The following is a 72,089-nucleotide window of genomic DNA, read 5'->3' on the forward strand; positions in this document are numbered from 1 at the left end:
TAAACCCATTTGCCAGGTATTGATCCAGGTATTGTCGAAGGTGAAGGTTCTCAGGCTCGGTGAGGGCATAAATTCTACTACAAGGAGGAGTAGATCCAGGTATCAGGTCTATCTGGCAGTCATAAGACCTATGAGGAGGTAGAGAGTTAGCCTGATCCTTCCGGAAAACATCTTGGTATTCTAGGTATTCGGGAGGTAGCTGGGGAGTCTCTTAAGAAATTGCTGCCAGTGCAACACCATGTGGAGGGTGACAAGTAGAGACACATTCTGGAAACTGGACCGTTCTTGCTCGCCAATCGATCAGAGGATTGTGTTTCTCTAACCAAGGTATTCCTAGAATAATCTGAAACTGAGGGGCCTTGATCACATCGAACACGATCTTCTCATGGTGTCCATCTTGACTTACTAGCGTCACCTCTTGAGTGGTATGCGTTACTGGCCCGGAGGCTATCTCCGTACCATCCACCGTAGTAATGACGTCCTTTACAGCCTTGGGACAAAGAGTTAGATTCATCCTCAAAACCATTTCATGATCCACATAATTGCCGATGGCACCGCTGTCGACGTAAGCTTCAATTGCATGTAATCGATCCGGATTATCAGGGCTAATGAGGACCATAGGTATCACGAAATGCGAGGTCACGGAACTGGTTTTCACGCTCGGCAAGAGGACCTCTATTCTTGTTGGGTGAGGTCGTTTCCCTGCTCAGAGTTTGTAACTTTGGTAACTGCAGCTCCTACTGCCTTCTTGGCAGGTTTCACCGGACAGTCTCGAAGAAAGTGCCCTGAGTTTCTGCAATAGAGGCATAATTGCAACTGTTTTCTCCTTTCCCGCTCCTGTGTTAGAGGACCTTTCAGACCCCCTATTCGCATGGGTTCCCCGGAGTCTACTCCTTTGGAAGGAGTTGGCAGTTTGGAAAATACTCGAGCATCAAACTTGGAACGATCGGCCTTCCTGTTCTGCAGTCTGTGATCTATTTGAACGACTAAGTCTATATAGTCCGAACAATCTTGTGGGGGATTCACTACTTGGGCTAACACATCTTTGAGCTCTCCACGTAGACCTCTATAAAACAGCGTAATCCTTTTGTCCTCAGAACATTGAGTTTCCACTATCAGTCTGTTGAAAGACGCAATATAAGCCAAAAGGTCTTGATTACCTTGTCGCAACGAAAGAAGCTCATTGTCCAAGGCCTGCCCCTGTGAATGTCTTGCGAACAGTTCTTCCATACTGAGCTGAAAAGCTTGAAAATCATGGAGGACCGGATCATCTTGATTTACTAGAGGGATCGACCAGTCTGCCGCATTGCCACTAAGGTACGAAAGCACGAAAGCTACTTTAGCTTGATCAGTTGGAAAGGCTGCTGGCCGGCATAAGAAATGCAACCGGCACTGATTGATAAATACTGCAAACCTCTTTGGGTCACCAGAAAATCGTTCGGGCGGAGCCAGAGGTACATTCCCAGGTAGGTTGATCTGCACTGGATTCATAGAGGATGTAGAAGGAAGATTTCCCCCAGATGCGGGTAACGGGGTCTGTCCGGCTTGTGACTGTAGCAATTGTCTAGCGAGATCATCTGTTCGCTCCTTGGAAATAATCAGTTCCGTTCTTAGAGCGTTCGTTTCCTGACGGGCTGCATGCACTTCTGCCCTTAGTTCCCCAAGTAACTGGGCTAGCTGGTCGGTATCCGAGGTTTCCATAGCGCCTGGACGGGAGTTTTGTGGTAGGATTTGCATTCTGTAGCGCTCACCTGATTCCCGTAGAGGCGCCGGTCTTGACTCGGCGTATACCGTATCTTCAAAGGTGATGTGTAACACACGGCTGGCTCTTTGGGCTGGACCTCTGTGCACTGTATGTCTGACTCGAAGGGTAAGATGTCTGCAGATAGAAAATATGGGATTAAGGAACTGGGTTATTGAATGTCTCTCTCTTCTTCCCTTTCTCTTCTCCTGTAGAACCCCAAAGGTTAACGCTCTCACCTTAGGTAAGTGAACGCTGTGCTCTCCATCTGCCTCGGGGCAGGGTGCTGAAACCAGTTTCTTCACTGGATAAGGGGAGCAGGCCTCTTGACTTCAGAGGACTGCTGTCCGTCGTTTACTGCACGAACGGTAAGTTTCGAGTAATTCTAATGTCTTTAAAGTCTTTAGTAATGATGTCTCTTGTTTTGCAGGGTTCCGGCGATGGCGGATGACGGGCTGAAGTGAGTTGAAGATGGAGCCCGTGTGATGAATAGGAGCGCCTGGAAGCACGTAAGTAAGCGCTTGTTGCCTGCTTCACGATGCGCTCTAACTGTCTTTTTATTTTGCAGGTACAAGTTCGGAGCGGCTGCAGGGTGCCGGAATACCCACTGGGTTAGATGTGGAAAGGAGTAATGGCACGTGAGTATTAAAGTTCCCCAATGTCTTTAAACGCACCTTGTTTTGTCTTTCAGATGCGGGATGCAGCGCCGAAGACCTCCGGAGCGTGCAAAGAGTTGGTAAGCTTTTGTCTTTCAGATGCCGGAATGCAGTGTGAAGACCTCCGGAGCGCACAAAGAGTAGGTAAGCCTTTGTCTTTCAGATGCCGGAATGCAGCGCGAGGCGTTGGTGATAGCCGATGGACCAGGTAAGTGAAGAGCTGTCACTGAAGACCGTAATGCTAACCTGTTCTTTCTTGTCTTTATAGGTGTTGCTGAAGACTGGATTCAGGATGGTAAGCCTTTTTCCTTAGGCCCAGGATCAGATGCAGAAGACACGATGAGCGTTCTGCTGCAGAGGATGCAGAATAACGCAAAGCAAGATTCATCCATCGGGTGTGGTTTAAATAGCCTCCTGTAGTGCTTAGGTGTCTCCTTCCACAGCCACGCCTAGGTAAGAAAAGAGTTCCTGCTTTCCAGAAGAGTTCCAGTGTTCTGAATCTAGGGAGTGGCTCCTGCCCCACCCAACAGGAAAAGTAGTTCCAAACAGAAGAGGATCAGAGGCTCAACTGGCAGGCAAGTAAGCAGCATGGTCTGCTGCAGGTAAGTCCACCCAAGCATTATGAGCCCGGCGCTTCCAGCGCTGGGACTGGGCATATTTATGAGCCTGGTGCCACTGGCGCCAGGACTGGGTCCAAAAGGTCCCAATTGGGACTGGTTGGCACTCGGAACCTGGGTTATGGATCTGCTTCCAAGGGAGTTGGGAAAACCCTGACCTTTTGGAAGCAGAGATCATGACATGTATGCCTTTTTCATTTTTGTATATACAATGCATTTGAATTTACTTATGTTTGCATTATAATGAAGTGATCAGATTTGACTTAATATTTCCCGCAATTGGATTTGAGTGTGAATATATTCTGTAAGTACTAGGTTTATTTTTGAGATGTTTGTATTGCTTGACTCCAACTGAATCACCCAATCACAGTATGGACAGTTGTTGTCTCCTTTTCCTTTTTGAGAAATTATTAAAACTGGGAAGACTTTTCGATTTAAATTAGGTTGGAGTCTGTGTCCCGTGTAGAGTCTCATACACTGTACCCTGGATTAAAGAACACTCTAATATACATGGCACTAACAGTTCCCCTAGGAGTACATCCGAGGGCTACCATAAAGCAACGTATGATTTTGTTTTGAATAGAAGCCAAGAGGCCACAGGGGCCATCTTGCCTTATATCAGGAATCTATTTATCCTTATGGCAGGGCCTGGGTATCCCAAAATGAAGGATACTCAGAGCACCTGTCAAATTCAGCATGGAGCTGTCACAAGCCCATACCATGCTCTGTGGGCCACACACATGCCCGAAAGCATACACTAGGTGTACAGGGTAGTACCACCACCCATGGGTGCACTGCCAGGGAGCTGCACTGGCAGGGATCTCAACTTGTCTCCGGTGCAGAAGACATCACAGGACACACATGATAAGGGAGTACAGCACATGGGCATGGTCGCCCTGTCCCTCCAATGCATTTCAAGCATCAGAGTGCGACTGAGGTTAGGGTGATCTAATCTCCCACAAGATTGCATCCTCATCCAGACGGTCAACATACCTTCTGGAAAGGCTGCATGCATTATCATGACTCTTCCCTTGTCTATACTCAACAGTGAAGTCTAGCCCTTGCAGGCTAATGAACGACCTGAACAGTTTCTGGTTTTCACTCTTCATCTGCATAAGACAATTTAAGGGCTTAAGATTGGTTTGGACCTTGAAGGTAGACCCTGTAAGGTAGGGCCTAGAACACCAAAGGCTCCAAACTGTACTGAAACATTCCTTTTCTACAGTAGTCCACCTGAGTTCTCTACCTTTGAGTTGCCTATTGATGAATATAATAGAATGTTCCCTCCCTTTGCCATCTAACTGGAACAAGATAGCTCCAATGCCGGTGTCACAGGCATCAGCTTGAACAATACAGGGTTTACTGTAATCAGGTGCACACAACACAGGTGCCCTGCACAGACTTTCCTTCAAGGCAGCAACAGCCCTCTGATAGTCTTCAGTCCAATTAACCTTCCTCAGTTGCTTGGGTGATGGAAGAGCTGTCAGAGGGGTAGCTATGGTTACATAGTCTGCCATGAAGTTCTGGTAATACCCAGTGAGGCCCAGAAAAGTTCTCACCTGGGTTTGAGTAGTGGGAATCTCCCAGTCATGTACATCCTGCACCTTACTAGCGAGAAGTTGGATTTGATCCCCTCCCACCTCATGACCACGGAAAGTGACTTTCCCCTGAGCTATCTGGCAGTTGGTGGCCTTGATACAGAGGTACGCCCTTCGCAAGGCCTGCAACACCCGATCCAAATGAGTCAAATGCTCTTCCCAGGTGTACCTGTAGACAGCAATGTGAATGTGGTCTAGATAGGCCACACAAAAGGCCTCTGGTGTTGAGAGTGCAGTTTATTTTTGTTGGCCTGGTCCATCAGAGCTATTTGCCAATAGCCTGAGGTAAGGTCAAAGGTGCTTACGAATTTGACAGCACTCTTGGTGTCCACAAGCTCATCAGCCCTGGGCGATGTGTGAGCATCAGTTTTGGTGACCGCATTGACTCCTCTGTAGTCCACACAGAACCTCCAATCCTTGGTACATACCTGGGAACTTGCCTTTAGGACAAGGACCACAGAACTGGACCAGGGACTGGTTGAGGGTTCAGTTACACCCAGGTCCAACATATTGGCGACCTCAGCCTGGACGTGGTTCTTAACAGTATCTCACATCCGTGTCAATTTTGTGCATGCACCACGGGGTGAGGCCTGGTGTCAGTGAGAACAGAGGGGAATACTGCCAGAGCAAAGCCCTGCAGGCCCTCTGCTGCTCTGGTGTCAGATCTGGAAAGAGATATACTCCCTCCACTGAGCCTTCTTGAGGGTTTCTATGCAACAAATCAGGAAGGGGCTCAGTCTTATACCCCTCTTGCTCTGAAGCTATCAGAAGACATGAGACTTTTTATGTGCAATGGCTTGAGACGGTTAAGATGGAAAACAGAGGGGTAGCCCAGGGACTCCCATGTCAGCCAGATAGCTGACTTTGCCCATCTTGGATATTATCCTGAAGGATCCAGTCCACCTATCTGCCAAAGCTCAATGCTTGGTAGGCTTCATCAGAAGGATCTCCTGTCCTGGAGTTCAATCCACCTGTGAGGCATTAAGGTCATGCCAGTACTTGTTCAATTCTGGGCTTGCCCTAAGATCCGCTGATGCCTCGCCCATCATTTGTGCCATCCTCCTTCTGAGGCCCAACACATAGTCACCAACTTGCTTGGCAGGACCTGGAGTGGGGGCTTCCAAACCTTCTCTGATTAAGGCAAGTGCCCCCTCACAGGATATCCAAAGAGAATCTCAAAGGGACTGAATGTAACACCCTCTTGAGGCACTTCTCTATTGGTCAACAGTAGACATAGCAGGAGGAGATCCCATTTCCCCCTTAAGGGCTCTACCAAAGCACCCAACATGCCCTTGAGAGTTTTATTAAATCTCTCAACCAGACCATTGGTCTGGGGATGGTAGGAGGTAGAGAAGTTATTTGTTACTCTGCATTCCTTCCACATCTCTTGAACATAGCTAGACATGAAGTTGGATCCTCTGTCAGAGACCACATCTTTAGGGGAACCAACTCTGGTGAAAATGCCTAGGAGAGCCCTGGTGTAGAGTTGGAGCCAAGTACCCCCACCCAAAGTTCCTCCCCCATGTTGCCTATATGTTGGGAGCCAGAGTGTGAGTATTGTCCAATACCAGTGAGAGTACTACCAATACCGAAGAGAATCCTGCAAGTAAGATTCCCACTGAGAAAGCCATACATGCATAAACAACAATATGATGGCCATTAGAATGAAATCCCAGAAGAAGTATGAAAATGGAGCAAAAGAGAAGATTAGCAACGTCATAAAGAATAGAGCTGACACACCCAGAAAAGATGCAGAGATGAGCGAACGTAAACATTCTATAGGCTCTGAAGAGGGGATGTCAAAGATGAGCAACATTTAGGGCTTGAGATGTAGATGCTCATGCTAACAGAAATAATGATGATGAAGATACCAAGTAATTTTACAATTGTACAGAGGCAGTAGCGCAAGTAGAAAAAGTATTCTTAAAGGCTAGCTATGCAGTGAATAGATTGTGGCGACGTGCCAACGTATATGCATAGGAAACCTATGGACTATGGGTGATTCCATAACACACTTCAGTAGAGCTAGATCCAACAAAAAGAAAGGGTTTCAGTGTGTCACAGCTAGAAATCAGAAACCTAACCATGGAGGTTAACCAAGGAAGGGCTTGGCTTGCTCAACAACAAGAAGTCAAGGCGACCTTGGGTCTGAATGTTCGCACAGTAGTTACAGAACATGTGAAAGAACAAAACTCTGGTCTTAGATGAGGAGTGAGAACATTGAAGACTTCAGAGGTTCATCATTTACTAGTATTTTAAATGCAGAAAGACTCAAAAACATGGTCTGCAGTTACATGGTTGGATAAAAATAGACACTGGGACGAGCTGTATTGAAACCAAGAAGTATGCCTATAGTCCCTCATATTCTCGAGCTCAGAGAACATTTTCAAGGCAAAGTTCAAAGCTTAATTGACTGGCAGACTGCAAGGGTTATGATGGGTGAACAGGCTAATTGGTGGGAAGCTATGGTTATGACCAGCCCACCAGTACCTAGATGTTAGCCTGCGTGCTGCTTGTTTAGGTGGAATATTACAGGGGGGTACAGGGTTGCCAACCTATTATACAGGGTCATGCAATAGAGAACCCTATAGATTGTATAACCAATGGGACATTGTGTATTTGATGACGTTGGTAGTGACCTGCACTAAGGGAGGGCTTAGTTGGTCCACCTGATGTTAGAGACCCAATCACCTTACAAACAAGTTTGGAACGTGTACTTAGATGTTCCCTGTAATCCTATCACTTTACCAAGTAGGTTTTTGTAGTTTGCAACGTAGGTTGATGTCAATAGTATACAAGTTGTTTTTTTCATGAAATGCATTGAGTGTGAAGATTGAGTGAAATTGTTAATGTTCGTTGAAACTCCCTGTTTTAGATAATTGACATTAACACAGTTACACTTTGTCAACTTCCTGAGTTAGTTTAATTATTGATGTTTGAGTATATTCTGCATCTCCATCCCTCTGAAAGTATTGCTAACTTGTCTTAAAGGTCTGGGTCGGACACTCCAGTTCACGTGGTTGCAGAGCGAGGATGGTTAAAAATCCATCGACCTAGTAAGCTTTGGGGTCCCTCGATTTCAAGTGAAATCACCTCCCGACGTCTACGAGAAGCTGAGCGTACCGAAGTTTGAAGCGGCTGGTTGAGAAGGAGGCGGTCCTGAGGGTCGGAAGTTGAAAACACAAATGGTGAGTAGACTGAGTGAGATGGCAAACTGTATGAGCACTGAGTGAGGAAGAGTGATAACAGAATAGCGTAACAGAGGGTTGGTTGACTGGGGTATTTTATTTTGTTTTTGGGTTAAGACAAAGTGTATCATAGTGTGAGACGATGAGTGTCAGAGTTTAAGTTACATAGACGAGGAGCGATCTATATGATACGCCCAGAATCCTATGTGAAGGACGTTTAGAAGGAGCATGTCCCAGAGTACAAGTGGATGTATCTATGCTACATATGATCAAGGTATTGTTAAAGGTGACCGCTCATACTCCGTTGGAGACATTATTAGGGGCAGAGATAGTCACTAGGAGTTTTGACAAAATTATATGTGGGCCAGCCAGTCTGTCATTTTGTCAGTTTGTCTGTTTGTCTGTATATTGTATATGGTGTATGTGGCAAAGAAATGAAATATTGAATATGAGGAAGAAATGGACTGTGGTGGAAACATTGAGATTTTAAAGTACATTATTTATGTATTTAATTGACTGTTAATGTTTAGTGAATAAGTAGATTGAAGTAAATGTGATATAGAGGTTTGGAGCTGCACCGATTGGTGCACACTCATATTGTATTCTTTTTGTGAAATAAAATAAAACAGTGACAGTCAATTTTGAGTTGTGATGGAGGATGTTGCTCCAATCATGCACTTGTGCAAACAGCTGCAAAAACACACCCCAAGATTAAGCAATACAGTGCAGAATCGGTTAAGGGTACAGCAGATAAAATGTTCATGCCCTGGCCACAAGGAGGATCACTGTCTAGAGCAGTTTTGCAAAATATTATGACATATTTGCATGCAGCGTATACGGGAAAGAAGTTAGAAGAGAGGTTAGCAAGCTTAGAGTTTTGGAAGATGTACCAGGAGGAACGGGAAGACCCGTCTCCTGAAGATTGGATGCTTAACCAGTGCAAAGAGGGGGGTGAAGAGCCTTCTTCTCCCCTAATGCACCTGAAGTAAATGGCGATAGTATGAAAGATGAAGGATTATATCCTTTAAGAGAGTTTAAGGCTGCAACAGGGTATAGTAACCCGATGTATAAGTCACCTGCATGTAGCAGTGATGAGAGTCCCAGAAAATACTCCAGAAAGAGATGTGATTCCTAAAGTCCAAAGAGACAAGGAAAGAAGTGATCGACCAGCTACGTCCCTAGACATAGAGAGAGAAATAAAAAGATGGAAAGGAAAGATAATGCTGACGAGGTAGCGCACATACAGAAAGAATGGATGGGTGGTCAAATATTGGTCAGACTTGATGGGAAGAGCATTGAGGAAGTAAGGCAAAAGGAAGATCAGGACAAACACAATCAGAAAGACAGGGAAAGAGAGAAACGAGGCCAAAAGAAAAAGCAGACAAAGACGGGAACAACTGTATCAAGATGAACAGTTGAAAAAACAGGAAAGAGCAGACGAGCAAAGGAAGTATGACGATAGACAAAAAGCAATCGAAGAACGAGACGGGCTAGAAAAGAGAAGAGAGGAAGAAGAAGAACAGAAATGAAGGGATTAAAGAATGTAAAGACACAAAGATGAATAAGTGCGTAGAGCAAATGATAGAAGAGAGATGAAAAGACAGGAAGAGGAAAGGGTAAGGGAGGAAGCAACGTAATGAAGAGAGTTTGATGAGGAACTGGAACTCAAGAGGAGGCAAAGGGCACACAACATTGATTGCATAGAAAAAGAGTTAATGGAACCTAATCCAGTAGTAGCATCGAAGGATATAGAAGAATTCTTCCCAACGCATTAACCAATGCCAGGGCCGTCTAGAGAAGATCTAGAGGACAATTTTGATATAGGAAGCATTGGAGAGAAAATGTATAAGGTTTATGATCTGATGAGGACCAAAAGTGAATCAGAAAATGAGGGAAAAACGATCTATTTGAAGGAGCACAGTCGCAAGGCAAAGAGAGATGTTTGTTTAGCCTCGAGCATAGAGCCTTTGGCTTTGGACAAGCTGACTTTGAATAGAGGTGAGAAAAAGGGAAGTCACACCAGTTGGGGACAAGATATGTCAGATGAAGACATAGAAACCTTCCGTGGTGAGGATGGCACTAGTGCATGTGGTCTTGAGGGATGTTCTCCGACAGACAGAGAAATGAGGTGGTCAGATTCAGACCCACTTAAACAGTGAATGACAGAGCCTCTGGCACAGGCCAGATCGACCTAAAGGACGATCACATAGTGTGAGGGGGACTTGCCACCTTATGTGAGCAGTTTAAGGTCATTACAGGGAAGAAGAAGGTATGGACCCATTGTCCATGCTATGGACAGTCAGACGATGGGGGATGAATGCAATTTCTTAGTCTCACGGTTCCTGTTGTTAGAAAAATGAGGGGTCAGACACAGTATATACCATGGCACCAAATGGATAAGGATCATTTAAAGTGTAAACTCCCGAGTTTAATGTCGGGTGGAGGAAAATGGATCTATGAATTAGAGAATATGACAGGAGGAAATACGCTCGCTATAGGTGACTTTAAAGGTCTTTTAGCAGCTATACTTGGGGAGAGAGCCGATGACATTCGGTTGAGAGCAAGATATGCAGGTGTCACTGCCCAGAACACAGTTCATGATGGAACACTGTGTAATAATTGTAGAGCAGCAGTCTGGAAAGCACTCTGAGTACAATATGCAGACACATTGGATCTGGGAGATATAATGGCACATAAGATGCAGGAAGAGGAGGATCCAATATCTCATTAAGTATTTCCAAGAGCAGTGGAGCTTGGAAACACGTGATCCGTGGGGAAAATATAAACCTGTGTTCTATCATATATTATGTCAAGGGCTGCCAGACAAGGTGCAGAGACAGCTCAAGAAGCTGGTGGGTATGGAGGCAAAACCATGGCCAGAAATACAATTGACTATAGCGCATCATTGCCTGTTGTTGCAAGAGAAAAATCAAAAGAAACAAGATGGTAGAAAGCTTGGAGATGCTTGGTTGATACAGAAAAAGCTATCAAAGTATGCTGTAAAAGGGGCAATGTTAACTAGTGGAGAAGGGCCAGAATCGCAGCAAGCAGCAGGTATGTCACAGGTGAATAATCAATGGCAGTTTGATTAAGGAGGGAATGGATTTGTAGCACGAGGTAGAGGAAACATCAGAGGAACAGGAGGTTATCAGAATAATCAAGGGAATTTCCAGAGTAACCAAGGTGGGTTTCAGCCTGTGCAGAATGATAATCAAGGCATGCAGGGAGGACACATTGGAGACTCCCTCCTGTATGCTGGACATGTGGAATGACAGGACATTGAGCACGAACATGTGAAAGTCAAGGGTATGTGCAGAATGAGCAGTTCTGAAGAGGGGGGACCGCTTTTCCGCCAGCATATAGCTCACAACAAAGGGATAGATTACACAAGATCAAACAGTGTATCAAGCAGAATTGCAGAGAATACAACAGGCTTTGCAACCATAGCAAGCACCATTGAATCTGACACAAGGGCCACCACAGCATGCACCCACGCAAATACAACAGAACACAAACACAGGTCAGCTACTGACTACTATTATAAAGGCTACAACTATCGAGGGGGGACATCCTTTGACGGACACAGGGATAAGTATGCACCCGCAATGTGACAGCTCACTGGGTGAATTTATGTGTTCAGTACTATCAGTAACGCCAAATCCTCAAGATGAACCAATCTTCTTCTTTTTTAGCAGACACAGGTGAAACTCTTCATGTATATCAGAGGGAACATGTTTACTACCAGGTAATGCCATGTATGCTCAAGGTTGCACAGGAACTACAAGTAGAGTACCTTTTATTGAAGAATTGCAAGTCTCTATAGGAAAATGCAACATGTCTGTCCCATTGTTGTATTCAAAACAGACGCAAGTTAATATACTGGGGCGAGATTTGATGACAAAGTTTAATATGACAATTTCATTTACTGATGAAGGCATAGGGCCTCATTACGACCCTGGCGGTAATCCGCCGTCATTACCGCCATGGCGTAATGAGCGTTAACGCCGTGGGACGATGGCGTAAAGTGCGCCACATTACGACCCATCGCGCACGAGCATTACGCCATGGCGGTAATGTAAACTGCGCCATGGCGGTAATGCCCCCAAAACGGCACCTACCGGCATCGTATGCGGCGCAAGGTGCACCACCGCCACCCCGACCACCGTACATAGCGGTGACCGTAGTTAGCGGTCACCGCAATTAGCGTTGACCGTAGATAAGCGGAACCGGAAGTAGCGTCACCGCGGCGGAACGGGAAAGAGCACGGCGGCCATCTTTAAAAACACAATCCATTGCCATCCTCCCCAACCACTGGACATCCGAGCCTGAGACCCCGCAAATACCAGCTTCAACCTTCTACTTGCAGGAAAATGCCTAAAGTGGTGAAAAAAGCCTGTGACCGCCAGCGGCAAGACCGCTTCTCCAGAGAGGAGCTTACCATGCTAGCGGAGACCCTCCAGGAGAACGCCGCAGTGGTATTCTCCAACCAAATGACAAGACCGGCCATATCCAAGAAGAAGGCCATATGGGCACTGGTAGCTCAGCGGGTCAGTGCCGTGGGAACAACACCCCGCAATGTCACACAGTGCCGCAAGCGGTGGGACGATCTCCGGCTCAGAGTCAGGAGCATACTATCAGCAAACATGAACCAGGCAATGGCAACTGGGGGAGGATCGGAGTCCCCTATTAAATTGCAGCCATGGGAGGAAATCTGTGTCTCCACAATCGGAATGCAGAGCATTGAAGGAGTAGGAGGAATGGAGAGAGGAGCCCCGACATCAGGCGATGCAGGTAGGTGGCTCAAATCAAGGCATGCAAATCTCACCTAAGTCCATTCATGTGAAGTACAATGTTGGCCCATAGTGTAAATGCAACACATCAGCAGGAGACTGCCCACAGATACATCCGATCTGCACCCTGTACACATGCAGTATGCACACCCTAACTGCAGGCACCCACATACCTCCATGCTACTTCCACACAAAAGGGAGACAACTTTTTTCCCCTGCATGAAATGTGCCACATGTACTAACTGATAAGATGCCAGTCGCCACAATGCCCGGCCAATGTCCGCAGACCCATCAATAACACTCTCCCTCCTTTGTCCCACCACAGGCTCAAATTCCGACCTTGAGGAAGAGGACACCACTGCCTCCACACCCACCAAGAGGGCCAGGACAACTGTGCCAACACCACAACCCTCCACCTCTGCCGTCCCGAGGAAAACCCCACAGCAGCCAAAATCCATGCAAGGAAAACAGGACAGGGCACAGACAGCCACCCCAGCAGGCAGTACAGAAGCAGCAGCAGCAGCAGACATCACACAAATCATGCCCACAGAAGGCACAGCCTCTGCTGCAAGCAGCACTATAGGGGAAACTGCTGCCATTGCAGCCTCCTCCGATAGCGAAGCAGGGATCTTTGAGGAGAGTGATGTCAGAAGCCCCACAGCCCACCCTCATTCCCCCTACCTGTCCCTAAGCAGCCCGCATGCGGATGCCACACAGGGTCAGCCAGAGGATGACGATTGGCCAGCCACTCCATCCCCGCTGCAGGGGGTGATCAGCCCAATGGGTATACCACTGCCATTAGCCATGGGCCAGAATACCAACCATTCCCTGGAGGCGATTGTCACCCGGCAGCAGCAACTTTCCTCGCTGCTCGAAGAACATGTTGCAGAATGTGGGGGGTCAAGTGCAGCAATGGAGAAATGTGCTGAGACAGTGAAGGGCGCTATAGAGTCCTCCACAAAGGACATCTGCGCGGAACTTGCTGCTGTGCGGCACGCCATCACTGACCTTGTGCAGACAATTCGGGACATGCGTCCAAATGAGCAGGCAGGATCCTCCTCGGTTGCCAGCTCGACACCGAGCAGCCCCATCCGCCGATCGGGGAGGAACCTCCGCAGCACAGGCAGGGGTGCCCCGGGGGCCAGTGGAGGGGGCTGCAAATAGTGGCCGGATAGTGTAGGAATCCTACTTCAGACACTGCTGCACAGACTAACTCACACCTTTGTTGGGATTCCAGGGGGGGGGAGGGTGGAGGGGGGGAGTGGGTGTGTTGGGGTGTGCAGGGGGGTGGCGGGGAGGTGTGTTGGGGAGTTAAGGGGGGAGTTGGGGGGGGGGTGTGTGCAGGGGGGAGGTGGGAGGTGGTGGGTCACGACGTTCCATGGCTTGAATACACTTTTACCTTGAAAAAAAACCCAGAGTGTGTTGAATTTTTCTTTGCGCATGTGTGCTTTATTGGTGTACAGTCCACAGTGTGCATGTCCCGGTGCCACACAGTGCCCCAAGTGCAGTCACCATGTGACACACACCAGCCATGTGTGCTAGAAGCAGTGGTCGATGATAGTTTGGCGCATTGCACGCCCCTCCTGTGCATCGCCTCCTCCATGGGGTGCCGCCCCATCTGCTCCCTCCTCATCCTCATCGTCAGGTGGTTGTAGTTCTGCGTCAGGGGGCAGGGGCACATTCTGCCTGACGCACATATTGTGTAGCATTACACATGCCATGACGATCTTTGCCACCTTCTCATGGCCATACAGGAGTGCCCCACCAGACCTACTGAGGCTTCGGAACCGTGCCTTCAATAGGCCGAATGTCTGCTCTATGACCACACGAGTACGTGTATGTGCACGGTTGAAGTCCTCCTCGTGCTGGTTCTGCGGGTTCCCGACTGGTGTAAGGAGCCAACTCTTCAGGGGATAGCCTGCATCACCTGTATGTAGGCGAGAATGTATGTGTCAGTCATGTTGTCTGATCAAGAACATGATGTTCCATCATGGCTTGCATCCAACTGTTAATTTGGCTCACATCTACATGACCTAATTTATTCACACAATGCTACCTGTATATGCTCATGGCTTCCATGGCCTGTTTTGCATGCCATCACCCAATGTATGCAGAGGGGTTGTGTGCATTGTGAGTGCCCATCCTCTGTCTCCGTTCTCCGTGTTACTCACAGCCAGGTGGAGTATGCATCCCCCCACTTTCAGCCAGGTGGAGTATGCACCCCCCCCTTTCAGCCAGGTGGAGTATGCATCCCCCCCCCTTTCAGCCAGGTGGAGTATGCATCCCCCCCCCCTTTCAGCCAGGTGGAGTATGCATCCCCCCCCTTTCAGCCAGGTGGAGTATGCATCCCCCCCCCTTTTCAGCCAGGTGGAGTATGCATCGGTACGTCATTCACCTGCCCACTTCCATTACATTGGACTCACCGAGTAGCCAGGATCTTGGGCCTGCATGTCGCTCCATGTAGCGTGGTATTGTGGAGTTCCTCAGGACCATGGAATCATGGGTTGATCCGGGGAATCGGGCACAACAATGTGTGATGATCTTGTTGGAGTCACAGACCATTTGCACGTTGATTGAGTGGAACTGTTTCCGGTTGCGGTACGGTACCTCCACGGCACGTGGAACCACCAATTCCACATGGGTGCATTCGATGGCACCAATGCAACCGGGTATGCCGGCTAGTGCATGGAAACCCACTTTGGTGTTAGCTATCTCCTGGCCAGTCCGTGGTAATGAGATGTGGTTGTCTGTGTGCTTGAGGAGGGCATCGAGCACTTGGATGAGTGTTTGCGAGAATAATGGTTGTGAAATGCCATGCAGGTGCCCCACTGTGTGCTGGTAGCTGCCTGTGGCCAGGAAGTGGAGTACAGCCACTACCTTCAGTAGGGGGGGGATGGCGGTTGGACTTTCTATCATGCTGACGATGTCGTTGTGTGTCATGTCTACGATGGCGGTGATGGTGTCCCGGTCCAAACGGTACAGGGTGTGGATCTGCTCAGCAGTGAGGTTGAATGGATTGGCTCTGATGCGTGGTATTGGGGGCTGCCTGCGTGGTGGCACTGGCTGTGCAGGTGGGGCTTGCTGGGCCTGCCTTGCCCTCCTTCTCCTCCTGCATCTCCTCTGTGCTGCCTGTTGTTGTTGTTGTTGTTGTTGTTGTAGTTGTTGTTGTTGTAGTAGTTGTTGTTGTTGTTGCTGTTGTAGCACATGCATTGCTATCAGGTCCTCCAGCCCCAACATTGCCATTCGAATTGGTATCATTGTGGTGTGTGTCTGGGTGTGGGAAGGGGTGGGGTGGGCTCTTTTTGTACTTCCTGAGTCTGTATTGCCTTCACCTGTGCTGTTTCAGTGCACCTGTGGCAGCTGCATTCACTTAACATGGCCCTTTACGGTTGGTTCGCGATGGCGTTGTTAGCACCATGGTGGTAAGGTACTTAACGGGCTGGGTGATGGCGTTAGGTGCATGTCCGCTTGGGTCGGCATTTGCGTACCTTTCCGGCATGGCGCTAAGTACGGTGTGGGCGGACGCGGGCGCGCACCCTTGGCGCAGTTAGCGGCAGCGTTGACTACGATGCCGCTAATGGCATCGTAGTTAACGGTCACAGGTCATGATCGGACCTGGCGGAAAAAGATGGCGGTAACCATTTACCGCCATCGTTTTTCACTTAGCGCCAGGGTCGTGATGAGGCCCATAGTGTGTTGATGCCAGGAATACATTATTTAAATGTGAGAAAATTCATTCTGGCATTTACAGGACAAATAGCCATATGAGAGGTGCCATTAGAACCAGAAGTTTTCATTATGGTGTATGCATTTTGTTAACATGGTTGCCTGGTTTAGTAGGGAAGACTATGAGAATACCTGATGAATTTCTCTTTGGACCAGAGATTCCCATGGACGAAGAAGGGTGACAGATTTTACCCTTAGAGTTACAAACAGCTGTATTACGAGGAATCTTGGCTGTGCTCATACGATTTGATGATAAAGGCTGATCATGGAGCACAGTGATTGCCATTGGAGAGGGTTGCAGATTAACTGATGTCACTGATGAGGATATATTTAAAGACAGCCCATCTGATGATGAAGTAGTGTTCGAGACGATCACTACATATTGGGTGAGGGCAGAAAAACATGAAGTCCCACAAAGAATGATGATAGTGAGACAGCATCCTGCATTTTTTGATGAAGACATGGTGAAAGTGCCACTTTCATTATGGACCACAGGCCCTTATGCTGTAGGTCTGTTAAAGGGTGGTGGAGAAGTTAAGATTAAACTAAAGCCAGGAGCAATTTTACCTCAAGCACGACAGTATCTCATGTCTCGAGAGGCTGACAAGGTTTTTTTTTAAGACAATATCTGCCATGATGGATCAAGACATTTTAGTGATGTTAGAGTCACCATGCAATACCGCAGTGTATCCTGTCAAGAAATCAAAGGGGGCGGTTGTGGCGTTTAATTAAGGATATGCACCCGATTAACCAGATCGTAGAGGCAGAGTTTCCTCTAGTTCCTAATCCAGTGACAATTTTATGTAGTATCCCTGTTGAGGCACTATATTTCACTGTGATTGACTTGGAAAATGTGTTTTTCTCAATGCTTTTGCATAAAGATTCTCAGGATCTGATGTCATTTACGTTCAGACAGACTAAGTTGAAAAGCACAAGATTACCCCAGGGGTATTGTGAGTCTTCATTGATTTTCAATAGAGTCCTGCAGATGGACGTAAGCAATATTGAGTAGTTAAAAAAAGGAAATTTGTACAGCTCCAGTGTTAGAGATTCCTAATTATTCGGAGGAATTCTTTTTATTTTCACACATGAATGGAACAGTCATGAGAGCAGTCCTCACGCAGAGAACTATGTTGGGGTTCAAGCTTTTAGCATGTTACAGATGGATTTTGAATCGAGTAATGATGGGTCACTTCCCTTGCAAACAATCTTTGGCAACCGCTGTGTTCGCTACTGAGAAGTCTGCCGTAATGGGGTATTCCATGACGTTGTTTGTTGAGCATGCATTCTTTGTGTTTTGGAAAACCTAAGGGTATATTGAAGTCTCAAAGATCTTCTGCTTTTGAGGTGGTTATATCGAATCCTGCAATTAAAATAGTCAGATGTAAAACCGTGAATCCTGCCACATTTGTAGCTGAACCACTGGCAGAGGACGAGCAGGCACTTGATTGCTCAAACTATGAGGAGTTCTATGATGAGTTCCCAAGAGTGAAAGAAAAAGCTTTGACAGCTGGGGAGATTCTTTTGATCAAAAATTAATCAAACTAATGGGCAAATATATTCAGGTGCCACTGTAATTAAGCACATGGATAATGGGGAATTTTACGTAATGACGAGTGCACGACTACTGTCCCACTTTTCAGCACAGGCTGCAGAATTAGCGGCAATGATTGCCAGGCTCGAGAACAGTGCAGACCAGGAAGTGACATGTACAGTGACTCCCCCTATGTGATGTTGACAGTATACACAGGGCTAGCATGTTGGAAAAGGAGGGGCTACCTCCAAGCAGACGGCACTCCAGTGCCACATGCTGCTCTATTAGATAGACTTGTTAAAGCAAAACTCTCAGTAGCCATCACGATAGTTAAGTGCGCCATGCACACTAAGAGATCAGACTTATTCTCACATGGAAACCAAGCCAGAGATGAAGAAGAAAAACAAGTATATTATGAGCTTTGATACGCCTGATGTGAATGAAAACATGGTGGTGATGATGATTTTAAATGAACATTTTAATAAATTATCAAAGATACAATTAATGGAAGTTCAAGGTGGAACACCACAAGATGAGAAATATCTGTGGACATGGAGGGGTGTTCTTTAACCCCTTCTGAGGCACTGTGGTGACAGGAAAGCACTAGTAAACTGGTGATGCCTGTAACCTTATTAAGGGTGGTGTTGGAACAGCTACACTACTCTGCGCATGTCACCAGGGAAAGCCTCGCAGCAACTATTGCATAGGAATGGTCTGTACCAAATTTTTTAGAACACGTTGCTTTTTATGTAGTAAATTGCACCGTATGTCAAAAGTATACTGCTGGGCAAACATTGCGAACAGTCAGAGGAGTTATACCTCGACCAAATGGTCCTTTTCAGCATTTACATATCGACTATGTTGCTATGTTGCAGGTCTGTAATGGATATAGATATATGATTGTGGTGGTGTGCCCCTTTTCTAGGTGGATCGAGGCTGGTCCATGCACACACCTAGACGCCACTTATGCTCCAAAATTTTTTGTCTGAGAAGTATTTCCTAAATGGGGAAAATGTAAGGTATTAAGATTAGATAATGGCCCACATTTTGTGAATAAATTATTTGAAAAAATTAGCTTATTGCTTAGAATAAAGGATACGTTTTCCTCAGCCTATCACCCGCAAGCTAACAGGATATGTGGGAGACTCAACGGTCTACTCAAAGAGAGAATAGCAAAGCTTAATTTAACATTGAAAAAAGGATGGTTGCATTGGCTGCCTCTCGCATTATATGCATTGAGGAATCAACCAGGAATCTGACCATCACCTCAAGCCCCATGAACTAGTAAGAGGGAGGCGAATGAGAACACCTCTCAGTCCTCCATCGAGGACTAGAAATGATGCCCAGACAACAGCAGAATTGTTAGGAGATGAGCTACATGCCTACTTAACATGTATGACTACAATTATCTCTCAAGTCAGGTGTGCAGGGAGTGGTCTCAGAACACAGATGAAGACCATACAGCAGCCGGACCAAGTGAACTTTTATTACCAAAAATATTCCCTTCATACCAGATTCTGATCAGAAACTTTGTTCAAAAATGGCCTCAGCCCATGTTTAACAGTCCTTTCATCATAGAGGAAGTCACGCCATCAGCAGTGAAAGTACTAGGAAGATGCTCTAGGATATTCCTCAGCGACGTGAAAGTCTACGCTGGCGAGACCACTCCACCCGTACCCCATTCAGAAGCAAGCCACGGAGAAGAAGTTCAGCATGTGCACACCAGATGAATGACGAGGAAGAAGGATGCATAGGCTGTACAGTAAAGACAGATAAAGAGTTAATTGGACTGTGGTTTGTTTGAGACACTCTTTGTAGTTTGCAAGCAAGGGGTGAAAAAGCTATTGTTCTTGAGCCACAGGAGTTTACTGAGTGTTGGACTGAGACATATTGAAGTCTTGAAAGGAAAAGTAATGCTAGAACTAGTGTCCCTTTTTGACAATTGGAAGAAGGAACAGTTCCCTGATTCCTTTCTCACTGAGTTTCTCTTTGGAGGTGCCCATGGTGGTGCCTAATGGCAACATTCATCAGATCATTCCTGCTGTATTTCTCTTCATTCTTCGTGCTTATCCATCATTGGTTGGGAGAACTACTGATGTTTGTGTATTCTTGGCAAGATCCTAAAAATGGTCCAATCGTGAGGAGACTGCTCACAGTCATAATTGAGCAAATCCTCTAACTACCTGAGTAAGTACAGCAAGCACAGATGGTCGGAATTCTGCTTGGAATTCTCTTTTATTTCATAATTGAAGAGCATCCTCATCTTGTTGGACGACAAACCAATACTTGTGTATTCCTAAGATATCCTAGGAATCGACCTATTAAAGTTTGGCTGATACATGAAACTCACAGGCAGATCTGTTTATTGCCTGACACATCTTGAATGCACGAATGAGCTTGTAAAGTGAAGACATTCATAATCTACTGGTGCTGGTCTTCTACCATTTACTGGAAGTACATTCTCATTTGGTTTGGTGAGAAGGCAACTCGTTTGTGTTTATCTGGAATTCTAACAATCGCCCTGCATACAGCCAGCAGTTTGTGGAGCTTGTGGAGCAGATCCAGTTATTGCCAGAACATTTTATGAGATTGCCCGATTAAAGTTTTTTTTTTCCTTCCTTAAAAGTAAGCAGCTATGGGCAACATTGATAGCAATAACAATGTGGCAAACAACGAGGGAGCACCACGACGTGCAATAGGTCATTTTTGTATACAGTGGACATACGGGTACATAATCTTTATATGCATCATGTTTATTATTATTCTACTTTCACTCACAGTACATACTGTCTATTATGTAGATCCAAACAAAGCAGTAGTTCCTGTGTATCTTTCTATACAACAGCAGGCTACAGATGTGGCAATTGTAAGACCACTGAGGCCTTATGTGATTATTCCTACTCCAGGGGTGTAGTTGAATGTTCCTAATCCAGTGACAGATAGGTCTAAGCTTCTCTTTGGGGGGATGTCAGCAAGTTTTTCATGTTTCTTTGTTACCTCCGTATCATGCCAATTGGAAGAGACCTTATGTGGCTAGTCCTATACCAGTAGAACATGTAAAGACACTGATTATACTGACAAATGTCTCTATGATTCCCCCAGTGAGAAGGAATTATGCAGACATACGTCATGACATGATTATAAAAGCTCATGAGGCAATAGGGAGTCCTGAGAGAAGTACAAGGGAAGATGATCATGACTTAAATGATTATCTCGACAGCACAGCACATTTGGGAAACAACATATGGTATCAGCACATGAAAGAGGTAGGTAGGAAGGAGGACCTCAGAGGAGGAATGCTATGTATGTGCACTCCTGCCTTATAGTACGGGGACGTCTAAGATATTCGTAGCCATTGAAATAGATGTTCAGAGAGCACACTGTCTATCTCACATTACACTCTGCCGAACAAGAGGTCAGCTCATGGGCCGAACAGCCTATTTAGCATGGATGAAGATGATTATGTTCAAAACACAAAGACAAGAGCAAAGGGGCACACTAAAAATCATGTTATAAGGTATGAACAGCCTCGAGTGAAAGGGGTTGAAATCAGATGGGAAGTGAATAGAAGACTGGAAATTCCAGGAAAATCAGCAGAAGAGATTTGAAGATGGAAGAACAGAGGCCAAATGCAGATTTGGGGATCAGTGCTTTCTCCAGACGGATGGAAAGAAGGAACGGACATCTGCAGAGCATGGGTAGTAATGGGACGCTACAAACTGACTATTGACATTGTACAAAATGGATGCAAACATCTATGGCCGAGACTTGCTAAACTGCTGACATAGGCCCAAGACAAAGTAGGGCCCTTACAAATATGTCTTTGGATAGTGCAAAGCTATGTTTCAGAAATAATGGCACAAGAAAACTTGGAGAAAACACAAATTGTGGTTGAATCTTTGACGTGCCAGGAATGACCATCGGAACAGCATTGATAATGGACCACTACTGGGCTTGTGGATCCAGAGCTTACATGAAGCTGCCCAAGGATTGGGGATGACTTTGTTCTATAGTGAATGTTAATGTTTCAGCATTGGTGATTTCAAAGTTGATCTGGACATTGGCGAGTTTCCTAAAGCAGATGCTCGCCTGAGGAAAAAGAGGTCTGCTGAACTCATGAATTGAATGAAGAGAGATAACTATTTCTCAGCTAAGTCAATAGAAGCCTTTGATTCCATCCCATATGAACATAAATTGTTTAGTAAGACTTCATCGACATTCACAGTAATGTTCCTGCCCAGGATTCAAACAGATGCAAATACTAAGTGGTTACAAATAACCAGCTGGGAGCATTTCCAGACAATCAACACTAACATAAAGGGATTCAATGCTATCATTGAAGAGCCGAGAGCCATCTGACTAATGACTCTCCAGAACAGATATGTCCTAGACATGATCACAGCTATGGATGGAGGTATGTGTGCCAAAATTGGAGAATCATGTTGCACATTCATAACATCTCATGATGACGAGAATGGCACTTTGACAGAGGCCCTATCAATGCTGACAAAGTTACATGTCCAGATGATAGATGAAGTGGAAGACATTTCTGATGACAGTTGGTTTGGAGCAATATTGTTGTGGGTCCCACAATGGATGGCAGATATGTTCAAGTTCCTTGGAGCCCTGCTAGTGATGAAAATGCTTGGATTTTGTGTGATCAGAATAACAATCTCACAATGCAAGAGGACTGCAAAGAAAGCTCTAGGAATGAAGATTATGATTGATGTTGAATCAGGAACGAAAACTAAGGAGCTGACAGATGAAGAAATCAGAGGCTACGTGAAAGCCAGCATTCACGCACCTGAAGGAACAACGTTCCTGTACCCAAAGAATCATAAGAAGTGTGTGGCGAAGTAGACATTGCTTGGTTATTTCTTGCAGTACTGATGAGCATGTGAAATCAGCAGGAGGCATGAAAGGAGTCATAAAGATATGGGTCCCAAAGAAGCATTTCTTCAGGCAAGGATTTCTAAATGTGAAAACTGATGAGAGAGTGTTAGATGAATCACCCACATGGGGGAGTGTAGAGGTGGAGCCAAGTACCCCCGCACAAAGTTCCTCCCACATGTCACCGTTATGCACGTCCAATACCACAATGCAAGAGGACTGCAAAGAAAGCTCTAGGAATGAAGATTATGATTGATGTTGAATCAGGAACGAAAACTAAGGAGCTGACAGATGAAGAAATCAGAGGCTACGTGAAAGCCAGCATTCACGCACCTGAAGGAACAACGTTCCTGTACCCAAAGAATCATAAGAAGTGTGTGGCGAAGTAGACATTGCTTGGTTATTTCTTGCAGTACTGATGAGCATGTGAAATCAGCAGGAGGCATGAAAGGAGTCATAAAGATATGGGTCCCAAAGAAGCATTTCTTCAGGCAAGGATTTCTAAATGTGAAAACTGATGAGAGAGTGTTAGATGAATCACCCACATGGGGGAGTGTAGAGGTGGAGCCAAGTACCCCCGCACAAAGTTCCTCCCACATGTCACCTATATGCACGTCCAATACCAGTGAGAGAATCCTGGTAGTAAGATTCCCATTGAGAAAGCCACACATGCATACACGACAATATGATGGCCATTTGAATGAAATCCCAGAAGAAGTGTAAAAACAGAGCAAAAGAGAAGATTGGTGATGTAATAAAGAATAGAACTGATGCACCCAGAAGAGATGCAGAGATGAGAGAATGTAAACATTTTATAGGCACTCTGAAGATGAAGATGCTCATGCTAACAGATATAATGATGAAGATACCAAGTCGCTTTACAATTGTGCAGAAGCAGTAACGCAAGTAGACAAAGTATTCTTAAAGGCTAGTTATGTAGTGAATAGGTTGTGGCGATGAGCCAACGTATATGCATAGGAAATTTATGAAAGGATTTCAGTGTGTCGCAGTTAGAAATCGGAAACTTAACCATGGAGGTGAACCAAGAAGGGCTTGGCTTGCTCAACACCAAGAAGTTGTAATATCCATACTACTAGGAAGAAGAGCACGAGAAGCACGAGAAGCACGAGAAGCCAGCATGAGAGGCCGGCAGCGTGCTAGCGATATTACGCAGGGAAATGGAATGTTTAAATCTGGTTGAATATCAACTGCTGTCATCCCGGACTGAAGGATGTACAATCTCCCTCCTCCCTAATGTTCACATCTACTTGTTATTATAATTAAATGTCACGTTAACTTACTCCGTAGTCTTTTACTGTTTCTCCGCCGGACACTTCAAATGGTGACGAGGATTCTGTTTTACACCATCCAGCTGACATAATAGGCCGCTCCGCTCAGGCCCGAGCGTTGGAGCGGCCCGAATTGTCTAACGGTAACGTTGTTAATAGTGTTACACATACAGAGTAGCTTTATGTTGTGTTGGGTTGCCGTGACTCCACCTGAGCTCCGTGAAATCCTTTTCAATTACGTCCATTTACTTCCTTGATTTCCACACGCATGCATGTGAATGCCTTACTCTTAAAGGGACATACACACCATGTTGTCTGCATAAATCAAACAACGTTGAGAAAGGAAGGTGCTGCAGGCGTTTCGGACTTGTTATATGTGTGGTGCTCATCTTATTCAGGATCTGTTGTTATTGTTAAGGAAACAACGCTGTGTTCCCAAGTAAAGTGGATGTCAAAGCAATAAAAAAAAAAAAACAATATTAATATATGGAGGGATGTAAATGAGCATTCAAGGACACAATTTAGTCAAACAATCAGTGTACTATTTTATATTCGCTGAGGAGTTTCATCCTGCATTAATTTAGTATAGCTCCAGCACTCCGGTGAGCATCATATTAAACCACATTAACTATTGGTGGATTAAATATCATATACAGTGGGCAGCGATGGCATTTAGTAGTGTGCCTCCTCCAGCATTGTTTATGCCTGATACAGATGAACCCATCATTCCTTGGAAAAGATGGATACGATCCTTTGAACATTATGCAGGTGTAGTGTGTGGACCAAATTGCAGTGCTGACAAGAGAAAATCATTATTATTGCACTGTTTAGGACCTGCTGGTCAGGAAAAATATGAATCCTTACCAGAACTTACTGCTGATGAAGATGTAGACATTAATGAGTATGAACGCACAGTAAAGAAAATAAATAAACACTATGAAAAAAAAGTGAGTATTATTCTAGAGAGGTACAAGTTTGGCAAAAGAACACAGGAGGAGGGAGAAAGTGTTGAAAAATATGTGACTGCTTTACGTAAACTTGCCAAAACCTGCAACTTCAATGAACAATTAGATGAAAGGCTAAGAGACCAATTCATGTTGGAATGCAGAAGTACTAAAGTAAGAGAGAAGCTATGGTCGGAAAATGATCCTTCATTAGATGTTGTGATTAGGGTAGCAAAAGATGTAGAGCACACTGAGGAATGTGTGAAAGAACTGGAGAACAAGATGAAATCTGTCAAATTAGAAGCAAGCAGTCTGAAACTTGCTAAATTAACATGTGAGAATGCTGATGAAAAAGAATCCATAGCTATGGTGACCAACTCCAGAATAAAGAAGAAAGAGTACAATAAGTCACATCAATCATCACTGGACAAAGGGAAGCACAAATTTAATCAGAAAAACATTCCAAGCAACTATGGCAGGAAGAAAAATTCCAATATCAATTCAAGGAAGAAACGTCAAGGCAGATGTTACAGATGCAACAGTGCTAATCATTGGGCAGACAATCCTGAATGCCCAGCATTGAAGATCATATGTAGTAGTTGCAAAGGAAAGGGACATTATTCCAAGTGTTGCAGATTTCGCAGCATGTCTACCAACTGGATTGGTGGGAATTCAAGTAGTGACCGCAGTGATCGAGATGAAGGTGAAGAATGTGTCTTTGTGGTCATGGATGATGAAGATGAAAAAGTATTAGACAGTCCCAAGGCTAAAGTTCATCTTGATGGTGTTGAAATTGACATGATGATTGATACAGGAGCGAAGTATACATTAGTACCACAACAGCTATGGGATAAAAAAAGGCATGAATATCTACATGAGACAGATATTAAACCCAGGGCATATGGTGGTGTAAAAATAGATACCATAGGATGGTTTTGGGGAAATTTGAAATTTAAAGGAAGAAGAGGCAATGGAAAGATCTACATCACCGACTCAGGTCAAACTCTCCTATTAAGCTGGACACATCAAAGCAAATTAAAAGTGAAAATTGATTCCATTGCTGAAGAATCTGTGTTTGTTGTTCAGGATGAAATGAATAAACGGAAAAATAGTCCTGAAGTCACTTCTCAAGATGTCATGACAAAAGTGTTTCGTGAAGGGATCGGATGTCTTCAGGGATATGTGCATGAGATAAAACTTAAATCCAATCATACGCCTGTTGTACAGAAATTAAGGAACATTCCTATATCCATGAGAGATGAAATCAGGAGAGAGATTAAACTCATGGAAAGTCAAGGCATAATTGAAAGCATAAACGCTAGTGAATGGGTGTCACCATTGGTAGTTCTCAGGAAGAAATCAGGAAAATTACGAATTTGCATTGATTTGAGAGAACTCAATAAATGTATCATACCAGATAGGCATCCCCTGCCCAATATTCAAGAGCTTATATCTACCATTGGACCTTCAAGTCATTTCTCCACTCTTGATCTTACGTCAGCTTACCATCAAGTCAAGTTACACGAGAAGTCGAGACATCTTACGGCATTTATTACACCGGATGGATTATACCAATTTAGGAGGATGCCGTTCGGCCTTGTGTCAGCAGCATCCGTCTTTCAGAAGATTATGCATGAGCTATTTGAAAGAGTGCCAGGAGTGATATGTTTCCAAGATGATATTTTGATTTATGCAAATAGTAAAGCACTTCATGATGAAAGATTGAAATATGTGTATGGTAAACTGTGTGGAGCAGGAATGACATTAAGCAAAGAGAAATGCAAAATTGACCGTGCTGAAATTGAATATTTAGGGCATAAGATATCAGCCGAAGGAATATCTCCAAAGGAACAATTGGTCAATGCAATAAAGAATATGCCCAGACCAAGTAATAAAGAAGAAGTACGTACATTTTTAGGTATGGCAGAATACTACTCTAAGTTTGTTCGTGATTTTGCTGTACATACTGTTCCTTTACGTGAAGCCAATAAGAAGAAGAATTTTAATTGGAACAACGAATGTGAGGAAGAATTTGAATTTATCAAAAATGCAATTGATAAGGCTCCAGCATTAAAACATTTCATTAGTGATAAGAGAGTCATAATTACCACAGATGCCAGCAACGTTGGATTAGGAGCTGTCGTCACTCAGGAACATGAAGGACGAGAGATGATAATCGCATTTGCTTCAAGAATTCTTAAGGGTGCTGAAAAATCGTATGCAGCAATAGAAAAGGAAGCTTTGGCAATTAAGTGGTAGGCAGAAAAGTTCAGAAGCTTTATTTGGGGTCGTGAAGTGGAGTTCCAAACTGACCACAAACCGTTGGTTCATGTTATTATGTCCAGGGGATTGGACAAAGTATCCAACAGGATTAGAAGATGGGTGATACTCCTTCAGGAATATAATTGTAATGTAAGATATGTACCAGGTACAAAAAACATTACAGCCGATTGTTTGTCACGTTTGACTAATATATCAGAAACTACAGATGAGGATGACGATACTGAAAATGTTCTTAATATTGAGTCCAATTCTATTTCAAGGACGGAATGGAGTGATGCCATAAAAAGTGACAGTGATATGGACAATCTTAAAGGATTGATATGCAATCAAGCTCAATGGAACAAAGCGTTGTTTGAGAAAGCCAATCTCTCAGAATATCGGCCTATTGCTGATGAATTACATATACATAGAGATATAGTTATGAGAGGAGACAAGATAATCCCGCCTACCAGCCTGAGAAGAAGAGTCATGGAATTAGGTCATGAGGGCCACCAAGGGATGGTGAAAACCAAACAACGCATAAGAAATGACTACTGGTGGCCAGGTTGTGACCTGCAAATTGAGAGACATTTTAGGGATTGTATCCTTTGCAACAATAATGATAAAGGTTGTGTGGGAGTAAAACAAACTATGGTTGTAACTGAAATACCGGATAAGGCATGGAAGTATGTGGGAATGGATGTGTTAGGCCCAGTGTGCAGTGCTGGTGTACAAAAATACTGTCTAGTAGTAATTGACCTTCTCACCAGGTGGGTTGAAGTACTTATTGCACCCAAAATCACAAGTAATACAGTGATCAAATTCTTATCTGAAATATGTGAGAGGGATGGTTACCCGAGTAGCATTATGACAGATAATGGTACTCAATTTAGGTCAAAAGATATGAAAGAATTTTGCGAAAAATATTCGATATTACATAAAAGGAGTGCCATTTACCATCCTCAAACAAATGGTACTGTGGAGCGCTTTAACAAAGTGTTGAAACAGACCATTAGATTGGCATGGTCTAACGACATGGATTGGGAAAGAGCAGTTAAGGAGAGAATTGTTGCACATCGATTCACACCCCATTCGACTACGGGTCTTTCCCCTTTTGAGTTAAGTAGGGGTAGAAAGGCGCACACCAAATTAGCGCCTATGTGGTTAGGCAATGGGAAGAATAGAGTCAACAAAGACTTTGGGTTGGCGTGTGAAAATATAAGAAATATGCAAATGAGAAACAAAAATGTTTATGATGAGAAAAGACCCATGGGCAAGTATGATGAAAGTACTGTGGTAGGAAAAATGGTAAGAATTAATTTACCCCCGGTGCTCAGAGAGGGTCCCTGTAAATGGTCCAAGCCCATCAGAGTGTTGGAAGCATGCAAACACTCTGTCAGAACTGAGGATGGCAGAATCTGGAATGTGGAAAGAGTATGGATATGTGGTGACAACAAACATTCTGATGTGGGCAGAAGTAGTATAGTGATGAAGCAAAAGGAGGGAAGGAAGGTAGATCAAAGAGAAGTAGAGAATAAGAAAGATCAGAATGTTGTATGTGAGATGAAGAATGTGCAAGAGATGAGATCCAACAAGTCTGAAGTAATTTCCTTGCCCAGTCGCATCAGCGAGATGTCCCGCAAGTCCAGAAGTGGGAGAACAATTTGCAAGCCCAGAAGGATGGAGGACTTTGTGTGAAGTTGTATATAGGCTAGTGTCGACACCTTTGGTGTTTCATATTATTGTATATAAAGGAAAGGAGATGTGTAATATCCATACTACTAGGAAGGAGAGCACGAGAAGCCAGCATGAGTGGCCGGGAGCGTGCTAGCGATATTACGTAGGGAAATGGAATGTTTAAATCTGGTTGAATATCAACTGCTCTCATCCCGGACTGAAGGATGTACAATCTCCCTCCTCCCTAATGTTCACATCTACTTGTTATTATAATTAAATGTCACGTTAACTTACTCCGTAGTCTTTTACTGTTTCTCCGCCGGACACTTCAGAAGTCAAGGCTGCCTTGGGTCTGAATGCTCGCACAGTAGTTACAGAACATGTGAAAGAACAAAACTCTGGTCTTAGATGAGGAGTGAGAACATTCAAGACGTCAGAGGTTCATTATTTAATAGTATTTTAAATGCAGAAAGCCTTGCAAACATGGTCTGCAGTTACATGGTTGGATGAAAATAGACACTGGGACGCATGGGCGTAGGACATGGGGGGCCAGGGGGGACAAATCCCCCCCACAATTGTAAGTGGGGGGATGTAATGTCATTTATCCCCCCAGAATATGTTTGGTGTGTAGTGCAGGGATCTGCTTTTGAAGTGGGGGAGGGGCTGCAGCCCTCTCCCCCCCACCCCCAAAGCATGGGGGCAATACCCTCGGGGCAGATGGGTGACCATCTGCCCCCAGGGAAGGGGGTGAACAAAAAAAATATTTGGGGGCCACTAACCACCAGGGATTTTTGCAAGGGGGTGGCCCTCTCCCCCCACCCTAAGTGGATGGGGGCACCTTATGTAGACCTCCCTGGGGGCAGAGAATATGTTGAGTGTTCAAGCAAGGAGATATGTATTACGCAAGCAAGCAGTGAGACAAGGGAGAGGCAAAGAAAGGCCAGAGGGGCTCTTTGAATAGTGTAACAGGGCAGAGGACCCATGCTCTGCCGTCCTAGTAACATATGAGAGAATCAAATAGATCGGGCTTTGCAGAAAATCTTAAACGAGAAAGGAACTGAGTCCAGCTCTACATTCAGAATAACAAAGGCAAAGAAAGGCTAGGCTCTAAAGCCAGCATGAGATGGAATAAGAGGGACCAGACTCATCGTGAGAGGCTGGCCCGGCCCTCACAGGGGTGCTATAGCGGGCTGCCCCTCTGGCCACCCCCCTGGGTCCACATACACCCCACCTACTAGGCATCCCCTGGGTCTGACGCATCCGGCCGCGGACCTGGGGAGTGCTTATAAGGGGGTGGGCTTGCGATCGCTCATCCTCCTTGTTTGTTGTACCCCCCAGCCTCCGGAGGACAGTCAAAGCAGCAACATCACACACCTGGTCCCTCTACTCCAATAACAGGGCTTACTCAGAGGTACAAGCAAGATTTCCTCTTTCTTTGAAACCCCCATCCTTCCATTCCAAGAGACACACACATCTCCTTGCCCCACACAAAAAAGGTAGCAACTTGCAGTTGGTAGAAAAGGCTGCAACTCCTTTATTTGGCAGGAATCCACCTACAGGTAATCTGCCTCTTAACAAGCTCGCGTCCTAGCTGTGGCCCACTGGAAGTAATTGTTATTTCCTCTCTCTTACCATGAGCTCATAGTCAGATGACAGATCCAGAAATGTAACATATAAAGACATGTTCTTTGCTGCTGCATTCTTTAATTTTCTTCTGTTTTCTTTTCTTTTTTCTTTTGTTTTATACAGTGATGATATTTGTAATTTAATACATACTGCTATTTTAATTTTAATTTTGGGAAAGTCAAGTTCGTTGACTAAAACACAATAAATAAATAAATAGAAAAAGCAAAGTCCCCAAGGAGTCCCCTGTCCCCCCCAGATTTTATGTGTCTCCTACGCCCCTGCTGGGACGAGCTGTATTGAAACCAAGAAGTATGCCTATACTCCCTCATATTCTCGAGCTCAGCGAACATTTTCAAGGCAAAGTTCAAAGCTTAATTGACTGGCAGACTGCAAGGGTGATGATGGATGAACAGGCTAATTGGTGGGAAGCTATGGTTATGACCAACCCACTAGCACCTGGATGTTACCCTGTGTGCTGCATGCGTAGGTGGAATATTACAGAGGGGCAACAAGGGTGCCAACAAATACAGAGGGCCACGTAATAGAGAGCCCTATAGTTTGTATAACCAATGGAACGTTGTGTATTTGATGACGTTCATAGTGACCTGCACTAAGGGAGGGCTTAGTTGCCCCACCTGATGTTAGAGACCCAATCACCTTCCCAACAAGTATGGAACGTATACCTATATGTTCCCTGGAATCCTATCACTTTCCTTAGTAGGTTTCTGTAGTTTGCAAAGTAGGTTGACGTCAATGATGTCGAGTTTTTAGTATAAAAGTTGTTTTTTCATGAAAGTCTGAAGATTGACCCAATTCGTTGTAACTCCCTGTTTTAGAGAATTGACATTAAAACACTTTGGGGGTCATTACGAGTGCAGTGATAAGGGGTTAACGGCACCAGTAAGGATGCCGGTGCCATTAACCCCTTACCATCGCATTCCGAGGTCCCTTAGTGGATCCCACTAAGGCCGGCTGGTAAAACCAGCCATCCTTAGCAGGAGACACTATGGGACCAGGGAGCTTATAACGAGCCCGTCCTTGGTTTTAAATTCAATATTCCTATCTTTGAATATCACTTGGTGTGCCAACTCCGATTTCTTCAATTCAGCCTCAGTTTCTAACTTTATATTCTCAAAGGCCAATTTTATCTTTAATAATTCAAATTCCAAGGTATCCCCTGAAGAAACAATGTGTGGTTTTGCAATGGAAGTGAAAGGAGAGGTGGCAGTCCCAGAAACAGATTATGTAATAACCCCAGGGGTAGGGTCCTCAGTGGTTCCATCCCACCCTTCATCGAGAGCATCACAATGAGTCTGATAGTCCACCAGGGCAGCTATCAGATTGGCCATAGATGTATCTTCAAAGTCTAACTCCCTGGCTTCACAAGCACTATGTAGAGCCTCTAAGCTCATCCGGGTCAATTTACTATTGGAAATAGATTCCATTTCTTGTAATGTGGTTATCTTAGTATATGCACTTAAACCTTAAATTAACAAAGTGTGGATATTTTGTAAGTGGCAAGGTTACACACTGCTGCCACCAGTGCAAGGACTGGAAGGGGGTATCTGTACTTCTGCCGTCTATATGGCAGAGTAGACGGGCAGAGCACCCCAGTCAAGATTCTCTATATGATAATATGGATGAGCATACAAGGCTTAAGCTCTCAGGAGGTGATGCGTGATGATTCTTAAGTACATTGTAGTCACCAAGGCACCACAAAGTAATGCCCACACACTATGTTATGTGATAACATATTTATTTATACATAAATAAGGTTCAAGTTGTATACATCAATTAATAACACACTTTGTACTCTGGCAATTCTAATATGGCAAATATATACAATGTCTACACACTTCTTTAAAATGCATTCACTGCTGACAGTTATAATGGCATACAAATCATATAGCAAGGTTTATCAGCATAGATCATAGGATGCATCTCTCAAAAATCGAGCCGCAAACGAGGAATAAACAAGCACATTACAACTCAGAGACCCTATGGTACACTGCTAAAGCAGTGACACCTGGCTATGCAGACGTCAAAGAAATGAATTCAAGGAGTACAAATACATAAGGAAGCATAGCACAACTTAACTACAGAATTGGCAATACAAACAGTGTTTTTTACAGACGTAAGCAATTCCCTCCTGAAGAACCATGCAAAACAAAGTATGGGGAAACACGTGTAGAGGGGGCTAGTCCAAACAATCAGCAACAGAATTGTATGCAAACAAAGCCTATGTATCTTTTTCTACTCTAAGAGCAAACAAATGGGAATGAAAATGAATCTATAATTTTCAAGAATCTGCAAATGGAAAAAAATTGTAAAAAAAGGAATGAAGTAACTCTGAAAAACTCTTTTTCTTGAATACAATTTATATTTGGAGCGCAAAAGTGGAGTCTCTGTGTTTTTTTCCTTCTAGATCATAGGAAGGAAGGCAAGTTAGGTTAAACAATGGCAGAATGGTTTGCTTGCTACTAAGACAGTTCTGGGTGAGGATCCCACACCTGGGCAACCTGTAATAAAGAGTATTACCAAGCCCAGTCCATTAATGTTTAAATAGTCTTGTTTCCTTATTAAAATGTTTAACTACCACAATGTACCTGAGTTAGAAGAGTTTCTTTGATGGTCATCAACGGATCCCTCGTGAGTGGCCCCCCTCTTAAAGCAGGAGCCACAGGACATCAAGATTCCTCGAAGAAGGGTGAACACTTGTGTCAAAACGGCAGCTTCGACCTTTGCAGTGCTCTTCGACGATCGATTGTGGAAGTCCTGTGAAAATGAGGCATGCGGTCCACCTTAGCACAAAGAGATTGGTGCCACAAAGGAGACTGAGAGATGAGCGTAGGCCCAGTAGCTGGTGTCGGGTAGCTTCTGCGATCGGGACTCAAGTAGGGCTGGACTTCAGATCTTCATTTGTCACCGTCTTTGTGGACTTTTTGGGTGGCAGGAAACACACTGGCGGACCTTCCTTGGTCGTCGACAACCTCGACTTTCTCCGGCGAGACAAAGTGGTTGACAGAGATGGCAAGGAAGCCCTTCGTTCAGTGTTCTTAGGTAAAGGTGGAGAATTGCGGCTCCAGTCTTCGAGCAGTACAGTGTCAAGCTGTACCTGCTTCTGGGTAACCCGCTTTAACTGTATTACAGCTATTATGGAAATTCTGTAAACACTGGTCGATGGCAATGGACTTCGATTGGCCTCGATGTCCTGGTGTTTTACTTCAGGAACTCTCGGTCAACCTCTTCTCCCATTGACAGCCTTTTGGGGCTGGCTTCCATAGTACCTCAATGAAGATCAGCTTCTGCACAATGTTCCCTTGTAGCTCGGGGAAAGGTCTCCTAGCCAGGTTCTCTCTTGGCTCAGTCCTCGGCAGACTCAACAGATTTTTGATTTTGCTTGAAGTAAAGCAGCAGAAATTCATCTTCTTCCAGCTGGGCTTCTAGGATAAGCAGCTTCAAGTTTCAACTTCAGCTTCTGAACAAATTGGGAAGTGAGAGTTCCCGAGATATACACATCTATCCCTCATTCACTCAGCTGAGCCAAGCTAGTCAGCCAATCAGACAGAAGGGCATTCATGCAGGCATGCAGCCAATCATGCTCACAGGCATTCAGGCTATTCACTTCTACCCAGACACCCATAACAAGGAGTGTGGATTGGGGCAAACCACAGGGGCCATCTTGCCTTCTATCAGGAATCCATTGATTCATATGGCAGGGCCTGGGTATCCAAAAAATCGGGAACACTCAGAGCACCTGTCAAATTCAGCATGGTGCTGCCACTAGCCCATACCATGATCTGTGGGCCACACACAGGTGCCCAAAAATATTCACTAGGGTACAGGGTTGTACCCTCATCCATTGGTGCCATGAGGGTATCCCACAGATCGCTGTTCACCATGAAAAACAAGAGCAAGAGCTGCACTGCCAGGAGTCCCAACTGGACACCTGTGCAGAAAACATCACAGAACACACAAGAGAGTACAGGACAAGGACATGAATGCCCTGTCCCTCCAATGCATTTCCAGCATCACACCGTCAACCAAAACCTAAATTGCACTAACACAGTGGTAACAACACACACAACCTACTTGCAATCAACATCTTCCTCCTCATTTTACAGGCTAATATTCTGCTGGTGAATGTCTACTGGAACAGTGAAAGTCTGTCTCTTGTGGATATACATGATGAAATAAATGACCTGCTCCAGGGTTGGTTGGGGACGAAACAAAATCTGCATAACATCTTGAGGGTAGATCTAAATGCAACATATGTAGAGGTTTGGAGCAAGAGAGGCTGGGAAGTAGAGAAGATGTCTAAATGTACTAGGGGAGTTGAATAGGGAGCTCTGTAGAAAAAAATAGTTGGTGTGTTGGAAATTTAAGCGAATGTCTGCCTGTACAGGAGAAGATAGCAATGGTTTCTTCACTTGTTGTAGAGGACAAAACAAATCTTGCATTGACCATTTATATGTCTCGTCCGAACTAGGCAGGATTTATGAACCACTGACTAAGCATGTAGCTTCTGGCAGCAACCACTTTCCACTAATATTGACCCTATGTCTACCACTCTCTATGGCATGCTTTTATCCCTGTACTGTCTTCGTGGTACCTGACAGGGGCAGTCTCACAATAGAATAGAAACTTCATTTTAAACTGGGTCTTGCACGTGAAACCATGCTGAGTGCTTACTTGTGAATAACTTTAACCACACCGTACTACATTGCTTGAAACAGCTTCCCGAGAGCTTACCAACAGAGGTTAACTCTAAAAGGGTGCACTTACATACCCCAAATCAAAGGGTGAGGGGTGCAAAAAGAGCGAAAGAAATGCACTACAGGACCTATATTCCAAATAAATTGGAAGCCTTGACTTTCTTAAGTCTAAGAGGAAAATTGTGGCAACCCATAAGCGACATCTTAAGTCGCTTAGACTGGAAGCCCATGTAAATAAAACAAAGGTATCTTAAAAACAGTAATTGATAAGGATCGTTTGAAAGTTTTGTTCAATTATAGGAGAAAAACCTAAGGGTCCTAAAGTTAGCTTGGAGTGCCGGATCAGCGAACAAGAATGGGTCGCCTTTCTGAGTGCTTAATACAGTCTGACAAGAGAGGAAGGTGAGAGCTATGCTATTTATGAGGGAATAGATGACAAATCGGAATACCCCTGCAACAAGGAGGACCTAATGTGTGCAATCGATAGTGCTAATCCATTCAGGACACCAGGTACGGACTGTATTCCACCGATTTTGATTAAAAAAATGAACTGGGAGCCTGGTTGCATCCATTGGGAGATCGATTCAGGGATATCTACACTTCACAAAGGCCCCAAATACTTACTGTGAATCCAACATCATACCTATATGCAAGCATGGGGATATTACTAAACCTTCAAACTACAGGCATAATGCCTTACTGGACTCGTTTGCTACTGTATTTTTGAAAGAATTTTAGACTAAAATGTCATCAAAACATCGAATCTCATGTTAACAGATGGGTTTTCGTTCAGGTATGGGGACTACGTGGATTTTTTTACCATGTCACATCTCATGGCTGCTGTCAAAAAGGCAGTGGTGGGCACCATATGTATGGTCTCCATTGACAAGTCAAGTGCATTTGACACAGTCAGTAGGCATACCCTCTGGACAAAGCTGTTTGGTTGGAAAGTACCAGTAAAGATGGTGCAGCTCTTGGCCTTATTCCACACCAACACCACTGTGAGGGTCAGGTTAAGTCCGGGAGGAGCCTTGACAGATCAAATATCTACGTACCTGGAGTTGCGCCAAGGATGTGTCTTGGCTCCAACCCTGTACAATCTATACACGTCTGGAATTGGACGAATATGGAAGGTGGGAACAACAAATCCAGTAAAATTGGGTACAGTCACACTGGATTAATCGCATTTGCAAAGACATTGTACTGTTCGACAAAACCCCAATCGGTCTGTTTAGGAAGCTTTCTCTTTTTCATAGCTATGCACTACACAACAACTTAATGGTAATTGGACAAAAGTCCAAGGTCATTTTTTACCACCAAAAGACGACGAAAGACCTTTGACTGGAGAGTGGGAGATCACTCCTTGGAAATAATGGAATCCCCAGATACTTGGGCTACTGTCTGGAAAACAGTAGTGCAATGGTAGGATGTAAGCACTTTCTAAAGGGTAAATACATCCTGTTCTTGCAAAGATTAAGAGAATCTACTCTCAGTTGTGTTGGTACTCCTTGCAGCCACTCGGTCAGTTCCACCTGCTAAAGATTACCTGGGGGCTTACCTGAATACGCTACAAGGGATGCTATGGAAATAAATCTTTAGGACTGGAGACCTCGACTCTGAGACATGAGTTTGGTGTAATTTCCCAAGCCGTCAGAGCAAAATGGAGGAAACTTCCAGAGTTTCCAGTTTGCTAAATGCTCGAACAAACTCTTTTTACCAACAGTGGGGTGGTGAACAGACCTCTAACACAGCAGCCAAAATAAAAGACTTCAAAACATCTATGAACTAAACGTTGTTGTAAATTGGATCCACAAAGGAGGAGCTAACAAACAACATGTGCAACATCAAAAAGAAGCTGTATAAGTGTGACTGGTGCAAGACAACAGATCTGCTGCAATTTTACACTCTCTACACAGAATACGAACGGGTTATAAGGAATAAGGAGGATATCATGAAATACATATCCCTGTTTCCTTGTCCAAATACCTGAATACAATATCTACGCTTCCGTCTAAATCAATTCTTAATGATGGAGCGGATAGGGAAATGGGATATGTCTAAAACTGACTTGCATTGCAGGCTTTGCAACAATGGTGATGTGGAAATTCTAAAGCATCTGGTTTTGGAATGTTATGCACTGAGAGGGTCAACACAGCTGTCAGAGCTCACATGGGTTAGGTTAATGTGGGGTGACTCCATCACTTCCTGCCTATCCAGATACACTGGAGCCTGGGCGGGCTTCAGAGCTGAAGCCCACCAAAGGCAAACACACACAAAGGGCTCAAACCTGTTTCAACTAACAGAGCAACAGGCAAGAAGGAACTAACAAACATAAAAGGGCAAAAAAAGAAGACAAGGGCCATTTTGGGAAAATGGTCACCCCTGGGTGTTGTACTGCAAAGGAGAGTTCAGCCTGCTCACTGGTAGTAAAATTAAACCACTGCCACCAGCCATTTAAATGTATATTAGTGTAACAATACATTTTATATTAGTAGTGAGATAGGGAATTACGAAGTACCCCTCCCCCCAGCACTCCAGATAGGGTGGTGTGTGCTGGTCCCACAAAGAGAAAGCTAAGACAGGGATCATCTTACTATTCGTGGTAACAGTAGTTCACCCAAGAAAATGTATTTAAACATTCAGAGAAGTCCAAGGGACTTGTCAGTGGCACTGCACCTAAGGTTCTGTGTGTCACTATACAAAAAGCAGATGCCTATGGAGTTTGTCAGACTCCATAAAACAGTAAAACAGAAAACCCCTAGTCAGGAAAAATACACGAGAGAGTGAGATAAAGGTCCCACTCACTCAGGAGGAAAGAAATCACAAGCCCCAAGTCTCAAGGGTTGGTGGTCAGTTCGAATGAGGAAAGTAGAACCATACAAGTATGACCTAAACCTCTTCCAAGACCACACGATGGCAAAACACTCATGGTTTATGGTTGCCCACTTTGTCTCTCGGTCCTTTAACATTCTGCTAGGTCGCTCTGTGCCAGGCTCACTCAGTTGACTCAAGGCTGCGCATATCCCTGTATTGGAAGTATCTGAGGATTGGCTATAATCAGGAGCTCTGAAGACTGGAGCTTTGCACAGGGCTTGTTTCAGCCCTTCAAATGACTTGGCACACTCCTCATTCAATTTGACCTTTTTGGGGAATTTTGGAGAGGAGATGACATTTACGGGAGAAGCTATGGTCCCATAGTTCTCAATAAAGTTTAGGTAGTACCCAGTGAGACCTAGAAAGGCTCTCACCTGGGTTTGAGCAGTGGGGGTGGCTCAGTCTTACACAGCCTGGACTTTGCCAGGCAAGGTCCTAATCTCACCACCTCCTACCTCATGTCCAAGGTAGACCACTTTGATATTTACTTACCTTTATGGTCAGATGGGCCTGTTCAAGAGCTTGCAAAACATACCCAACATGAAGAAGATGTTCTTCCCAAGTGGTGCTGAAAGTTGCAATGTCATCCAAGTATGCCATGCAGAAGTCCTCTAAACCATTCAGAACCTGGTTCACCATCCTTTATAATGTAGCAGGTGCATTCTTTAGTCCAAAAGGCATAGCCCTGAACTGGTATACACCTCCTGGGTGGAAAATGCAGTTTTCTTCTTGGCATTGTCTGTCAGTGCTTTTTTACAATAGTCTGAGATCAAGTCATTTGTAATGAGGAACTTGGCAGTTTATCCACCAGTTCATCTGTCCTTGATAAAGGATGGGAATCCATCTTGGTGACTGCATTCAGAGCCCTATAGTCCTTGCAGAGTCTCAATTCCTTAGTTCCTGCATTTGGCACTAGTACAACTGGACTACCCCATGTACTGGTAGATGGCTCAATAACCCCAAGATCAAGCATCTTGTTGACCTCTTCCTTTATGTGTTCTGACATGATCAGAACATCTGTAGCCCCTACTTTTGACAGGGAGACTGTCACAAGTGAGGATATCTTGCTGGCCCCCAGGGGTCAAGCCTGGTGTCAGTGAAAACAGGGAGGCAAATTGACTTAACAGAGATGTGCACTCCTCCTGTTGCTGCAGTGTCAGATGTGAAGAGTGTTTAACTCCTTCATTAGTTTAATCTGAAGGTTGTCCCCTGAGGAGATCAGGAAGAGGCACACTCCCCTCTGGAGCAGGAGTGAATCCATGGTCCTTCACTTAGAAGTAAACCCAAAAATAAACTTAAAATTAATACTGATTTACAGACCACCGACATACGATGAAACTTTTGTCGAGAAATTCATAGAAGCCATCACCAACATAGCCATCCAACATGAACATCTGATAATCCTCTGGGACTTCAACAACTGGTATGAAAACGAAAACGCAAATTCACAAAAATCGCTAATTGAACAACTAAAAGCCATGAAACTATGAACATTGGTCAAAGGAGCAACACACACAGCGGGACACATACTCGAAGCAATCTTCACCACAAAAAATCTTATCGCCACTGCACCACCATTACAGATACTCTGGGGCAACCACCTCATCATCCCGTTTGCCATCATGCTACCAACTGATGCATCCAAGCAGCCCGATAAATTCCTAATTATCACAAACATAAACTGGAAAGCTGTCAAAGCGAGCAACTTAAAAGAACAACTTGAACTCATAAAACCAACTACCACTGAACTGGATGAAGCTGACCTCGACAGAAAAACAGCGCTACTTCACAAATGGATCGCCAAAACAATTGACGGCATCTCCCCTGAAAAACCTTTCACCCCATCATGAAGGAGAGCAATGGGAAAATGGTTAACCCCAATGATCAGCACCATGAAAAAGAACAAGAAACTCAAACTGGAATGGAGGAAAGAATACAAACAAAGAGAGCATGATTCCAACAACAAATCCGATCTTACAAAAAAGAAATTCAAAAAGCCAAAAAGAAACACTACGACAGCAGAATCACCAAAGCCGCCAACCCCCAAAAAGATCTGTTCAACATCATAAATGAAAAAGTAACTCACCGGAGTGCAATAACACCCTGGTACCCTCACAGAAACTATGCAAAGACCTAACAGACCACTTTAAAAAAGAAAATCAGGGATATCCATCAAATTATATAAAGCAGACCGGTCAACCCAAACACACAACCAATCCCGCCAATCAAGGAACCCAAATATAAACTACAAAGCTTTCTGCAGATACCAGTAGAGACATTTGTCCAGCTGGTAAGACATAGCAATAAAGCGGAATCCTCCATGAACCCATGCCCCCGACATTTACAAAGCCATCCTCACACATGGCGCACCACTCGAACACTACAGAAACCTGCTTAACCTGTACTGGCAACAGGGAAAGTACTGTGATCATTCAAATCAGCACACATCAAAACACACCTCAAGGACAAAGGAGGAGACATGGAAGACCTCTCCAACTACAGGCTAATTTCAAACAGTCTCTACCGAGCAAAACTACTAGAAAAATATGGCTACAAACTAACACAAAAACACATAGAAAAACACTGAAGAAACTGCAACGTATCCAAAACGCAGTGGCCAGACTCCTCCTCAAACTATCACACAGAACCCACATCACCCCAGGGCTAAAAATGTTACCCTGGCTTTCAGTCAAACAAGGAATCATGTTCAAAACAATGTGCAGAACGCAAAGAGCTATCCACAGCCAAGGAGCAGAATTCATACAAAAGAAAATAACGATTTACCAACCAACCAGAACACTCAGATCATGCAACGACATCCACCTTGAACCAAAACCTTGCACGAGGAAAAAGCTAGGGGATCCTCCTTCTCTCACCTGGCAGCAAAAAAATGACAACGCCCTCTCGATAGACCTCCAAAATACAAAGGACCATCTAAAATTCAGGAAACCACTCAAAACTGGCCTCTTTACCACAGAACCAGAATGAATTCAGTACTTTCAAGCCAAGCCCCCTTGCTAGGCTAAACCCAAGGAACAGGGACCGTTTATAGAGCTGAAGGAGAAGTAAACACTAACCAACACCTGACAGAAGAGGGAGCGCTCGGAACTCATAGAGAGGGGACCACCTCCAAGGAACAAAGGGAGATGATGCTAGACCCAAAATAATAAAATAAATAAATTTTAAAAAAATAACTGATACCCTTAGTAATCCCAGCCCCCACCCCCTGCCCTTTCCATGGAATACTATACAACCTCAGATATAGGCCACCGCCTCGTGCAGAACTGGGCAAACGAACCACAGGGGAATGCTCCAACAGACAGCAAGACCTTAGAAAGAACACAAGACAGATGCCTGAAAGAAAGAGAAAACCTCACTAACCCAACCGCTACAAACTCAACTCTTGGCACACAACTTCTCAAACATTAAATAAACACAAATACCCTCCTGCACCGCAAACTGCAAGCATTTCACTGCACTGAAACAACAAAACAAATCACACATTATACTGCACAACTGCACATGGGAGCCAACGGATCCAGAAACCTCACCCATGCTCAGCCAACGGTGCTAACCGAACTGAAGCTACCAACAAAATAACTAAAATCACACTCTACATTTATCTTGCTACACCGTACATTCTGATCCTACCCTCTCAACTTTCAAATCAAACAGAGCGGCAAGAGACCAATCTGGTGGTGATAGTGCATGGTATAAATATCCTTAACATAACATAACATTTAGCCTGATTTTGGCAGACAATCTGATTGTGCCCGATAGCCTAACTATGCCAGCTAGTAGCATTTCACATCTAACCTGGTTGTGCCACATAGCCTGACTGTGCCAGATTGCTGAAGTTTTTATTTAACCTGATTGCGGCAGACTGCCTGATTGTGCCAGATAGCAGGTTTCACATTTTGCCTGATTGTGCCAGATAGAAGCATTTCACATTTAGCCTGATTGCGGCTGATAGCAGCATTTCACACTTACCCGGATTGTGCTAGATAGCCTGATTGTGCTAGATAGCAGCGTTTTCGCATTTAGCCTAATTGTGCCAGATAGACTAATTGTGCGAGATCTCTCACATTAAGATAACTATTAATGCACAATGTCTCAGAACTAGGTAGACTATACTCTGTGCTAGCTAGTCCAGATAAAATCACATATATGAGCCAACATCACAACTAGTCAGAATTGTGAAGATCACCATTACATTATATCTAGACAGAACTGATATACTAGCTTGCATCATATCCAGACTAAATTGTGAAGATTAGCTTGTGTCATATCTTGAAAGAACAGTAATACTAGCCTGCATCATATCTAGACAGAATTGTGAAGATTAGCTTGTGTCATATCTAGACATAACTCTAATACTAGCTTGCATCATATTTAGACACAACTGTAAATGCCTGCTTGCGTCACACCTAGACAAAGTTGTGAGTGTCATCTTGCAACACATCTAGACAGAATTGGGAAGATTAGCATTGCGTTATTCTCAGACAGAATCGTGAAGATAAGCCTCTGTCACATCTAGAGATAATTGTGATATTTTGGCTTGCATCAAATCTAAACAGAATTGTGAAGACTAGCATTGCATCACACCTAGACAGAATTGTGAAGATTAGGATTTCATCACATCTAAACAGAATTGTGAGAATGAGCACTGCATTGCATCTAGACAGATCTGCGAAGATTGGCATTGCGTCAAATCCTGACATAATTGCAAAGATTAGCTTAAGTAGCATCTAGGCAGAATTGTGAAGATTAGCAGTGTGTCACATCTAGACAGAATTGCAACACTAGGTTGCATCATATCCAGACCAGACAGAATTATGACGATTAGTATTGCGTCACATTTATACAGAATTGTAATACTAGCTGGCATCACATCCAGATAGAACTGTAAAGGTTGGCTCACGTCACATCTAGACAGAATTGTGAATGTCGGGTTGTGTCACATCTAGATAGAATTGTGGGGGTTAGCATTGCGCCACATCTAGACAGGATTGTGAAGATTAGCATGCATCAACTCTAAATAGCGATGCCACTAACCAACCATACTAAACAATCCCAACCCTCTGCATACAGCTCTCACACTCTACACATAGATAATCACACCTCCAAAGCACTACAAACCACATGCACTTCACTACATTGCAACAACAAAACATAAAACACATAGGCTCGGACAACAACACATGACGGCTACCAACCAGAAAGCACACCTAAGCTCAGCGAAAGGTGTTAACTGAACCTGAGGCTACCAACAGCACATCACAACTCTCTTGCTCTTTTTTCTGCTCAACCTTACTAACTCATCCCAATCTCTTTCATTTTCAGATATGCTAGAGCCCAAGGGGACCACTACGGTGGTTATAGTGTGCTGTTTAAATATCCTTTAACATAACATAACATAACATATTATCATTGTGTGCCTTTTGAAGAATTCTAAAAATATGGCTGGAGGCCCTTTAGGCATTAATAGGCAAAACTCTTCACCCTCCCTAAAAGGGACCCACTGCCCTAATGAATGGCTAGATACAACAGTGGGTGAGAACGTGAATAGCAAACTTGGGGCAGAGGTTGCACTTGCCAGAGACTTAGCCGGCTAAAGGCAACAATGGTGACAACATTTTAACCAAATCTGAGTTGACACGTTATACAACGAAAAAAAATGAAGTCTATGGAGGATTGAAGCTTTGTCATGCTTTTTTTTAGAAACTGTAAGAGTTACAATTGTATTTTATCCTTTTTTTCTTTTCTTTTCTTTCTTTTATTGTAAAACATTTATTTCACTTGTTTATTTTTCTTCTTCCTTTTGTAGAAGTGAAAGGCCTATAACTTGTTTTCACAAATCAAAACACAATAACAAAATAAAAATAAAAAAAGCAATCTTTCAGACATGACTCATCTACCAACCGCGCCTCCTGCAGATGAATCAACATCCTGCAATTTATTTTTTATGCCAGTGCTGTTCCAGCTTACAATTTTCAGAGAGGTTCCTTCAGGTGCCGTCTGTGGTGCTGATGGGCTGCTTCCTATTGCCCTTACATTGAACAAAATTTGGGGCAATACAGGAGACAAATTGGTATACACTTTCTTTTGCTTGCCTAGAAATACAGCAGTGGGTACGACTGTTAAACGGAAATCATATAGTGCCTCATTTTGATTTATATTGGCCTAAGCCTAGTCGCTCTATGAAGAAAACCGCGTTGTAAAGTTCCGATTTTGGATCGACTTCGCTGCCATTTTAGAATCATCCGCCATTTTGATTTCTGTTCGTATGATTCTCTGTTCTAAAATGGTGTACTGTGTTTGTAACTTGCAACCAAGCCTCCCGACCTTTGAGTTCTGTTAATGGTTAGACTGTCCGAGAGCTGACTGTTTAGACTAGGTAAAGAGACCTTGTACTATGAATGAACTGTCGTCCTAGTATTTTCTACGCTAACAAGCCTCATCCACGAATACACATCGGCGACAATGATGGGCAAACGCCAAGCGTGGACACAGGCTGAACTACATTGTGAAGGGATATAGACTAAGGCTTACTGTGGGATCCAAGAATATACATCACCATTGTAACCTGATGGAAATACAAACTCATGTAATCCTTCTGCATAATATTGTATAAGCTGTATGTGAACTTGGCACAAACTCTAGACCACACATTATTAACATGTAGAGGGGCTGGACAATATTGTTGAAACTGTAAAAAAACCATGAATGTTTAGATGTCCAGGACTCTCTCTCGTCTCTTTGACGGGCTGGTACTCATTGCGGGGTGTTGAGAGCCGGATAGCTATCTGTATCTGTTTCTATGTTTCTTTGTAAACTGTGCAGAATAAAATATCTGTGAATCTTTATAGACCGTGTTTGGTGTATTTCCTTTTGTGTTACCCAGCCTCGATATTTCCTTGTTTTTACAGATGGCGCCCGAATAGGGATCCTCAAGATTGACGCCATCTCGTTGAAGTGTTGATGCGGCTATCGGACCGGGATCGGACGGTGAGACAGGGGGCCCCTTCTTGGATGAGACGCGACACCTCAACAGAACTGCACGACCCGATCCCTGGATGGTGAGCAAGCAGTCCCAGACGGCATCTTGACGAGGGTCCATATATCGAGGTGGGCAGTTTTGTCAAAATCACCAACCACGAGGGTCCTTTTTTGTCCTTAGTAATCCGATCGGACCTCCCTTAGTTCTTTGATCAGGGGAGTCATACCCCGATCCGATTCCTAAGTATCCTGATATTTTATTGGGCGTATTGTCCTCGTGGCTACAATTATTGACCAGGTAACACCAGAAATCTGATATGTATGAGAAATTGTCTGCCTGTTTCAGGGCATTATTCCACAGAGACAGACAATCTTTGAAATTTGGCCGTCCAGCACCAGAGGAGGGGTCGCCGGCATGTACTATGTAGTGCAAGTACGGCATTGGTAGTATAGTGTTTAATGATATTTGGCACAGACAAACTAGACATGCTTCCAAACTTCAGTGGCCAATCAATGGTAGCTTTGAGATTTCTCGTATAGAATATTTAGAATCTATATTATTAAAGAAAAAAAGCTAGACCTGCGGCATTTGATGTATTGCAAAATTGGAACAAAAAGAAGCTATGCAGCAGCTTAAAAGTAGAGAGAAACATGGGCGCCAACATATGTCGAACGACGAGAAAGCGTTATTGTATGATCAACAAAAACAGTCAGAGTCAGTTAGAAAAATGGACATGGCTTTTCAACTTGGCATTCAGAAAATATACCCATCTAAAGATTTTCATGCATCAGATGAACTGATTGACAAGCTTTTAAATGAACGGAGGCCTAGTGCCACTGCGCCACTTCCTTATTTACCTATTCCTGTTGTTTTACCTCTTTCTGCTGTTGTTCCTCCTCCTGTAGCAATTCCTATTCCTCTTATGGTTCCTCCTATTCCTCTTCCTCCTCCAGTTATTGCTCAGTTTCCCATTGTTGCTCCTCCACCTGTACCTCCATCTTTGCCTGCTGCCGTGGGTTTGGTAGATTTGTCTCTTGCACCAGTAATAGCACCTTTGTTACCTATTGTACAAGACTTATCTACTCTTTCTCTTCCGAGTGGTTCTGCTCTGCTTGTAGTTGATAAGGGAACGGAATCAAGATTGTAACTCGTAATACAGTTTCTAAGGAAAGAAAGCAAGATCTGAATGCATGGCATAGACAGTGCATGGAGAAGGCTGAACAATCTGATGTCTTAGCTACACTCTCTAATCTGTATAGTTTTCCTGAGAAAACTGTTTTTATTGAAGGACTGGGAATTCATTTATCTATAATGTGGAACAGGTTGAATGATACAGATATCCCGCAGGGGTTAAGGGGTCTGAATGTTTTAGCATATTCAAGAGATACTGCAGAGAAAGTATATGAGCATGTCGAGAGGGTTTTTGAGTATAGAAGGGAGTTAGAAAAGTTACGGAATGAAGAAATAGATGGTGATAGTTTGAGCGCTATTTTTGTAAAGAAACGGTTCCTTCCTCATTGTAAATCGATGAGTGAAGAAACGCGAATTTGCACAAGAGATGCACTTAGATTGATTTCAGACATGTTGATATCTCCTGTAGAAGTATATGACACATATAGTCAGTATACGCCAGAAATGCAGAGGAAAGTGATACAGGTTATGGTAGAATAGCTGCAGGATGAATTTATAAAAAGAAAGATTTCTTGTCCCGCAGAATTATTGAATATCTATAAGAGAGCTTTTTCGTCTCACACTCCTTCAGCTGCTTTAGCACTCGATTTAGCTATATTGCTCAGTAAGCGTTTGGAGTTGCCGAATCTCAGTTGCCTATGAGAGAGGTTCCTCTGACATTTGTCCCTAAATTTGAGGTTCCGGCTAATGCCGCAATGGGTGTAGCCGCCTATGACATTGATCACATCATGTATCACAGTTTGTTCACGTCCCGTTCTCAAGACAGGAAGTGAACACCATCATACAATCCATCCCAGATATTAGAAAGAATCCAACAGGGTTCTATAAAGAGATAGAATCTGTCCTGCAGTCGTCAGTATTCACTTTGGGTGATATAGATTTGATCAATCAAATACATGGGCCCTCATTACGACCCTGGCGGAAAGCGACTGACCGGAGCGCCACAGCGTAAATAGCGTTTCCGCCATTGCACGAAGGAGCAAAGTGCGGCCCATTCCGACCCATCGGGCACGAGCACCACGGCATGGCGGAAGTGCAAAGTCCGCGATGGCGGAAATGACCCCAAAACGGCCCACACCGCCGCCGTACGGCGCCCTAGGTGCAATACCGCCACCCCTCTTAGCGGTCACCGCAGTGTGCGCCTACCGGAAAGTACGGTGGCCGGAAATATACGGAAACGGAAGCTAAAACATGGGCCCGGAACGGGAAACATCCCGGCGTACACCTATAAATACACTAAAACCACACAACCACTAAAATCACTACCCCGAAACACACCCCAACCCGCCAACCACCCTAGCGAAACCAAGAATAATGGGAAAAGCAGCGAAGAAAGCGTGCGACCGCAAGCGGCAGGTCCACTTCTCCCGTGAGGAACTCACCGTGCTAACAGAGACCCTCCAGGAGAATGCTGCCGTCGTCTTCTCCACGCAAATGACCAGGACGGCACTTGCAAACAAGAAGGCCATATGGGCTCTGGTGGCACAGCGGGTAAGTGCGGTGGGGACCGCACCCCGCACCCCACAGCAATGCCGCAAGCGATGGGACGACCTGCGGATACGCGTCCGCAGCATACTCTCTGCCAACCGCAACATTGCCACAGCCACCGGGGGAGGTCCTGAATCACCCATCAAGTTGACCCCCTGGGAAGAAATCTGTGCCTCCACCATCGGAATGGAGAGCATAGAGGGAGTCGGAGGGATGGAGAAAGGAGTGCAGACATCCGAAGATTCAGGTAGGTGGCCCAGATAAAACAATGCCAAATCCACAAAGTCCATTCATGTGAAGTACCATGTGTCCCCATAGTGCAACAGAAACACATGTCCAGGAGAACGTCCACACACATCGGCCTGATAGCGCACGTTAAAACCCACAATAAATACATAATTAATTAAAAACCCCTAAAACACGCACTACACGTGCAGCAGGCACACCCTAACTGCAGGCTGCCAAACAACTGCACCCTCACTCCACACACAAATGAAACCACCCCCAAGACCCCGACCCAAATCACCCTCAGGCACCACCCCAATGCATGTGATACAATGCCATTCCAATTCCCACTGACCCATCAATAACCCTCGCCCTCCTTTACTCCACCACAGGGTCCGATCCAAACGACGAGCTACAGGACACCCCTACCAGCACACCTGCAAAGAGGGCCAAGACCAACGGCCAGAGACCCTCCACCTCAGCTGCACGCATCAAGACACGGCAGCAGCACAAATCAGGTGGCAGCACAGAGGAGGGAACATCAACAGGCACCCCAGCAGCCAGCATGCCCACAACACCACCACCACAGGTCCCCCCAACGGATGCCACAGAAGGCACTGCCTCTGGTGGCAGCAGCACCATAGGTGACACCCCATTGATGGCAGCATGCTCCGACACAGAAGACGGGGATGTCGAGGTCAGATCCATCCATGACCTGTCCCAATCCCCCTGTCTGTCCCCTCCCGTACAACATGAGGATACCACGCAGGGGCACCCACAAGACGACGACTGGCCATCCCCCACAAGCCCTGTGGCAAGGCAACATGAGGACAACAGCCCCTCTGTGACACCACCGCAAATGGCCATGGCCCAGCAGAGGCAACAGTCCCTCGACAAGTTAATCGTCCAACAGCAGCAAATGGCCACACTCCTCAAGGGCCATGCCGATGAATGTGGGGGCACCAAGGCAGACATAGAAACATCAACAGAGACACTTAGGGCAGAAATGGAGAGAGGTACAGAGACGCTAAGGGCACAAATTGAGAGTAGCACCGAGAGCCTGAGAGTCCAAATGGAGAGTAGCACCGAGAGCCTGAGAGTCCAAATGGAGAGTAGCACCGAGAGCCTGAGGGGGGAACTGCATGCGACGTCCAAAGACGTATGTGCCGAACTTGCCGCAGTGCGCCGTGTGCTCACTGAGCTCTCGCAAACCCTTAGGGACATGCATGGACGTGAGCAGGCAGACACATCATCCGTTGCAAGTTCCGTCCAGGGCAGCCCCCAACGTAGATCTGGAAGGAACCTGCGCTCCACAGGCAGGGGTGCCCCTGATACCCGCAGAGGGGGCATGCAATAGCGACAGCCCACTGACAATGAGCATCTTTGGACACTGGTGTTCGGGGGGGAGGTAGGAGGGTGGAGGGGGTGTGTTGGGCTCACTTGGGTGGCGGGTCGATAGGGTGTTCAACATGATATCACATATGCCATAAAAAGTGCACGATCAACCAATGAGAAGTGTGGACATTGATCTTTGTGTACTAGGCCATCATAGGCGTACAGTCCATATTGTGCATGTCCCAGACACACGCAGTGCCACGAGTCCCGTGTCCATGCATCAGCCACCAGGCGTGAGTGCTAGAAGCATACATCAATGAGATGCTGACGAATGTCACGGCCCTCCGGTGCCTCGCAGACTCCATGAGGTGCTGCCACATCCCCACCCTCATCATGACCATCTTCAGGTGCTTGCAGTTCTGCGTCAGGGGGCATGGGCACATTTCTACGTACGCACATGTTGTGGAGCATGACACATGCCATCACCATCTTTGCAACCTTCTCATGGCGGTACAGGAGTGCCCCGCCAGACCTGCTGAGGCAGCGGAAACGACCCTTCAGTAGGCCGAATGCCTGTTCAATGACTACACGGGTACGTGAGTGGGCATGGTTGTAGACCTCCTCATGCTGGTCCCGTGGGTTCCGGACTGGTGTGAGGAGCCATCTCTTCAGTGGATATCCAGCATCACCTGTATGTGGACGAGAAACGTATGATGTGGAATGCCATTGATACGTACGCACACCCCCCCCCCCTTCCTGGCAGGTCATTGACAATTCACATACCCCACATCATCATGCATGTAATGAGACTCACCGAGTAGCCAGGATCTGTTCCCTGCGTGTCGTTCCATGTAGCGTGGTATTGTCGAGTTCCTCAAGACCATAGAATCATGGGTTGATCCAGGGAATCGGGCACAACAATGTGTAATGATCCTGTTGGAGTCACACACCATCTGTACATTCAGGGAATGAAATTGTTTTCGGTTGCGGTACTGGGCCTCCATGGCATGTGGGACGACCAATTCAACATGGGTGCAGTCGATGGCACCAATGCAACCCGGTATGCCGGCAAGTGCATGGAATCCCACTTTTGTGTTGGTTATTTCCAGCTCCGAGCGTGGTAGAGAGATGTAGTCGTCTGCGTGCTTCAGGAGGGCATCGAGCACTAGCAATAGTGTCCGTGAGAACAGTGGCTGAGAAATGCCATGCAACTGTCCGACTGTGTGCTGGTAGGTGCCTGTGGCCAGGAAGTGGAGTACAGACACCACCTTCAGTAGGGGTGGGATGGCGGTTGGGCTGTCTATCATGCTGACAAGGTCAGCCTGTGTCATGTCCACAATGGCGGCTATGGTGTCCCGGTCCAGACGGTAGAGGGTGTGGATCTGCTCATCAGTGAGGTTGAACGGATGTGCTCGGAGGCGTGGTATTGCGGGCTGCCTGCGTGGTGGTAGTGGCTGTGCTGGTGGGCCTTGCTGGCCCTGCCTTGGCCTCCTCCTCCTCCTGCGTCTCCTCCGTGCGGCTGGTTGTAGTTGGTGTTCGTCTACTTCTTGGAGTCGGAGCACTTGCAGTGCTATCAGGTCCCCCAGGGCCAACATCGCGAGTCCTGCCGGTAGCATTTCGGTGTGGTTGTGGGAGGGGACTGGCTGTGCAATTTATGTGTTTTCAGGCTGTATGGCCTCCACCTGTGGTGATTAATTCCACCTGTGCAAACTGCTCTCCCCTTTGGCCGAGCACGTCCCGCGCACAACGCTGCAATTCGGGGAATGGCATCTTGCTATTGCAATCATGTATTTGTACCCGATGGCCGTGTAAGATTGGTTGATATGTTCATTCTGCTGTGGTCCCATTGTTTCACGTACTATCTGTGCAGTCGCGAACAGACTTGTGAGGGGTCAGTGGGACGTAGTACTCGGTTAACGGTGGGCCCTCATGCATCACTGTACCGAGTTGCAACGACGGGCGGGGCGTCCCATTCGTGGGTGAAGGCAGTTGCCATTTTCACACACAGCCGCACTCGATGGGATAATTAGTGATTTCAAACGGCCACAGATGCCTTTTCGACGTGATGTTGCAAATGAGGAATTCGAAGGGCGGCGCTTTCGGTTTCCAGCTAGCGGCGAGGAGATGCCCACAGGTCTGACTGCAAATGTAACGTTCTATTGTTCTATGTCCTTGAGACAGGGCCCATGGCGAGGGAGCAATGATTGATATGAATAGTTTGGGATGCGCAATAGCTACGTGGGCGATGAGGCCGTCCGTTCCCAAATACATGTTACTTCACAACACTGGAATTACGGGCTGGGGCACTGTGGATTTAGCAGGCTGCATAACGCACAGACTCAATGGATGTTTCTAATGTCATGTGAGTAATTATTCAGGCATTTTGATCCCGGGATGAGGGAATGATGGATGGATGCATGGGCAGGTGATTTGGTACAGAGTTTGCCATGTACAGGGCTTCTTGGGACCTATCCGCCTCCCCTACGCTATGTGATGCAGGGCTGCCATAGTGGGACCATCGTCCATCTGGCCTTGTTGAGCCCTCCCTGTCTCGAGGCGCCCTCAGACACTCGTTTGTGATGGTGTTTGCACCTCGATATAGATGGTTGTGAGTCGCAGGTGGTTTTGGGGTGGTGATGTTCCTTTGGAGTGGGCTAGCATGCATATGGCTGTGGATTTCGTGTGATCATTGAAGTGAGTTGTTGGTATGTAGTTCTGATGGCCATTCTGTTCTTTTTCTTTTCTTTTTGTTGACAGGTATCTCCTCCCCTTTTGCCACTGCCATCTGTATGCCACTCCTGCAGATGGATTTTACTCCCGACACCTGCTGCTTCGTGTTAATCAGTGGAGCAGCATTACGATCTTATGGGACGATCGCCAATGGCCCACATGCCCTTACGCAGTACTGGTGGCTCGGAGCAACATTTCGGCCTTTCAGCTGGACTAGTGCCTCCCCATTGGGACGGCCCTGCGGTTGTGTGCGCTTCCATGTTGCCTTTTCATACGTGAATGTGGCTCTGTGTACCATGGGGGAACAGGGCGACACACAGGTAGTGGCTGGTCGTTTCTTGCGGAAGCAGCCCACAATGGTGGTTGGTGTTTTGGATTTCATGGCCTGATGGCTGTATGTGCTTGGTGATTTTGATGTGCATAAATGTCTATTCTGATTTGGCCCGTGTAGCGTTTTTCTTTGCAAGTGATGTGGCATATGCCTATTTGGGGGGCGATGTATTGTGAGGAGATCTGCATTGGGTTCCAGCTTCGGGGTTTAGTTGCGTGGTACTGTGCTGTGCGCGTTTGCCTACGAAGCCCAGTGAGGTCAGGGATGGGGGCTGCCAATATGCCAGTTTGAATGTTGTCATGCTCAGGGGCGGGGGATTGGGTTTTGTGTAACAGATGCCGGTCAGCCAGGTGGACTGGTTGAATGATGTGGTTTTCGGTATATTGCTGGTCACAGGTGCCTGTGTTTGCGTGCGTTTCTTGGTGGGGGACTGTGGTCATGTCCATTGGGATGGCTTGTGTATTCGTGCCATCTGTGCCCTGCAGCTCCCATTGGCCCCTGTTGTGTTTCTTTTGTTCGTTGGCATGCATGGGTGACTTGTACATTTCAATGGTTGCATTGTGGCTTCATTGCACCTACGGGGAGTTGTACTTTGTGGGCAGGGAGCGGTGTACAGGCACTCAGTGGGGCCGTTTACGGTTGATTCGCGATGCCGTACTTCTCGCCATGGCGGTATGGTCCATTCCGCCATGCCTGATGGCGTTAGGTACATGTCCGCTAGGGTCGGAATTGGCGTACCGTTGCACCATGGTGGTGTTTGCGGTTTGGCATGGCGCGCGCGCGCGTGCTTGGTGCAGTTAGCGTTGGCGTTCACTACGGTGTCGCTAATGGCATCGTACTTTGCGGTGACGGGTCATAGTCGCACCGAGCGCTATTCGATGGCGGTATTGCATTTCCGCCATCGTTTTTCGATTTCCGCCAGGGTCGTAATGAGGGCCATGGTCTTTCAAGACGTATTGTTTTCTTGTAATTATGTTAACTGGTTTCATAGTATTAGTTGCTTTAGGATTTTGGTATATGAAAGAAGTACGCCCACTTCAAACATTCTTGCCTACTGAGAATGTTCCAACTGTATCTACACCTTTCGTGCACCTGCACACTCTATCTCCTAGAGACTTTCAACATAGAGAGAGCTATCATAATAATACATTACTGTTGATAATGAACGCAACCCATGCCACTTTGAATAAGACAGACTGCTGGGTTTGCTCTCATTTACCGCAACATGGGGAAAAAGGGTTGGGCTGGTATACTCATCCTTTGCCTCTAACTACTGCATGTTATGCTTCTCTACGGGCACTATTCTTTGGGCGATGGAATGATAGCATCTCGGGGAACTTTGATGGAACAAATTTGAACAAGTTTGAAAAGCGAGTTCTAATGCCTCTGGGATGCTCACTCTTCGCAATTAGGAACAAGCTTAATGTTGCTTCTATTAGGCCTTCTGATAGACTGTCCCGACATTTTCAATCTCTGATTTCTTTTAAGATGGCTCCTATAGGCAATAGGGATGCCACGCCACCTTCTTATACTGTGAATCATAGCCCCAACTCAGTTTCTTTCTGCATACAGAGGAATGGTACTTAGTCAATGGGTGATTTCAAGGGTTGTACTAGTATTGCAAACTTGACCAGAGAGGACAGACCTTTGTATGTAGGCGAACCTGTCTACTTCATTTGCGGTAATGAAGCTTTCCCATGGCTACCTAGGGATTGGCAGGGAACCTGTTATTTGGGAATTCTGCTGCCAGGGGTATTTATAGCTAGTACCACAGAAATCTCGAGGGTTCGTCCAAGGCGGGACAAGAGTGGTGATACTCCTCCACAAATTCTGGGTGATGCAGCAAAATATTTAGTACCATTTTGGGGGCAGATTATGAATTCTGAGGCTATTAGGAGACTAGCGAGAGTACTGGAGAAAACCATCAACTGGACCATTGACATACTCTATAATATGACTCTAGAGCAAAAGGCAATCAAGGTAGTGGCACTACAAAACCGGATGGTATTAGACGTCATCTTGGCTGAGCGTGGTGGAGTATGCAAATTAGTGGGGTTCGCTTGCGGTGTTTTCGTACCAGATTCCTCCCCAACCATCTTTAAGGCAGTACAAAATCTGCACGTCCTAAGTTCAGAAGTGCATGTTCGCGAGGGAAACTGGGATCTTAGTGCTTGGTTCTGAGACTTCTTACGATCTTGGGGATGGAAGCTTCTCTCAGTCTTATTGATTATTCTGGATATTCTGTTGTTTTGTTGTTGCTGTATACAATCTCTTCCTGCCATATGTTCAATATTAGGGGGATGTTGTGCACAGACTATCGGAACGTGAGGACCAAAGGTACACGCACCGGAAAGAATGACCAACGAATTTGTGATGAAGGAAATTTCCACAGCAGATCTTAGTTTAGCACTTGGCTAAGGCCAAAAGGAAGGTTTGTTAAACGGAAATCATATAGTGCCTCCTTTTGATTTATATTGGCCTAGACCTAGTCGCTCCATGAAGAAAACCACATTGCAAAGTTCAGATTTTGGATCGACTTTGCTTCCATTTTAGAATCATCCGCCATTTTGATTTCTCTTCATATGATTCTCTGTTCTAAAATGGTGGACTGTGTTTCGAACTTGCACCCAAGCCTCCCGACCTTTGAGTTCTGTTAATGGTTAGACAGTCCGAGGGCCGACTGTTTAGGCTAGGTAAAGAGACCTTGTACTATGAATTAACTGTTGTCCTAGTATTGTCTAGGCTAACAAGCCTCATCCACTAATACACATCGGCAACAATGATGTGCAAACGCCAAGCGTGGACATAGGGTGAACTACCTTGTGAAGGGATATTGACTAAGGCTTACTGTGGGATCCAAGAATATACATCGCCATTGTAACCTGATGGAAATACAAACTCATGCAATCCTTCTGCATATTATTGTATAAGCTGTATGTGAACTGGGCACGAACTCTAGACCACAGATTATTAACATGTAGAGGGGCTGGACAATATTGTTGAAACTGTATAAAAACACAAATGTTTAGATGTCCAGGACTCTCTCTTCTCTCTTTGACGGGCTGGTACTCATTGCGGGGTGTTGAGATCCAGAAAGCTATCTGTATCTGTTTCTATGTTTCTTTGTAAACTGCGCAGAATAAAAGATCTGTGAATCTTTATAGCCCGTGTTTGGTGTATTTCCTTTTGTGTTACTCAGCCTCGATATTTCCTTGTTTTTACACGACTGCCCATCTCACTTGAGCATCATGTTACAAATTTTGTATGGAAATACCTAGAGGGTAAATTGACTATTGTTAGGCCATGGCAAGGGCTGACCAGCACTAGATTCTAACCAGAGATCATGCTGGGCCAGGACACACTTCTAGTTCTCTTACTGCAAGCACATCTTGACAGTTAAACACGCATTGTCTAATATAGGTATTTGCAAGGCCAAAGCATGAACTACATCCCCGACAATACATAGGGCCTCATAACATGTTCGGCGGTAGCCTTGCTCGTAAAACCGACAGGCTGCTGCCAAACTTGCGAATTATTCTGGTGTCTGGCAATGGGGAAATACAGGGGCATTACAGCCCTGGAGGACCCTATATTTCCCCATTGCTGTGTGCCGGTAATCATTAATCATTAATCCTCATTACGAGCAGAACTCGTAGTTTGCCGGTCCGGTAACAACGGTACCGGCAAGCTGTCCGGTACCGTTGTTACCAAACAGGCAAACTTGTAATGAGGCCCATAGAGTCTCAAAGGGTGCGGAAGGGCCGGTCGCACAAATTCGGAAAGAGAGTTCATCTACTCCCAAGATTTTCAGCTAAGACTTTTACCAAAGGCGTTTTGTAGTTGTTTTTATTGCCATGAGGTGCGAACTTTAAAGGTGCAGATTACATTTCATTGGTGCCATTCTGCAACGGGGTCAGTTTGAATTATCGCTCTGTCCAGTAACACCTGCTTAACATTTGTCATCCTGAGAGCTCAGTGACAGTTGATTCAGTCTGATCTTTGAAGTTGAAGTCCTAACTGAGCACACTCGGCCACCAATGTACTTAGGGCTGCCACCATATGTCTGAGATTTTTTGGCAGCACTTCCCATAATAACATTATAATGGTTCTCCAAGAAGGTCTGCAGTTGATTCTCAGAAAGACAATAACACAAACTAGCTGCCAGCACATTTGACCCTGCTGCTTGATGGAAAGGTTGCCATGATGACAAAGGCCCTACCTCCTTTGTGGCTTTTTCTTCTGTTTCATTTAAGGATGTCTTGCTCAGGTCCTCTTTCAGGGACAAGAAGACAGCAGTAGAAGCTGCAACTAGTGTTGACCTGTGACAGGCTTAGCACACCATTTTATGTGGTGCCTTTTGAACATCTAGATGGCAGCCGCAAAACCTGCTAGCACTTTTCATAATCTGACTGGAACATATTGGTGGTAAACAAAGGCCCAAATCATCTATCATGATCCCTGGTGACCTTCGGTTAAGTGAGCACTGAACGATTGACACGTCAGTTGACACCTTTATCGTTGCCATTAAGGCCCTTAAATCATCTAGGGCCACAGCGCCAAATTGGCTAGCTAATGTGGTCCTTAAAAGGGATCCTGCTATGTGGGCACTCTACCTGAAAGTGTTGTGTTAATGGAGTGCGTGATGAACAAACCATTCTGTCCACTTGGAGGCAGTCTGTACTTGTCCCAGTACACAAGAGGGGTGACAGGAACAAGCCAGAAAACTACAGACTGCTGTCCATGTTGGACGTGACTGGTAAGCTACTTTCGGGCTTTGTACTGAAGAAGCTTCAGGATTGGGTTAAATCTGAAAACATTTTACATGATTTGCAGATGGGTTTCCAGCCAGGCTCCTCCAACATCCAGAACATTTGTATGCTTGATCTGCTGATCCTTGAGGCCTCACAGAGGGATGCTGTGTTGCTCTATATAGTGTTTATTGACTCTAGGTCAGCTTTCGACCTAGTAAATAAAGATAGGCTCTGGAACAAACTGACAATGTTGGGTTGTCCAGGTTGACTGCTGACCTTGCTAAGGAATTTGCATCATGAAGAGACGAGTGCTAGAGTGTGTCTGGATAACAATGGAGGAGTGATTGCACCAGTGGTGCTCAGCACGGGAGTCAGGCAAGGATGTACCCTTGCCCCCCTGCTTTTCAACCTTTATGTATTAGACCTGTTGAAGAGAATGTTGGACACTTCAAACTGCCTACCACGGATTGGAGGGACAAGGATTGCCAGCATGTTATATGCCGACAGCCTCCTAAACATTGATCACACTCGCTCTGGATGTAGAGCTACGTTGGAGAAAGTGGCAGTCTATGCCAGGGAGAATGATCTTGTGGTGAATATTGCTAAAATCAAAACATTGCTGGTTGCAGGAAAGAAAATTAACGAAGTGAAAGTTGCCACCATCCTGAGGGACATTGAATATGTTGACCACTATCCCGATCTTGGGTTGCCATTAAAAAGAGGGAGGCTGCACTGTTGACTCACGTGTTTAGCCATTTCACACACCAGGCATCAGGTTACTCCCTGGAGGGGGTATTAATACTTTATAAACAATAATATGAAACGACTGAATTGCATAGATGGAGCATTTTGGAGGACATTTCTGAAACTAAGGCCTTTGGTCCATGTGAACATTGTGCGTCTGGAGTGCCCAGGTGGAAAGGAAAAGGGGTGAGTTATAGCTAAAGGCCAAGATGCTTCCTCTATGCCTGATTCTGCACATTTGGTTGCCAACAACTGTGGGCGAAGTAAGCAGGTTAAACGTGATGCCACCAATTGGTATCCAAATTGGGAATGCAGGGGTGGTGGAGAGGGATATTTGTCTTTGATAGCTTTGTTTAAAACCAAACTCAAGGTTGTTGACTGGAACAGAAATTAGGAACACATTAAAAAGTTGTAAATGTACTTCCAGGGTTTCTCAAAGGTAAAAACAAAAACAACCATATATTACATTCAGCCTTAGGCTAGAAGTGCGCAGATTGAACTACACCAGTGCCGGACCCGTTTTTGGTGGCAGTCATGGCGCAAATAGCGCCATTGCTACCTCCAATCCCGGAATGAGGCCCTATGACTCCATTAAGATGATTTCTGGTTTTTTGCTTAGATTCTCCTTCACACTCATTACATTTGGCACTGTTCAGAATTTGGAATGTGGTTTCTAAGTGTCTTGCCATTGCAGCTAAATCATTTTAAGGGCAGGATTGTTGCTGCTGAGACATATACTGATAGTCACCTGCTATTGTTTAGCTCTATAATTGATGTCATTTAAGCCCACACGGTCAGTGTGTCTGTTCACATGAATCTTATTCTCCTGATTATATGGTATTTATATGTAATCAGCTAGTTACAAATAGTTTCTGAATGGAACCCCCCTGGAAGTGGTGGATAAATATATCTATCTGGGTTTCCACCCATGTAAACCACTTTCTAGTGATTATTATTGCAACACTGTGACCTCTAAGGCGATTAAAAAGTGGGTTGTCTATAAAAAAAGATCATGCGTATAAAGGGTGGAAACAACCTGGAGTGACAAAAAACCCTATATAGCAAACATATTGTGCCAGCTATACTTTATGGTCTGGCCATTCTCCCAGAAAGTAAGATAACATGGTTAGACAAACTTGAGGGTAAAATACTCAGATTAATTTCAGAAGCCCCCTAATCAGTGCCGGTGCAAGCCCTCATATGTGAGTTGGGTTTACAATTGTCGAGAATGTTTTGTTAACTCAAAGGTGACAACTCTATATTACTATCTGCCTAGCGGCTGAATCCCCGGACTCCCTCCACCATTACCTGGCCTGGTTAGATGGCATAATATGCAATAGCACATTTTTACAAGGGCTGAGGCAAACTACAACAGGGCATAGGGAAAATCTATCTCCGGATGATTTGAAGACCACCATAACTGGCTAACAGTATGAAAAAAAGAGGACCAAACGCCTAGCTGACTCCTACAATTTGGATTCTTAGGCAGCAAAAATAATGTACGAGGACTACTGTAATTAATCAGCCAGGGGGCTACATCCCAGTATAGCATTGTCCAATTCTGATCCGTAAATTCATTTTCTATTTTCGATTTAATATACTAGCCACGCTGGAGCAAACAGGGAGGTGGGAAATGATCCTCCATGAAAAAAGACTGTGTCATATGTATGGAAGTGAAATCAAGACTGCCCATCATGTATAAACTCAGTGCCCAATGATGTTTAATTATTACGTTAAGTGCTATACGCAGTTCCTGGAATACTCGCAACTGAGAGAGGGGGACCACTTTTGGAGCACCATTACGGGCGCGGAATCTGTTGTTATTATGGCTGCTGTGTTTTATATTTGGAAAATGTATTAATAATCATATCTCTGATCTTCCCTGATCCTATACCGCTATATTTGAATCTGGGTATTTGTAACAAATGAAAGGCTTTTAAATCGCATAATGAATGTTGACAAGTATTTTGTAATTCATTTTAACTAGTGGTTTTATTTATTGTATCAATATTGTATTTTGCATGTATTTTTCATATTTTAATATAATATATGCACTTTTTCGATTGTTCTTATGTTTATTAATACATGTGTTTAAGGTTTATTGTAACCAACAATGCACAATAAAGAAAAACAAAATATAGGGTATTTATGTGTATATTGTCAGTATGCTTGTTGGGAAGATTGATCTGTTAAACATGTTATTTATGTGTATGTTAATAATGCTACTGTACAATAGGGTAGCTGTTGCTATTATAGTTGACAAATGTTATTTTGTAAGTTGTATTAATGACTGTAAAAAGTATGTTTAACTAATTACAATAAATATATACGCATGACCAGGCAGTGCGTGAACCACAAAGCGCGTCATTTTCAGCTGTTTTCTCTTTTCCACTGCACACTAAAATAAAGGAAGCTATGTTGCCTGGAACGCTGTGGTGATTTTCCTCTGTGCCGAGAGGATATTTCGTTCTTTAAGCTGCTTTTTGGAGTCTATTCCGCATTTGGTACTCAGGTACGAAGGTGTTTCCATATATATATATATATACATATATATGAAAAAACAAGGAAAGGTGCGCACTCCAATTCTCTGCATAACCTTTCAGGCCACTGGTGTACTCCTCCGACCGGTTTCTGTGCCAATACACGTCATCAGGGAGGCTGGGTGGACTTACAGCTCACCGCAGGTGCAGGTGATAAAAATCTGCTGCAAGGGCTACTGGTAGATGAAGTCATCTGGTCAGCAGAGAAAACGCTCACGCCCAATCCCACAGTTGAGAAAGGGGGGGAGTGTAGCCTCAAGTGAGGCACTCCAAAGCCGGGCATATATAACCCTGGTGCGCACCTTGTCAGGTCTTGAGGATTCCAGCTCTCAAGGTCCTGCGAAAAATGAAAAAACAAGGAAAGGTGCGCACTCCAATTCTCTGCATGACCTTCCCTTTCTCCACTGTGGGATTGGGCGTGAGCGTTTTCTCTGCTGACCAGATGACTACATCTACCAGTAGCCCTTGCAGCAGATCTGCAAGTCCACCCAGCCTCCCTGATGACGTGTATTGGCACAGAAACCGGTCAGAGGAGTACACCAGTGGCCTGGAAGGTAATGCAGAGAATTGGAGTGCGCACCTTTCCTTGTTTTTCCATATATATATATATATATATATATATATATATATATATATATATATTCTCAATATACTTATCTTGATGTGGAAAAAGCTTTATTTCTTGAAATCGACTGTGTATTAATCGCCTCAATCACCCTCTCTACATTCCTTGATGATTCTGCATATAGGGAAATGGGTGAGCGCAGTACTGGGTCATCACCAAGTGGGTAAACATCACAGATCTACCCGTCAGAAAAACACAAGTAGTCACCCATTCAGAGTGCAAAGCCACATTGTGATCTTCAAACAGAAGCACTCTTTATTTCACGGAACAGTTGATTGACAGAAGGCTGAGAGATAATACGGTCTGTGACAACGTTAAAAGCTTTTAGTACTTGAGTGAAATAGCGCAGGAATATTGTCATCTCAGTGCGCGTTTATCATATGAACGTTGGCATAATTACACATGCATATGTAATGTGGTCTGATTCCCGTTTGGGAAAACATTAATTCATCAGAATACATGAAATGAAAAAAATAAACAAATAACATAAAGCCATGATTATTCTATAGTGGTTGTTATTACTCCGTCTGTTAATTTAGCAATACTCATTTTCCAGCAAAAAAAATGTTTAGGCGAGGCATCAACACTGACAAGCGAAAGTTCCACTATTACACGGCACCTGATCACACGAGGCTCGTTACAACCTTTCCACACCCGGCGCAAAGGTCCGACTGCATGCCCGTGGAAGGTCCACCCGGGAGTATTCAAAGAGCATGCACATCACAGCGTTTTCCTCATCCCACCCTAGCATTTCCTAGCTCCCTGCTCCGCCAAGCTTCTGACCTTTGCTCCAAGACAGCCTTACATCTTTAACACAGTGCCTACATTAACCTTTTCCCGGACAGTTTTCAAAGGCTCTGTGCGTGCTGTTCCGTTCTGGGCTGTAGCTGTTTCTCTAATTGTTCACTCTGCACCCTCCGGATTCGCGGCTGTCAGATCCGTGCCCTTAATTGTTCTCAGGAAAGGTTCTTGCCTTCAGCTCTACCCAACCACGTCTGCAACGCGACGTCGTCAGAAGCTCTTCTCGCGGGCGGAATGCATTTCTTCCCTCTCCCAGGTGCATAATTTACTGTTTTCCATAATGACATCTTTTACCGCATACTGATAGCCATTTGTTTCTTATATCTTCCTGGCACGTTAATGGCGTATCAAGCTGAATTCGTAAGCCTCACCTTGTGCCTGCTACACTCTCTTCCTAGGTCTACTGAAATTGGTTCTCCCCTTAATAGTATTTTCAATTAGACGGAATCCATTAAGGAGGAGACATATCTAGATTTGCAAGGTTAGTCGAACACATTATTTTCAATAAATTCCAGCTGAAGTGTCTGACAGAAAAGGAAACTCATGTTGTTATTGGAAGTTATTTTTTGAGTTTGTTAATATGTCTTTTAACTCGGTGTGTGACTGATAACTTCTTGAATAAGGATCTAGGCCGAAAAGAACAGGATTGTAATTCTACTTACAGTACCACACAATTTCACATTTCAAAACAGATACACATCATATAAAGAATTTTTCGTACTTTAAGACATTTACTGTACATCCCCACAATGTTTAATTGAGTCGGAGAAATACCAAGGAATCGTTTTTTTTTTGCATTTTGTTGGCAAAACGTGTGAACATTTGCTTTGTTTACATTGTGCAGGCCACACAGCTGTATTTAATGGGCATGATATCATTTCTAAACAAGCATAGCATAACGTTCCATAGTACAGACTGGTCTTGATATGAATTAAGGCGTGAGTCAATGAGTGAGTGAGTCAGTGAGAGATGTTTTTATTGCATCAATCAAGAGCTCAATACCCTTTTGGCGCTCTTCAACCAATTATGGATGAAAGAGGTCATTTCAAAGGGTGGGGATGATGTGAGGGCTTCTCGGGTTTCTTGGTCTTGAGCTCCACTGCTGGGTACAAAACATGTAAACTAGTGTGGTGGCAACAGATTTATATCTGAATTGGCAGATGGAAAGGAGGTTGGTTGAAGTGTATCGAATGATCCCTACTGGGTAAGCATTGATGGTTCAAATATTGGGGGAGGATTACAGAGCTGTTTCTGTGGCGGGCACATGATATTGAGTTTCAGATAACCAATTGAGAGAAGGCCTGTTAGCAGTGGCATGTTCACCCCTCTTAAGGCTGCAGATAATTTAATTGACCACGTGCTTTGCCCTGAGTAACAAGGCAACAGATTTATGGGAAATGCTTAGAGGCAGGGCCGGTATTAGGGGTGGGTTGCCCTGGGTGCCATGCCATTAGCCCCCCTGCCACGCCAGCTTGGTGGCAGTCTTTCAAGGTCTCCCCTGAGCTGGCATGGTGGGAGAATGAGCAGCAGGCACCCTGTTGAGTATTGCAGCAACCCACAGCGGAGGAGGGCAGGAGCCCCAGCCCTCGAGAACCAGGAGCTGCACTATCATCACACGGATCAGCCGTGCACCGCATATCCTCAACACCCAGGAAGCATATAGGGTGAAGATTATATCAGTAAGTCTCATATGTATGCGCTCTGGGCATACTAGCACCTTTTGTGCAGCACCCGTACTCTGTGCCTTCCCTGGATCCCAAGCGCACCGCATTATTCGATTCGCCTGACCTTGGCAGAATCTCCGCCTTACCCTGCAATGGCAGGTGCATCACGGCCCCAGAGTGAGGCTCTGGGCGCGTGGCTTCGTTTCTAAGCAACCGAAGCTCTTTTGTACCATCCCCATCCGACGGCAGACAGAAACGCCGGCCACACCACAAAGGCCCACACAAAGGCCCCTGTTTGCCCCCTGTTTGCGTCATGGACAACACTCGTATGAACTTTTAAGACATTGTTTAATGTGCACACTTGCTTTCCCTGCAACTTCGACTTGTGCACCAAGACAAGCCTTTCTGTGCAACTGTAACACAATGCATGTGAACCTCTGCATAATAGTAACTTAGCCTATCAGTCTTGTCTCACATGCGCCCTTAGACTAGGCCTGCCTGTCGGGCTGCAACCCACTCTGATATTTTCGAATTAGAGATGCTCTATGTATCCTAGCCTCCGTGCCACACTTGAACCAGCTGGTGTACTATGCTCTTTAGCTTCTTTGCAGATGTTTCGAATTTAGATGCTATTTAGCTTCTTTGCCAATGTTTCAAATTTAGATGCTCTTTAGCTTTGTGCCATGCTTCGAATTTAGATGCTTTTAGCTTCTTTGTCATGTCTTGCATTCAGATGGTAACCTTAGTGTAACCTTAGAGCATTTCATTCAAATTGGAACCTCCATCCTAGGTCCATTCCATATTAATAATAATAATATTGCGCCCTGGCCCAACTGGCGCCTACTAAGCCGATCCCTAACCCACCTATACTCTCACCACTATGTAGAATGTGTCCATCCACTACTAGCTTGCTTGCCTGTGTCCTTATCGTCCTAAACATTGCAATTCAGATTAGGATGGCTCCACATTTACCCAAAACACCTTCTCCAACCTGCTTATCGACCAGGGACCCCAGCTAGACATAATCAACCATCAGTTACTACACACTAGTGTCCCTCGCACTACCACAGATAGGAACCTAGGCCTTAGAGCTAGACTAGCTAAAATTTACGAGCCTCTCGCCCGCTCACTGCCTACTTCACAGACGTCTATAGATCAGCCGCCTCAATCTAGATCCTACACTAAAACCTCTAATCCACCCCATAACATCATTCCCAGATCCCTGCACAGTCTCCCCAGTCAGGGCACCATCGAATTAACACAGGAAAAAAGTCACACTACTTCTACCAAAAACTTAGCCACCACCACTAAAATCAAGGGAGCCTTGATTAATGCCAGATCATTAGTAGCTCATTTTACAGAAATCGCAGACCTGATCCTTAAAGACGATCTTGATTTCCTCGCAATTACCGAGACCTGGCTGCACCCTGCAGCAGGCCCTATGCTCATGCTAGCAGTCCCAGATAACTATTCCATCCTAAGGCAAGATCATCCCAACTCCAGAGGAGGGGGCGTCACCATTATACACAAATGTAGCCTGAGACTAGCAACTCCCACCAATGCCCATTCCTGCGAAACACTATCAGTCAAAGTCCCACTCAATAATACCCAAACCCTCAATATCCATTTGATTTACCGTCCATCAGGCCCCATCAGCACCTTCGATGAAGACCTCAATGCCATTCTATCCAGCAACCTCAACAGCTCTTCTCAAGTTCTCAATTTGGGGGATTTTAACATGGGCTTTAATGACCCGGCAGACCAAACAGCTAGCACTATAGTCACCATTCCTGCTGGACTAGGCTTTGTACAAAGAAGCTTGGCACCCACTCACTTGAAAGGTAGAATACTTGATTGGGTGGCTGACCACAACTGCCTAGCGAATATCACAAATATCTCACCACTAGTCTGGGCCGATCACCACCTGGTATCGTTCTTGTTATCTACCGACAGGCCCCCACCTCCGCCCATCACCATAGCCCCCCCTACTCTCACCAGAAACAAGAAGAACATCACACCAGAAAGACTCATCCCGAATATACTCCCCATACTCAACACACTCTCTGACAACTTGGATCCAGAGATCCTTGTTGAAGAATACAACAAGGCCATGGCTACCCCGTTGGACATCATCGCCCCACTTAAACTCAGACCTAGTAAACCGAAAACGCACCTCAACAAATGGTACACACCATTCCTCAAAAACTTAAGGCAGCAAAAGAGAAACTGCGAGGCTACCTGGAAAAAATCCCCTTCAGCCGCAAACAAACTCAAACTTTCCAAACTAGCCGCACTTTACAAAAAAGAAATCTGCATGGCTAAACGAACCTCCTTTGACACTCACATATCCCAAACTAAATCTAATATGAAATAACTCTTCTCTATACTTAAAGAAGTAGAAACCCCTATACTACCCCCTGATACCTGCACCAAAGATAAAAACTGGTGCTCAGAAATTCAAAATGCCCTGGCAAACAAGATTGTGACCCTTCAAAGTAAAATCTCTAGCAAAAACGCTCCCATCCAAAAGCCCGGGTAAGTGCACGACCACAGATCCTACCCGCTTCAAGTTCTCCAAAGTCAATATTCTTGATGTGGAAAAAATTATCTTGTCTTTGAAACCTTCCAATTGCCAGGGAGACTTGTGCCCAGCACAGCTCATCAAAGAGGCCGCCCGTGACCTTTCACCCTTCATCACTAAACTGATCAATGCCTCCTTTACCACTGGATCCATCCCCACCAACCTAAAACAATCCTGGGTACTTCCATTACTTAAAAAACCTACTCTTGACCCCGCCATACCCACTAATTACCGACCCATAACGACTGTTCCTTTCCTACTAAAAATCCTAGACAAGGTTGCCTATGTACAAATACAGAAGCACCTGGAAGAACACCACCTCTTAGGATCTAGACAATCTGGGTTCTGCCCTCAACAAGGGACCAAAACTGCACTTATCGACCTGAAAGCTCAGATTGATACACTCAGAGACAAAGGGCAAGTTGCCCTGCTCCTCCTCCTTGACCTATCTGCAGCTTTCGACTTGGTTGACCACTCTGTCCTATGCTCACACCTCCACACAGCAGCACACTCCCGAGCCCATTACTTGGATCACCTCATTCCTTAACGGAAGAACTATGAGGGTCTTCTCTCCCACTGCTGCAGCAGACCCTATACCCATCACCTGTGGTGTCCCACAGGGCTCCTGTGTCTCCCCCACACTGTACAACATATTCACCAAGCCCCTTTTTGCTGATTTGGATAATCTCGGTATCACCTACACTAACTATGCAGATGATACCCAGATCCTCCTTCGGCTTTCTGGAGATTATGGAAAGGATTTGGCCTTGCTAAATAGGGTGTACATCATCATTCAGGCATGGATGGCCACTCATGGACTATGCCTGAATGATGAGAAAACTGAGCTTTTCATCCTGGGCACTACGTCCATTTTAAAGAAACTTAGTCCAGCATACAACTCCTTCACGATAGATGGGATCAATATCAAAGTTGGACAGGAGGTCAAAACATTGGGATTCTACCTGGATTCTAACCTTTCCTTCAAAAGACAACTGAGTTCCCTGGCATCATCATCGGCATACACGTGCAAATTAAACCGCTCAGCCAAACCATTTCTGTCAGACACCAGCTGCCTCACACTCGCTAGAGGCCTCATACTATCCCGCCTTGACTACTGCAACGCTCTTTACCTGGGAACCTCCAAGGCTACTACCAGCAAGTTAAAAACCCTCCAGAACAATGCCCTGAGAGCAGCCCTAGGCATCCCCAGAAGGGAGCACATCTCAGGACTTAGCCAACTCAACAACTGGCTCCCTACTAGAGACAAAATTCTCCTAAAAACGGCCTCAGTCACCCACAAATACACAAATACACAAATGCTGCCCCGATCTACTTGATTAACAGATTTCACAGACAAGCCTCCTTTAGAACCTTTTAGAACAGCATACAAAGACTGCCTCTCTGTCCCAAACTTCAAACTCGCCACTATAGGAGGTAAAAGTTTCCCGGTCCAAGCAGCCAAACTATGGAACTCCCTGCCCCCCAACCTAAGAGTAGACATGCCCTACCTGAACTTCCGTTCCAAGGTAGTTTCATGGCTGAAACTGAAGGACCACTAAGTTAGCCAAGTTCCATGGCTACCCTCTTGCTATCTGCACACTGTTTAACCATGTGTGCCCACTTTTGTACTTTGTATATACTGTATATATTGCCTGTTCTCCTATTATTCCTTGTATATATTCCCTTCTGCCATTATGTACATTCTTCACTTTGTAACTAAGCTTCGCATATTCTTGTAAATGCTGCGCCCTGATACCCTGGGTATATCTGCGCATTATAAATAATAAAACAAACAAACAAACAAACAAACAAACAAATGCGCTCTGCTGTTGTGAGCGAAGCGCATTTAGGGAGCTGATATTTTGCCTCCCAGGGCGCTATGGCCGCTAAGCCCAAGCCTGCTCATAACTATCTATGGAAAGGATGAAGCTTCAAACATTGGAAAAGATGGCTTTAGGTATGTATGGTGTTATTTTTGGAAGGAAATTCAGGTTGAATTCAACTGTGGCTCTGAGGCTTCTAATAGTGTTAAAAACATCGACTGTCTGTAAGGGAAGAAAGAGGTCACAGGAAGGCAAACAGAGATGAGGGAGAGCCTCCCAACAAAAGAAGTTCAGGTCCGCACTGATTTAACTAATGGGAGTTATATGCCATCTGGAATTCGATGTCTTTAATCAATCAGCTGCCCAAGATTCTTCCAAAGATGGACACAAAGCTGCAAACCAGTAGAGCAAGAGAATTAGTGGAGTTGGTGCCGAGAGATAACAGAGAAGAGAGGCCACATTTACATACTTATTAGAAGAGGGTAAAGGGAGAGTCTGAGTGAACACCTTGACTGAGTTGGCTTTATTCTAGAAAATATACCCCAAGTTGAATTTGTTAAAACCAGGCTCCATATTGAGTACAAAAACCAATTGAGATTGTAAATGATGTTTTACCACGTTCTAAGCCCCAGAGAGATCAAGAAGGTAAAATATCGGTGAAGGACTGTGTGTAGAGGAGAGCAGTTTCAGTCCCATGAACTGGCCAAAACATACATTGATAAGTGTCAGTGAAGCCATTAAACCAGATTGACCTACAACTGGCTGTTAATAGATCCCTCAATTAGTTTAGAGATATTGGGCACATTGTCAACAAGGAGGTGCATGAACCCTTCTTTCGGGTCTTCTTTCTTTTATCTCCGTAAGTGATTGTATAGCTGCATACTTTTGAGATGATGAGAAGTTTCCTAAAGAGATCAAATCATTGTTTATTGTAGTGATGCTTGAACCTTAAATTGAGCAACTAACTTTCACAACCCACGTGGCTATTTGGGTGGAAAATAATAAGGATGTCTCAGGGACAACGATATGATATGATATGGCAATTATAACGCGCCTATACACAAGTGTTTCAAGGCACGACGAGGCAAGGGAGGGGAACAAAGGGAGGACGGACAACGATCCTACTAGGCCAGGTGTCATTCAGATTGCGCAAGAGCATGGGAAGGGGGCAGGAACAGTGCAGTACATGGCAAGATGAAACAATAAGTAAGTAGCGGCCAGCATGTGGCAAGTGCATGGGTAAGGACAGATACCCATGAGCGAAATTAGCAGAGGGCAGCAAAGTGAAACCTTCTGTAGCTCTGTCCCTTCTTTTAGTTGCATTAAGAGAGCTTTTATTTTTCAATTTTCCCTTTGACGTAAGTTCAACGGTAGACCCAGAATGTTTTTAAAAGGATGAGGTGACAGCACAATGGACTAAAACTAAATTGAGAGGGATCCAGAGCCAACTGAACAATAGTTAGGTTGCAGGAAGTTATGTTGCTTGATGCCTGAGTATCTATACCTGGTCATCAGCCTACATACCTAAACAGATATACTACCCTAACATAGCTTATTTTCAACACCTGAATATACCAACTCAATTCTTTGATAAATGCAACTTATTTACACATTTAAGAACACAGATGGGTTGAACACAATTGCAATGCAATGACAAACAAATCAATAATTTCTATATTGCATTTAACTTATGGTGCACTCTCCTTATTTCTATTCAAACCGTAGCTTAAAAAAGCACAATTGAATGTCCTCAATTGCAATCTAGAGACACTAATCACTCTTGTTTTATCTATTCCCTACAGGTATCTTGGTACCTGTAGAATACCATGTAGATACTATGGTCCTCATTACACGGTAGGTGGTAACCCTGGCGCTATTAGCGCCATGGCTACCCCTTACCGCCTTCTGGGTCCGGGTTGGTGGTATGGGGACTTACGGGTCATTCCGACCCTTGGGGACCCGTTAAGTCCCCATTCCAAATACCATTCCCCCTTCCCATTCGAGCCCCCATAGGGCTCAATGGGAATGGGGAAAGAGCTAATAACGGTACCGCAATTTGTGGTACCGTTATTTGCTCTGAAGTCCCTCAGCGGGTCCCTTCCTTAACGTGTGGTCTGACCACAAGTTAAGAATGGGACCTGCTGAGGGACCTCATAGTAGGGCGGTAGGGGATTACCAGCACGGCTTCCCTTACCGGTGCCGGTAATCCCTTACCTCCATCCGTGTAATGATGTCCTATGACTAGTTATAATGCTTTCTTTTTTCTGACCTTAATTTGCATTCCTGTAACATTTAAAGCCTTAGATATTTCACTCCTGATTGGTTTTTGAAGAAATGTATACTTTTGTGAATAAGCCATTACAGTGCTACAGTGGACTATGTGCTACTCTAATGAAATAACAAAATCATATGTGAGATTGTAGAGGTTCAAAGTGAGTTTGACCCGCTATGTGTGGATAGGTTCTCCACTTTTACCTATATACAGGCACCAGGGGCCAGATGAACAATCATTGGGGAGGGTTACTTGGGATTGTAAGTCAATAATGTGGTCACAAGTCAATTTAGATGCTGGAATTTCTTTATTTTTATTTTTGATTGGTTATTTATAACGTGCTTAAGACCCAGAGGTTTCTAAGCGCAGACCGATATAGAACCTGTTTTGCTCTGTGTTGTCTTGCTTCCAAGGTGAGCACGTTGCCCCTGAGCTATATTCCTGAGACTGACTGCATTCTATAAAATAATAATGCCGAACTAAGAGTTCCTATTCATTCAAGATAACTCTCCTGAAGTTCGGATCCTCAGAGGATATGATGGCAATTATCCAGACTTGTCTGGCCCTCAAACAAAGCAAGAAAAAAGAGACAAACAGATCAAGTTGACATCTAGGCACCCCTGGTTTGACAGTGAGTAAAAGCAAGAACTCTTTATCAGATGATTAGGATGGTAATCATAACATATTTTACATATTGTGTCAGCGAAAGAGGGTGAGAAGGCAATATTGAGCACAAGTTGAGAGGAAAAAGAAGATATCATGTTTCAGAGTCTGGGTAGAACTGGAAGTAGCAGCCAAATCAAATGACATCACAGCCATTTGGTCTTTGCTAAGATGAGGGTTCACAAGGCTGTTCACCTAATCTGGGGATAACTGTAGCTGCTGATGCATGGGTGGGTAATATTTCACTTATGTATGGTACATACCTTTTGTATGGTACATACCATGGTGAGTGTGCTGGCAGTGAGCATTCATTACAAGTTCTAGAGTCATGTAATGGACACAGTGCATAATATAAGAAACATCTGAGTTAGTTCCCTTTACTTTATTAGAGGTCATCAAAGGGATTCATTTGCTTAAATCATAAAAGTACACAGAACAGACTAGCTACTAGGTGACTTTTTACAAGTTTAGAGACAGGAAACATTTTTGAGTCTTGGATCCTGGTGGACATTGTTCCCATCTTCAAAAAGGGAAGAGGAGTCATCCAGCTAATTGCAGACCTATCTCACTTCATGAAGCCACTACTAACATCGTTTTGTCTTCTTTAAGATATCAAGTTAGCTGGATGAAGTTCTGGTCCTTTCTCTTGCCCAGGGAGGGTTTGTGAAAAGAGCAGGAATGATCAAACAATGCCTTACATTACACTTAGTGACAAATATGTGGTGCACTATAGAGGTAAACATTTTTGGGATTTGTTGACTTAAAATCTGCTTCTGACTCCATAATTAAGGACGTTCTGTGGGCATCTTAAGGGCAGAAGGTATGAATCCAGCATCAGATGTAATAATCAAGGACTTCTATGAAAATATTTTATACAGTTAGAACGTATATATTTGCTGTAAAAATTGATACAAATGGTTGTCTGGTCAACTTTCTTTGTTTTTATTGGTTAAAAATGAATTTAACCTTTAACAAAGTTACTTCATATAAAAACAGAGGCAATTCAATAGTGCATGAAGAAAAACAAAAATCAGAAAAAACAAAAACAGCATAAAGCATTACAAAATAAAAACCCTATGACATCAGTCAAATAAGAAAGAAGAAAGATTTGCCAAAAATCTGTTCATCTCAGTCAAAAATAAAATAAAATAAAATAGGAGAACATTAAAATGTAATACCTCCAATTTCGGTGAAAGAG

The sequence above is a fragment of the Ambystoma mexicanum genome, chromosome 8 (genome assembly GCF_040938575.1).
Source record: "Ambystoma mexicanum isolate Mex_15411 chromosome 8, UKY_AmexF1_1, whole genome shotgun sequence".
Classification (NCBI taxonomy): Eukaryota; Metazoa; Chordata; class Amphibia; order Caudata; family Ambystomatidae; genus Ambystoma; species Ambystoma mexicanum.